Source organism: Leuresthes tenuis, unplaced genomic scaffold (assembly GCF_036924035.1).
Source record: "Leuresthes tenuis unplaced genomic scaffold, fLeuTen1.0.hap1 SCAF_14, whole genome shotgun sequence".
In the NCBI taxonomy this organism is placed as follows: Eukaryota; Metazoa; Chordata; class Actinopteri; order Atheriniformes; family Atherinopsidae; genus Leuresthes; species Leuresthes tenuis.
Window position 1 is genome coordinate 8,270,743 of NW_027325368.1, and position 72,089 is coordinate 8,342,831.

The 72,089-nt window shown below is 42.6% G+C and overlaps 3 protein-coding genes across 10 annotated transcripts; all 3 read right to left on the reverse strand.

Annotated features, from left to right (window-relative positions):
* Positions 1-2,123: 2,123 nt before the first annotated feature.
* LOC140268700 (zinc finger and BTB domain-containing protein 14-like) lies at positions 2,124-4,855 on the reverse strand. The gene is made up of 2 exons (XM_072363660.1): positions 4,743-4,855; positions 2,124-4,140 (listed from the first exon to the last, which is right to left on the reverse strand). Exon 2 carries the CDS (start codon positions 4,115-4,117, stop codon positions 2,951-2,953), a length of 1,167 nt encoding a protein of 388 aa, XP_072219761.1. The 5' UTR covers positions 4,118-4,140; positions 4,743-4,855; the 3' UTR covers positions 2,124-2,950.
* A 1,290-nt stretch (positions 4,856-6,145) lies between these two features.
* On the reverse strand, positions 6,146-48,257 carry epb41l3b (erythrocyte membrane protein band 4.1-like 3b). 8 transcript variants are annotated; one of them, XM_072364478.1, is made up of 26 exons: positions 48,114-48,255; positions 38,982-39,157; positions 35,056-35,199; positions 29,679-29,783; positions 29,326-29,368; positions 29,135-29,210; positions 28,707-28,925; positions 27,747-27,834; positions 25,533-25,685; positions 24,932-25,029; positions 24,357-24,532; positions 23,774-23,979; positions 22,765-23,349; positions 21,404-21,457; positions 20,428-20,463; positions 19,966-20,031; positions 19,112-19,300; positions 17,751-17,813; positions 16,479-17,219; positions 15,719-15,751; positions 15,469-15,546; positions 13,958-14,041; positions 12,439-12,537; positions 11,838-11,918; positions 11,401-11,516; positions 6,146-7,195 (listed from the first exon to the last, which is right to left on the reverse strand). In XM_072364478.1, exons 2-25 carry the CDS (start codon positions 39,144-39,146, stop codon positions 11,406-11,408), a joined length of 3,693 nt encoding a protein of 1,230 aa, XP_072220579.1. In that variant the 5' UTR covers positions 39,147-39,157; positions 48,114-48,255; the 3' UTR covers positions 6,146-7,195; positions 11,401-11,405. The 8 variants fall into 8 exon arrangements, with proteins under 8 accessions (XP_072220579.1, XP_072220580.1, XP_072220582.1 ...); XM_072364479.1 differs by having other exon boundaries at positions 48,047-48,132; XM_072364481.1 differs by lacking the exon at positions 11,401-11,516 and having other exon boundaries at positions 48,114-48,257.
* Positions 48,258-59,553: 11,296 nt separating this feature from the next.
* LOC140268672 (transmembrane protein 200A) lies at positions 59,554-65,946 on the reverse strand. Its single transcript, XM_072363625.1, has 2 exons — positions 65,854-65,946; positions 59,554-61,758 (listed from the first exon to the last, which is right to left on the reverse strand). The coding sequence occupies exon 2, from the start codon at positions 61,723-61,725 to the stop codon at positions 60,166-60,168; it is 1,560 nt and encodes a 519-aa protein (XP_072219726.1). The 5' UTR covers positions 61,726-61,758; positions 65,854-65,946; the 3' UTR covers positions 59,554-60,165.
* Positions 65,947-72,089: the final 6,143 nt, after the last annotated feature.

Below are 72,089 nucleotides of genomic sequence, written 5' to 3' on the forward strand. Positions count from 1 at the left end.
CATGTTGGGTGTGTGTTGGTCGGCTTCATGTCATGTGCAGAAAAAGTGTGGTTTTCCTCTCACGAGACCCCCAGTTTCATGTTTGAGTAAAAGTGCAGAGCTGAGCAACAACAATCAGAGCAAACCTGAAGGTGTGGCGCGTGGACCCGGAGGGTTGAGGATGGGGGCTGGGCGGCAGATGCGGCCGCGTGCACAAAGCCAACTTACAAACAAACAAAAGGTTTAGGAGCTGCTACGTTTCCCGAAAGAATAAGTTTAGATATGAACAAAGATACGTTACTATAGTGATTATTTTTATTGGGAAGTAGCTGCTTGTTTTGTCCACCCGAGATGACAAAAAATGTTTAAACTGGCTGTAAATTTCAGTGAGTTTTTAAACGGAATTATCACGCCTTTAGATACTGTCACACAAACCTTTTTTCTTTTCCCACAGCTCACACTTAAACTTGGCAGAAAGCACGGGTGGATTAATGATGGTTCCTGCAGTCTGGGCCAACTTCCTGCTGAGGGGTCTCACCGTCAAATCATCAGGTGCACGAGGACTCCACATGCGCATGTTTGTTTTAGATGCAGACTTATGCACACCAAGTTTGCAGCTCTGCAGATTTTACCCACAGTTCATATCATTTTGACGTTAAACAGGCAAACAGGGAGGGACAGAAAAATAAATAATCAAGCATGAAAGGAGAAAATAAACGGAAGAAGAAATAAACCTGTAGATATAAACAAAAAGCTTAGCTGGTAATGTACCAAGATGATATCTGATCAGATATGACTCCTTTGTTCCAAACTGACAACAGTACTCATCAGTTTATCCTGCATTTTCAAAGTAAAGAGAGATGACCTTTTGAGCCTTTGCGCCACTCAATGCACCAACAATGTGACGTGAATCATGTCTGTGAAGGTTTATTGATTAGGCCTCAAGGTGGAGATAGTGATCAGACCTTTATGGGACTGAGCGATCAGACCTTTATGGGACTGAGCGATCATTGATTTTACCCACTGCGACAGGTCCAGGCGTCCTCGGATGAGTCGGGTAGCTCTCTGCTGTGATGATACAGACCAAACGCTTCAATTTTTCAATTAGTGGGACATTTGCATAGAAATGTAACGCCGTACGTGATCTTATGATCCCTTTTGACAGCCTGCAGGTCCAGTCTGAGCCGCTGTGGACCTCAGAGCAGGTCAAATTTAATATTCTATATAATAAGTGGAGCTAAAATACAAGTCATATTTAATCCTTAGAAGAATGTCCAACTATCATTTTTTGGATATCGCTCACCTGGGTCCACGTCCCGTGTATACTTTGGAGTTTAAAAGTGGGAAAATAATGCACGGACACTTTTTTTCACAGAGATTTTACCTGTTTAACTCGGTGCTGGGGCCTGTGCTGCCAGGAAGCGTTCAAAGCATTAGAAAATACTTCAACCAGGGCTGTCATACAAATATTTGTGATAAAATATTCATACGTGGTCATTTTAATGCCAAAATTCTATCACAGGCCTTAATCTTTCCTATTCTATGTATCTGAACATTGCAAAAATTGCACATGGCAGACGCGACGTGTCGGCAGCAAAAAGACAGACTTGCAATGAGGTGACGTCATTAAACCAGTCAGCGGGCTCTGTCAGATGTGGAAAAACCAGCCATCTGTGTCGGTTTCTCCCACCTGCTTTCAAACAGGTGAGTGTAGACGCCGACTGAACCGTTAATCACGACAAGCTTCACCTCCGACGTGTGCAAAGATCACTTTCTGGGTCACGAGTCAGAAGACAGAAGAGACGATGATGTGCCAAACAAGAGAAATTAAGACGAATCTCTGACATTTTCAGCTTTATCAACCCGGCATGGCAGAGGAGTGGTAACGGCCCATTCAGCTGAATCAGGGAAACATCTAAAAGATGCAGGAGAGGGGGTCAATGACATGAAAACACTGATTTAACCGACTTTAAAAGACAAAGTAGCCTTTTAATGCCCCTCTGGTATCCTCTTAAAAACTGTGGATGCTGCATTTAAGCCATTGTTGTGGCACAGCTACCATTACCGGGTGACTGCATGCCACGAATCCTACAGAGCGCCCTCAGCCCCTGTTCCACCAAAAAAACCAAACTCTGCAACAACAATAAAACACAGCAAATGGTGTTTATTGTCAAAGTGGAGGAGTAGGACAATGTTATATGTGCATAATTCATTATTGTGTACTCTAGTTGTGCAACAAACTAAGCTACAGTATATATACAGACACCTATCATTAACTGTTGATAGCTGGATGACAGTTATACTGTATAACAGTAAATCTAGTTGGCCGGTTGCTTGGGCAGGACAGCCTCTGGAGGCCATCCGTCGGAGGCCCAAGACTTTGGTATCATCTGCGCCAAATGCGAAATGGTGACTCTTACTCTTACAGTGTAATATCAATCAATACAACTAAACACATCCATTTAAAACATCCACATGAATATACTCAATGCAACATATGTTATGCAGAAAAATCCCTCCCCTGTACCCCCCCCATCCCCCTCCCCCGACTCTGCTTCTCTCTTTTATCTCCATAAAATCCAGTAAAGGTTAAACAAACATTTAAATGTTACATATCTCATTAAAGTAAAAGAGAATAACGTTATGAGAACCCTCGGTCTAGATAGCGACGATGCTTTGTGAAAAATATACGTATAGTAGAGTGAACTAAACATTTACATGACTTTACAGGTGGAAAGGAAACATCGCTCTGACATAACTCTTTAGAATAATAATAATAATACAGCCCCACAGTCTTATGAACATGCTATGATCTCGTTACTCACTCCGATCACTGTCCGTGTGACTCGAGGCCACGCAGCCCGTCACCGGGTCGTGGTTGTGTCAGTGTGTATATACGTGGGTTTTAGGTGTGCATGTATGGGTGTCAGTATGCCGAGGTGTGTGTGTGTGTGTGTGTGTGTGTGTGGGCTCAACAGTCCCCCGAGTTGTGCGAGTGTGGCCCAGTCTCCATTTTCCAGTCTCTCTGGTCGGTGGCGTCTCCCTGGCCGTGCTGGGAGGCGACGGGCGACATCTGTCTGCGGGGGTTGCCGCTGTGCATGGTGTTCCAGTGGCGCTTCAGATCCGACGCTTTGATGAAGGCCTTGTCGCAGGAGCCGCAGTTGAAGGGCCGCTCGCCCCGGTGCTGCCGTTCGTGGTCTTTCAGGTGGGACTTGTGCTTGAAGGCCTTTTCGCACATTTGGCAGGCGAACGGCCTCTCGTTGCTGTGGACCCTCTCGTGCCTCTTCAGGTCGGGGCCCCTGATGAAGGCCTTGCCGCACACCACACAGCGGTGCGGCTTGAAGCCCGAGTGGATCTTCAGGTGCTCCTTGAGGTGGGCGGCGGTGGTGAAGGCTTTGGGGCAGTGCTCGCAGCCGTACGGACGGTTGGCCGTGAGCAGACGCTCCTTTTTGGCGTTGTGGTCCATGGGCTTGGCTCCGGTGCTCTGGCAGGAGCCGTGGTCACGGTGGCCATACAGCAGGTACTCCAGCTTCATGTCGCTGGAGGTGGAGGAGCCCCAGCTGTGGCTATGGGGGTCTTTACCCATGTTGGTGTTGTAGTTGTGCGGCTGAGTCACATGTGAGCCACCAGGCCCCATGCCGTCCATCCCCTGGTCGTAGAAGCTGTTCTTCCTCACCTCCTCCATGGCCAGCTCCTTCAGGATGGCATCCTGCGCTCTCATCCCATGGTCACCCGGAGCCTGGTTCTCCCGGGTCTTCATGTTGGTTAGCTCGCGTTTCTGAGTGCACAGGTTATCCAGGAAGTTGATCCCCAGGATCTGACCCGATGACATCATCATATTGATGTCCTTCTTCCTCACTGCCAGCCGGGCCGTGTACATGTAATTCAGCACCTCTTCGAAGATATCAGAGCGGATGAAGTCCAGCTCCACGATGGAGTTGTCCTCGTCGCTCTGTTTCTTGAACAGCTTCTTAAAGTAGTTGCTACAGGCTGCCAGGACACAGCGGTGAGCCCTGAACTCGATGTTCTCCACCACCACCACCACATCACAGTGCTCACCTTCCATCCTCTGCTGGTTTAGCATCTTCAGAAAGGTGGCTTTATGGTCATAGTCGATATATCTCAGTAGATCAGACATGCTGCAGGTCGAATAGGAGCAACCTGCAGAGGAAAAGCAGCAGACTGTCAAATATTTTGCTTTGCAAAGATGCACGTAAGCGTCCTGCACAGCTGAGGGGTGGAGCTCTATCTACATGCCCTGTACAATATACACAAGGTAAGAGGATAAGACACCACGAATTATCAGAGGAACACGCAGTCAAAAGCTCATCTGTTTGTAAACGATCACCAGTAAGCCAAAGAGTGGAGAAAAGTGGCTGAATCAATCATGCAGAAACCCTTCGGGAAAAAAAATACGACAGGCCCGAGAGCGAAACGAGCCGCAGCGGAGCTCGGGAAGAAAAAAAAACACAAACACAAACAGCAACAAACAGACGCTCTTTTCTTTGCGCAAGAGACGCGTTTTCGGTGCAGCGCTTGCGTGACAGTCGCTCTGCATGCAAAGAGGAGAACCTCAGCGAGAATATTTCACATTTCACTGCGCCCAGCCATTTTGGTCACCAAGCCTCCATTGGCATGTTTGTGCTGCTTGAAAGTCAGTTCACAAACAGCGGCGGGAGCGGCGGCGAGCAAGCGGCCGAAACGCGCGGCGCTGTTTTCCGCGCCAACCCGAGAGCACGAAGACAAGATAAAAGTAGAAATACCCAAAGCCTGAACGCGATCCCCGTGTTGTCACGCAAGGTAGTCGACGACGATCCCGATCCAGAGCTGTCGTTTTTCCTCTTCCTCCTCTTGTTGTGACTGTGGGGCTTCACAGGAAATGCAGCATTGTTCTGCTGCCACCTACAGCACCGGAGAGAGTACTCCACCCAGATCGTCTATGCATGAGCAGATGAGCCACTCTGCGCCGGAAAGTCAGACCAATTCTCTGGTTTGGGATTGTAACAACGTTACAATCGGTTATTTTGGTCTCATTGTTGTTGTTGTTTATACGCCTCTTCAGTAGAATACCATAAATAAATTAAGAAAATGAAATCAGTCCTAAATCTAAACCTTAAATGACTAATTCTGGGTGTGTTTGGCAAAGAACAACAGATTTTCTATCTTCCACAGCAGTGTTATAAAGCTTTGTGTTTTGTGTGCGTATGATAATATCATTCAAGACATTGGTTTGAATATTTTAGACGTTTCAAACTCAAAGAGCTGCTTTATGTGTAAGTCAGACTACACATTTGAGTTTCCTTTGCCTTAAGAAGTGACTGTAAAGACAAACACAAAGTTATGAACCCCTAAAAAATACCCCCATATTATGAATATTCTTTAAATATGTGTGACTAACAAAAAACAAGGCACCCATTAGTGTCATTTAGCAAATAAAAAAACCTTATGTGGTATATTTATGTTAGATACAATATCATATATTTCTGGTAGTTTAACTGATTATTTCACCAAATTGGTGGCAGTCCTGATCAGGGACTACTTCTGTAAATTTCAGCCTCGTCGCTGCACATACAGTTATTGTAATTGATTAATAACTACATTGTACTATTACATTTTTTTTTTAAATTATCGCACAGCTCCACGCCGACTATAAGAGTTTCCTCTTTCTTTTTGAAAATCTTCGGCACGCAAACACGTTCTCAAGGGGCGGAGCTTCGCGTCTTCGGTATAATTACCATTGGCTGAGAAAAAAAAAGCCTGTTAATTAGCCTGTGGGTTCTCCTATTAACCGGGCAATTAAGCGTTCAGGGCGTTTGATGTAATGAATAATCCAAACACCGCGGGTTTTTTTACCCTTTTGCCTCTCATTATTAAGTTTTTTTTCAACTTATAAAATGAGATTCTGTTCAACCGATTAAAAATAAAGTCTTAAGGCTTTTCCATTAGCCTAAAGCCTGTTTATCATGTTGAGAGACAGACAATCCTGCATCTGAAACTGTAGGATTTAATCAATTGGATTAGAGGAAAACAAAGACATTAACAAAATTTATAGTGAATGTACTAAATTAGCTGTACTACACATCATCTGACCTCATGTATATGGAAATGAGCAAATCTTAGCAATTAAAAGCAGAAATCAACAAACGGGTCCACTGTAGACTCAAGCTTTGGTACTGTGGTCATTTTATTATTTCAGAGGAAAAGGGCAAATTAAAGAGTAAATGCATTTTGTCACTTTTATTTCACTTTTCTGTGGAGAACATGGCTGTACATGAACACTATTCAGATGCATTTGAACAGAAAAGCGGACATGTTCAGGATGCTTGGGGCAGGGACAGATCTCTCTTGGCCTTGCATTTATTTTGGGCTGAGCTCAGCCATCTGAACTCCTCATTCATCACACAAAACTGGAAGTTGTGCAGCAGCCGGACTTCTAACCTGGAAAACACTCAAAGCCTGCAGGGGCACATAAAAACCTTTTTTTCTTTGATTCCTTGGCTTTTACCAGAACAGTCCAGGTGCGATGGTGTAAAGCAATTGATGAGAAACGGTAATAATGATAAAAAAAAAAAGAAGCTGAAATTACAAAAGAAAAGGAAAATGCAATTCAAGTAGACATGACATAAATCAACCGTGAAAGCCAATTTGCTCTTTTCCTTGGAAAGCTTTGATATGTACAGTGCTGAGCTGTAGTGGCATAAAAAAATTAAAATAAATCACTGTTGTCTTAAGGGAGTGAAGTAATGTTTTTGCTTTTGCAAATGAGGTTGGCACTTCTACAGCGAGGTTAAATAGTGTACGCTCTCTAACATGTACAGCCTACAGCGATTTGAAGTTTCTGGAGTGATGGCTTTAGTTCATAAATAAACATTGCTACAATAATTATCCTCAATAATCATAAAAATGCATCAAAGTCATAAGGCAGTGAAAGCAGACGGTTTGCTTGCTGCACACAGGGATTCGGCGTGCAGACAGATTTGGAAACCATTTGGAGAATCAGTTTTCAGTATGATCTTGCCATTAGTTTGAAAATGCAACATTGCGTCCTTCTCATGCAGAATGCATTTATATGCTTTGCAGGTGATGTTTGCGACGGGCAGCGAGCTGCAGTATTTGGAGGAGCTTTTGGAGTCGTCTGAGAGTCCAGATGTAGTAAGTGGAGTTGTAGATGTTGGGATCAGGGAGTTTGAACAGAAAGTGGCCCTCAGAGTTATTCCTGGAAGAGCAGAGGAGTCAAAAGTGAATACATCCTGCATGTTTAATCACCTCAGAGGCTTTACTGCCTCCGTGCAGCCTGCCAAACACTGAGAATGAGCCTGATGAAAGGTTGCAGCAGTTTTAACCACATAAACGGAGGCACAGACAGACCACTAAATGATAAAAAACACATACACACAACATAGACACACATGGGCTCGTTGGGCATCACACAGTTCCAAATTAATTCTTATACAGCACATTTAGGATCCTGCTGTCCATGTAGACTCCTTTTTCTAATCAATCTTGATGAAAAGTTATCCAAAGGCTGTCTAGTACCATCATGCTTTATTCAGTCACGTCTTTCTCAGAGAGAGCGGAAAAATTTGGAAAAGGGGCATTTAATGACAGGAATTTCTAAAGAGGGTTAAACTTGATGCAACTATTGTTAGAATGTAAAACATTAGATAAAGTGGAAATTAAGTTAACATATGGAAGTGTTAAGGTCATTTAAATTTAAATGTAACACTAATAAAAACTATTTAAAGATACAGGAGAGTTGGTGGATGCAAGCTGCTCCTTTTAAAACTGCTGCATTTATAAAGAGGTGGAGTGAGTGAGTGACCTCAGGTTACAGTGTTCAGCTGGACGTGACCTTCCAGAGAACCTGTCAACAGAGACACTAAAAGGCTGGGGCTAATAGTCTTTTTTGCCCAAGAAGCTTCCCTACTGAGTGAAATAAGCAGGAAGTATCTCAGTCATGATAACCACTGGTTGAATGTTCTAAAAGCTACTCGCTGCTGGATGACTTGGACCTGGCTTTTCTTCTCCCTGGTGCATAACCAACGGCATGGGAACATTTTGTACAGAGCTTATTAACAGGTTTTAGCAGGTTGTTGTGCACTTGTTCTGAGTATGCTTCAAATGCCAGTTGGTCAACCATAAAAAAAGATGGCAGTTCAGTTATTTCAAAGAGCTCAAATGGAATTAAAAAGATTTTTTGGAAGGTTTTTTTGTTTTGTTTTCCGAGGTGTTCCCAGACCAGAAAGGACATATGATCCCTCAAGCATGTTCTGGGTCTGCTTTCGGGCCTCCTCCCAGCCGGATGTGCCCAAAATAAACTTCAGGAGGCATCCTAATGAGATGCCTTAACCACCACCTTAGCCGACTCCTTTCAATGCGTATAAGCAGCTGCTCTACTCTAAGCTTCACACATTATCTCTAAGGCTAAGCCCGGCCATCCACCTCAGGAAACTTATTCCAGCCACTTGTATCCTCCATCTCATTATTTTGGTCAGTACCCAAATATAGTGACCATACTGTAGGGTGGGGTTGAGGGACGGACCTGTACATTGATGGCTTTCCCTTTCGGCTCAGCTCCCTTATCGCTATAATGAACCAAAGCAACACCTCCATTACTGCTGAAGAACCCTAATCCATCGGTCTATCTCTTGCTCCATCCAATCATTATTCGTGAACAAGATCATGAGCTACTTAAACTCCTCTCCATGAACACCACAAACAGGATGACAAGGGGCAGCCATGGCGGAGTCCAATACATAAACAACCTTGTGGCAAGGCTGCAGACACCAGATGTCATTTTGGTTTTATAGGGACCTAAAAGCCAGCAACAGCGACTCCGGTACCCGTACAACAGGGTTGTTCTTCAAGTCCACAAAACACACGAAGACAGGGGGGTCAAAATCCCATGACCCGTCAGCAGCTCTGCGAGGGTAAACATCTGGTCCACTGCTCTACTACCCGGTAAACAAGCACACTGCTCCTCCTGAATCTATGGTTGGACAACAGGTCCAGTGTTCACGAGGGTTTACGGTGCCAACAACACGGTTGTTTCAATGTGAGAGCAGATGACTGAGCTTTCCAAACTCCAAGTAATACCCAAAGTGAGGCCCCAAATCCAGACAAATAATGGATGCAGGACGGCAGCAAAAGTTTAAACCATTTCTTCAACTGATCATCATGGAGAATGTGAGCTCACTAGCAAATAAAACGAACAGGCCTGGAATGTTGAAGAGGACAGAGCAGGAGTCTCAGGAATGCAGTATAATAGATTTCACTGAGACGTGGCTGCGGGAACATATTTCACACTCCAACACTTCTCTACTCGCCTTTCAGACAAACCACAGACAGAAACTGCAGACATAGCAGCAAGAGTAAAGGAGGAGGGATTGCAGTGGTTTCCAACAACGAAGCGTCTCTTTGTCTCTGATATATTGAACTTTTGACAGCTTGTTTCCACCCATGTTGTGTACGGAGAAAGCTCCCCGCAGATGCTTCAACATCTTGTTGGGTGGTATTTATAGGTGTGGTTGCTCATTTTGGTCTTAGATGTTGGTGCTCCAGTTGTTCATCTTTAAGGATCCCCATAAATATTGAGTGAAGGAGCGGATTTATCTTCACAGAATCTAGAAATAATCTAAAAAGTTGATCGCAGGATATGCTCTTCATATTTCAAACAGTGATATTTCTAAGAAAAGAATGATAAGGCAGTAATAGGATTTGAAGAGTTTTGTTGGTCACATGACTGCTTTACTGCAAATAAAGAAACAGGAAACCATCTCAGGGACCCCTCTGTGATGATTTTTTAAAAAACTTTTGGTGAATAAAGCATGACTTGAGAAACATGTTCTACTTTTTAGAAACTTGCACTTTGCTGAGTGCATTGTTAAAATGAGTAACTGTTGCACTTTTGCTGCTACATTTTTCATATTCTGGCCCATAATGTGCATCTGAAATGGAAAACTGACGAGCAGAAAAGAAACACACACGGAGAAAACATGTAGTAAAGGGTTAGTGCTTTTCAGACAGACAGTCAGACGTAGACATTAAACTGCACGCACACACACAAATGACTGAGGGCAAGGCTGCAGAGACAAAGCCAAGCATTCCCATGTGGTGAGTCACGCAGGCATACACATGCATGCTGGCTCATCCCAAGCCCTGCGCCTTGGAATCGTAACAGTCCGACACAAATGAAACACGTTTCAGACCCAAAAGGTAAATCAGAGGAAACAAGACAGTGATCGGCTTCCACATGTAGAAAATGCTTAGGAGACAATTAAATGACAAGTTCCTTCACGCAGGTCCTCACCGAACAAAACCCTCAAAACACCGACAGTGGACAAGTTGAAACACAAACGGCTGCATTCGTGGAGGCCCTACAACGACAGCCGCTGACCTATTTTCTTCCACACAAAAGGAAAAAACAACTAAGAGGAAGATTAAATTGTTGTAAACACAGGTGTCCTGGAAACACGGTTTAAACACCTCAGGGATGAACTCCCGTCTCAGGCTTAGATTTCTGTGAAGAGTGGACTCTTCGTGCTTACGTGCCACACAAACATATACAACTACCGACTTTAGATGACTGGCTTTTCCTGAAAGCCTTGCTGCAGATAATGGTTACAGTTTTTCAATCTGAAATTCGGATGAAAAAGCCTAACGCATGCTCAGCGGTAGCAGGAGTTTCAGGAAAAACAGCCTTAATGAAATAATTAAAATATCAGTCAGCTTCTTTGGAAGCTGGTTCATCAGCTAGCGTATGAGCTGAAAACAGTCTGTGTACACAAAAGATCAGATTTCAGTATGTATGGGTAGGTTTGCAGTTCACAGGCCGAGATATCTGAGAAGCAGAAGCCAGTTCAGCCGGTATTTAATCTCTCATCACCCTTTGTGGGCCCTCACAATGTGAACACAACAATGTATGGAAATGCATTGACAGAATACTGTGCAACATGACGGCATTGTTGCTGATGTTTCATACTCCTTTTTTTATTTTTTAGATTATTTGGAGAAAATAAAATATCAAAGATTGCAATTTAGATTTGAGAAGCCAAACTGTCTGTGGTTCATTGTGTCAACACTGTAGCTGCTTTAGTAAAGAGATTAAGTTGCTTGCCAGCAGGGGGCAATGTTGCAGCCAAATGAAAAGAGATTGCATGGGAGTGTCAGCAGCATTACAGTAAAGGTTCTAAAGCTTTGTCATTACCAGCTGAGACTATAACATCCGGTCTGTGTGTAAACAGGCACCAGCAGTAATTTTTCCCGGAGCAGAGCTGGAGAATGACAACATCATAATGCACAAGCTGCAAGTGCTACAGAAGCAGGGTTATCTGGACCAGTTAGAGGAAGTGCTGATGGGAAAGCTGCATGCGAGAGCCCAGACTAAACCGGACAGGGCAGACTGGGGTCTCGTTGTCTTACCTGGGTCAGTCCTCCCCCTCCTCAGGTGTGATCTCTGTCTCTTTATGAACCACTACTTTGGTCACTGACATGTCAGGATGCTGTTCTTTAGCCTCCTTTATGGCCTGAGCCAGAGCCTATATACAGGAGTGCAGCGCCAGGAGGGAACACCAGGGGGAGACAGAGAACGGAGAAGGGCGGGGAGGGAGCGGGGATGTTGGGATTGTAAGTCAGTTTGCCAACAGGGAAGTCACCTTTCAGTCACATCTGTCATAGTTTCAGTATTGTTAGGCTGCATTAGGAGTTAATAATGTAATTAAAATGTCAATATGTGGCTGCGTGCAAAGTGTATCTTATGGCTCTGCTGGTCACTGTTCAGTACTTTAAAAAAAAAAAAATTGTTTATTATGTCAAAAGAATATTAAGGATAGCAGAGAATAAAGGAACGACGTGAAAACCTCATCATGGTCAATGTCTGCGTCTCCTGTGATGACGATCCTCTTCTCGATTCTCGTCTCTGATATCCCTCCTTTCACCATCTGACCAACAGGAAACGCAGACAGTTTTCTGTTTCATGTTAAACTATCCTCTACCTTCAGTTCAAAGACAAATGTTCAGGGGGCATCCCTGTAAGTTTGGGGTTTCCACTCTGTGATTTGCCAATATTTTGGAATAAATTTGAAATACAAAACAGCCAGAAAGAAAAGCAGCTTTTTCTTCCTTTGAGGCCATTTTGAATGAGATTTTCAGACTAAAAGTCTTCAGTATTCCACACGATAACATCACCTTCCAGCTTTTAGTGCTCAAGCTGGCTATAAAGACACAAACATGGTGGTCAGAGAGTGGATAAACATTTGCATAAAAAGCCTCATTAGGTTTGTTACTGCTCTCCTCAGGCTACAAGTGAGAAAAATATACACGTCTTGGCCCCACTTTTATTCCATGTAATCATGTTTTAATTGTCCAGTAAGCAGAGAGTCGCTCAGGAAAGTAGCAGCTGTGGAACTGTTTGAGTCTTCCTATGTTAAAGAGCTACAGAGACAACAAATGCTCCCTGACCTTTGTGATGTGTGTGGTTGTCGTGGTGCTGGTGGTTTCCGAGGTGATGGTCTGAGCACTCAGTAACACCCCGGGGTCTGCGTCACCATTAGTGTCAACCTATCAAGCAAAAACACCCCAGATTTGTACTTCGGATAAAGTCACTATAGCACATTTTTAAAGTTAATTTTTACTTGTATTCAGCTGTAGCCCTTAAGCTCAGTTTACTTCTCATCAGCAAAGCAGTGAAAGCCCCATTGTGTTTGGCCCCATTCAAAGTGCAACAAACCGTAAGAACCAGAAACATGAAACCTTAAATAAAAATACCCGGAGCCTGAAGTCAACATGTCTCACTGTAATAAACACGCATCTAAAGACTTAAATGACCTTCAGTTCCCAGGGAAATTTCTTTATCTGCATCAGTTTTAACAAGCAAATCAAAACAATCAATAAAAGACAGATGAATAAGGAGCTAAATACATAGATCTCTAGATTCTCATGTTCTCATATTCTCACGTTTGCAGCACATCATCGTTCATTTATGACTCCCTGCTGGCTGCAAAGAGAGTTTAACGCACAGGACTGTACAGCAGGCTCATCATCACGATGAGAGAATGCTTTCAGACTCTAATCGAGTCATTTTCTTGGCACCGTGAAAGACATTGTTGCTATTGCCAAATGTAACAGAGCAGTTAGGCATTTTTGTGACGAGTGCATTTCAAGTGTCTTGAGCCGTCTGTGCTGTGGTATTACTGTGTTATGTCATGTGTATTACTTTTAGCATGTTAATGTCACACCACTACTGATGCTTGAGTCCTCTCCCTGGGAATCATGGGAAAAACAAACTACTAAATCTGTAATTCTATACAAGATAGTTCCTACTCAAAAAATATATTAACAATAGAAACATTTATTTATGGTTTATATTGTCGAGGAACTGGTAAAAACAACATTTAAATATCTTCGAACATTAGCAAATCTGTGACAGAATCCCAACGACACCTGATGATGTGTGTATCTGATGGGTTCACAGAGTCCATCGATTCTACTTTTTACACTTTGCTGTCGGATACTTTGAGTTTACTGTAAAATGTATATAAAATCTCACTATACAGTGCAGCATCATGTTTTTTTATGTTATGCAACTATTTGACATTTTGCACACGATTGATTCCAATGTCAGTTTAAGAAGTATTAAAGCCTTAAAGTGTCAATAACAACCAACTCTGCCGTTTCATTCCAGTTTCACTGATCTCGCCTTTCAGGCCCGACACCACCTTTACAGTTTAGATTTTTTTGTGACAACAGCTGCTCCTTTTGGCTTTCCAGATAACGTTTCTCCACTGTATGCCGCCTCAGCACCAAACGGCAGGCATTTGGCAACTAGCCGAGCATTTAGCTTCTAAAAACTGGATATTTTCCTCAAGAAGAAACGGAGAGCAACAAAATTCCTAAAAGGAGAGTGAACACTGGTCTTGCAGTCATCTGGTGGACATAAACAAGGGTAATCATTGTAAAGTCAGACTGTGTTATTGTGCACCTCTGCAGCCTCGTAGGTGATAGTTTTTGTCTCCGTGTGGATCACAGGCGGGTCTTTGGCAGCCGCGTCCACGCTGTCAGGAGTCTAGTGGTCAAAAAGACAGAACAGGTACAGATGAGTGTCTGCAGAAGAAGACCAGTGTTTCCAAAACCCTCTGCACTCTATCACAGCAAGATGTCCTGCCTAAAATCAACTGTGACAGTGTTCACTTTCAACTGTGCCCTTTTGTTCTTGAAATAACACCCACTGATGTACATGAAATCAAATTGACACAAATAAGCTCCACATGCTAATAAAATATGCCAAATACAGTACAATACTGCAGGGTTTAAAAGTCTAAACAAGCATGCAGTCATGCATTAAAGTCTCTAATCTAGTCAAGGAGAGGGTGCTGAGGAATGTAAATCACAAGGTTTTGATCAAGTGTGTGCACCGTGTCTCATTAAAGCTTCTGTGTGCGGCATCAAAATGTGACATTAGGAGGTTGAGACATGTCCATGCTTTTGGTCGAGTTTGGGAACTGGTTACTGGTGGCAGATGGAGTCGCCAGGAGGGGAGGCGGTGGTAAGGTTACTGGGACTGAGCAGGGGCCACAGGAGCTGGTGCAGGGTTACCTCCAACTGAGACGTGTCTGTAGATGATGTAAGGGGCTCAGGCTGAGTTGCTTTGTGTGAGATAAGTTTCTGCTCTTCTTTCAAGACCTCAGTTTCTATTTCTTCTTCCATCGCATCCGACTCCTTTCCATTAAAACACTTGCCATTCTCTTGCAAATTAACTTCTTCCTTAATATAATCTTGTTCCGTCTCTGAATCAGTTGGTTCACCCTCTGGCATCTCCATTTCATCCTCAGAGTTCTCCACCTGAACATGGTAGTATTTCTCTTTCCTAAAGGGCAAACGGCCTGAAATCTTTGGAAAGGTATTTGGCTCTTCATCCTCTGAAAGCTGGAGGGCCCCTGGAGAACATTCCTCCACTTCTAACACTGTGGGGAGCACATCTACTTTAAAAAACTTCACTTCATCGAAGAACTGGACTCTCTTAACCTGCACATCCATCTGCTTTATCTCCCCAATAAGTTTCGAACCCTTCAATTCCTCCTCTATACACGCCAGATTACTTTCCTCTTCCCCGTCGTCCCCTTTGTCTTCCTTTTCACAAACTCTTACACGAACAGGATCAACAGTGAATCTAAAGCTGTCCGTTTCATCTCTCAGCAACAATACCTTGCCCTCCATAATTCCATCACCACCCGTTACTTCCTCCGATTCCTTCCGTGCTGCTGAGCTCAGCGCTGCAGACTCTTGCAGAACACTCTCTTCTAACCCAGAACTTGTTGCTACAGGCTGCACATATGCACACTTCTCTACCCGCTCCACAGAAGCAGGGGGATCTCCTGAACTATAACCACTCATTTCTGACTGTGACCCTGCCACACAGTCTAGCTCCCTGCTTTCAGGATCTGCCGCCACTGTGAGCTCGGCCTCTGCAGCCTTTGCCGTCTGGATATTCACCGTTGGCTCTGTTGACTTGACCGGTGCTGCTTCCGTCTCCGTGGCAACCACCGCCTTCTCCTCCTGATCAGCTGATGCCTGTGAATGATAATTGCAGCTTTAGATAATGTCGCTGCATCATCTTCATAAAACAAATCCAAACACTACAAAGAAAGAAAGCGGTTATGTTGGACAGGTTTTCACTGCTTAAATCCTGACAGAACGACATAGTGGACGACAAAATTTACAAGGAACAGAGAGGTGTGGTCACCTTTTGAAAGGAGGAGACCAATCCCAGGGTAGACTGAATGGATGGACACCAGAACAGAGAGAAAGGTACAGAAAAGAGTCAAAAGTCATACTGAACAGTAAAAGAAAAAAGAAAAAAAAGGTGGAAAGGTTTGAAAAGTTAGGATTGTATGGAATACCGAAATGTAGCTTATTAAATGCTCCGGACAATGAATATCCAGCTTTAGAATCTAAAGAGTCAATTTCAACTAAGCTGTTTCAGAACAGAGAAAATATCTCTTGAGGTAGATCCATACAATCTTTTTTTCCCCCTGACTCGTCTCTGAGGGTGAGGGGATTTTAGGGGATGAGGCGGCAAAAGCTGCGGCGGTGGCACCCGGCCAAAGGCTATGAAGTCACCGCTTTCAGGGAACTGAAAGGAAGAAATGGTGTAGCTGAGCAAAACGGCTCCCATTTCTTTCCTTATCGGCTGCGGGAGTCAGCTGCTCGGGTATGGAAAGCTGTTTTAGCTGGAAACCAAAAAATAAATAAAATAAACCCAAAACAGTTTGTGTCGAGTAAGAAGCAGCAGGCTGAATTGCAACAGAAACTGGAGGCTTTGGAAGTGTGAGAGTAAACTCTGGGTGTTAGGGGGCCGTTAGCCATGCACAGGGCTTGATAACACTGTTGTTAGACTGGTTTGGCTGCTGCTGTTGCTGGAAGGGAGGCAATGGGAGCAGGTGGTGGAGATATGAAGGGAGGCAGCCAAAACTGAACTGTTGCTTTTAGCTTTCATACAGTACCCCTGCTAAGGATGCAGCTGAAGATTCAGAAAGTGTAATCTGAGTCAGACTGGGTTTCGGTGGCTCAGACTGGACTTCAAAGGTGGAGAGTTCTGTCTTCTGCTGCAGCCCATCAGAAGTCTCCACCACTTTTACTTCCTTAACAGACACACTGATGACCTCAGAAGCCTCCGTCTTCACGTCCTCTGAAATCCACGATGCCATTGCCTTCTTAGGAGAGTCAATACCTTTAATATGAGTCATGTCATCAGTTTTTATCTCCACAATTGGACTCCACCTCTTGGCTACTGCAGTGAGGCCTTGTCCAAGAACAGAAATGTCTTCCTTTAGAGTTTCTGTCTCTTCAGATGCAGACAGTATTTCATTCTTGTCAGTTTCCAACTCTCCCAGGACAACAAGCTCCTCTTTTTCTACCAAAGCACTTGTCTCTTTGCCCTCAGTGTCTGCTTTTTCCTCCGCCTCCTTCAAGATAATGAGCGTGCCCTTCTTGTCACTGATGGCCTGGGATACTTCCTGTCTCACAGCTCCGGGGCTGATCTTTACCACCGACCTCTCGGACACCTCTTCCTGGGAGTCCGGGGTTTTCTCTTCCACCTCCTCCCTCAGGGTCCCGTCCAGGAAGACGTCGTCATCCATAGTGGTTGACATACTAATCCCGTGAGGCCCTGAGGAGGTGGCCCCATCTGTTATGATACTGTCTGCCACGTATTTCACCAGATATCCTGCAACCTGGGGAGCAGCCTGAGGAGACACTTGACTTATTGGAGAAGGATCGTTCAAGTTAATGGACAGAGGGCATCACACAACCAATACATGCTGGAAATAGGCTCTACAGAGTTGCTCCTCGTATTGAATTAACACAAACACACACGCAGACTGAGCTCGACAAGTACGTGCATCAAGTTTCAGCTGGGATGTAGCTTAGCTTTTAATCCTGTTTTTTTCTGTGCAAAAAGAGAATTTTATCTCTAAACAAACAATGAATCAAAACAGTAATAACTGAAATATTATCAGTAACTAGTGACTACAGCTGATGCTGATCTAAAGACGCTAGGGCAAAGATTACATTTAAAATGGCTTTCACTTTGTCAGAAATGAGTAAATCAATCAACAAAAATGTCAGAAACTCTTGTGTTATACAGCACCAGCAAAGTAAGAGCCAAACAATGTCCACATCCTTGTGAAGCTGGAAAGACAAAAGAGGCCAAAAGAAACAAAACAACAACAATACACCTACAAATTTCCTGGTATGACTAAGAGGAAGCAGCTTACCTCAGTGTCTTTATGTCCCGCCTCCTCTTTTGTCTGACCTCCGGCTGGCTGCTCATCGTTAGTCTGCAAGGAAATAAAAAGGTTGCATATATTCAGACAAGAAGTGACATGTCTGAAATAACCAAATGCTAAAATCAGAGCGTTCCGAACCCTGAAGCTCCACCAAAAGAAAAACATTCTTCATCCTCCACCGAGGATGTTGTTCGTGTTGCTCATTAGTCCATCAGATTCTCAAACACATCACAAGTAAAGGGGACACAGATGAAACTTACTACAATCACATAGCTGATATTTCCCATCCATTACAATGACAAATTCACATCATAATCAGTGAAAAATACGCAATCAACAGGAATAAACGTGCATTGAACTTCATTTGAGCACCGATTCGGAATAAGCTGCCTCTAACAAGGAACCCATTTTCTCTTTTAATGTGCACTGAAGCCATTTGAGATGTCAACACGAAGATTTCCGACCGGTCCGGGGCTCTCATATTTAGTCAGGATAGTGATTTAGTTTGGCGGGTGTTTCAAAAGGTCAGATTTTTCTCCCCTTCAGAAATCTATGTGTTTTGTAAATTTGTTACAGTGAGTGCAAATAGCCCCAAAGTCTCCACTGTTTTTAAAACCGGAAGAAACTGGGAACCACCAACACAATTCCAACAAGTCAAGGGTCACCGTAGATTCGTTCAAGACATCTTCTGTCCAGAAGGGAGAGAAATACAATGATTGGTGTGCCACTCCACCTGTGGAGTGGTCAGACTGAAGCAAGTCATGAAAAAAAAAAGGCACATTTAATACTATTGGGAATCTGCCAAATGGCACTAAAATGGCTCTCAGACCATAGGAGAGGCAAAAACCACCGCGTCTCATGAGATGACGATTGATGTACTTAGTCAAAATTCCCAACAGTGTCTGTTAAAGAAACAAGGCACTGAGCTTTACCATATAAATACAGTCAAGAAACCTGAAGATGGCAGTGAAATGACACTCCCCATCCAACCTGGTTGAGCTTGTAGGTCTCTGATGAGAAAAACGGAGAGAAACGTCCAAAGCAAATGGTGCTCAAGCTTCTAGGATAGTTTTCTACTTTCCAATGTCAAATTTGCATTCATGGGACATTTGAGTGTTTTCTTATTGGCAAACTGACAAGAAATAACTTCAGCGAGTCTGAAACAACTGTAAAATGTGCTGAACGAGACAGATTTGGATGTAATGTATACTGCTCAAGACGCCATGAAAATAATCTAAATGACTTATGAATCCTGAGACCGCTGCCTTTATTTTTGTAAACACTTCCTTGTTGGTGTCATGCTTCACACACACATGCCGTCACTCAGTCTGCTGTGGACTGCAGCTTACGTCCTGCGGTTCCAGCGGCACTATCATTGGTGCTTCATCCGCTCTGGGTGAACGTAGAGGGGACGAGGAAAGTCTCTTCTCCCACTCTGTTTGACCTGGCATGCTGCTGCCGCCAGTTTCCAGGAAGGAGCGCTTCAGTTCGCTGATGTTTGTCTGGTGTTTAACCACCTCCGGCGGCGGCTCCATGTCCTATAGGGGCCGGATGAACCGTGACACAGGGAGATGAGGGCAGGAGCAGCGCGGAGGGAACGACGGCCATGCTTTTATGTTTGCAACGGTAGCTTGCATATCCAATGAGTTAAAAAAAAAAAAAAGCAAAAAACATGTTGAGTAGCATGAATGCATCTCTTAGAAGGTCTGGAAACAAAACGTACGCTTTCGCAGACCTAAATCAGTTGCATTATCTGCTTCTTTGTTCTTTACATTCAACATTCAGAGGCTGTGCAGGCTACCTGTGCAGCAACTGGCAAAAAAACAGCAAAATAACAGCAAAGGGTCCAACCATATGACAGCCGATGACCACGCTTGTACTTAAATGCGATAAGGACATTTAAGACCAGCTTAAGTCAATGAAAATAAATGGTGTCATGCACGGATTTGCAGATTTAGTTTAACTAGTTTAGTTAAGCACAACACTCCCACATCCCATTAGAAGTTGACAGACTTACTTCCAACTCAGTTTTATTTGTTGTAACATGTATTCAAAACCCCACAGCAAGAACGAAATCCAAAAAAAAAAAAAAAAAAAAAGGATCTTGCACCATCACCTGTCAGTCTCATTAACCGTTAAGATTCTTCATAACAAAAATGCACCTGCATGCATTTTTTCAGTCATGCACCGTTTGCTTACCAACCTCTAGCATCAGATTACTATGTCTGATAAAAACGTTTTCCCCTTTTACTCGTCTTATGAAACTATACTGCAGAGACAAAAAGGGGAGAGGAATTTTAAAAAGGGTAATTAGGGGCTATAATGTGCAATCATCAATTCCAACTCTTGGGAGAAAATGGGAGTTTTGTCTTCAACAGTATGGCTGTAAATGACATGAAATGATGGGAGGAAAACATCTCACCCAAAGTAAAAAGACAAAACATCACTATCTTTATAAAGAAAAAAACCCAACACTTGATAGGTGAAGTGAATTCAGTGAATGATCAGCCTGATGTGTGCCGTGACCGTAAGTGTGTCAACAGCGGTGGCGGCAGGCAAGCAAAGGCGAAGGAAAAGAGCAAAGGGGCTGATGGCTGATTTGGTAGCAGTGCATCTGAGGGTGGTGCGATGCACTGAGCACGCCCATGAAGCGGGCCCAGTGTACCTGAGTCTGCGTCTCAGAGTCCTCATCTGCTTCCGACTGACGGCAAGTAAAGAGGAGAGCACAGAGACAGTTAGACAAGTTGTTAAAGAGAAGAGACACGTGGAAAAAAAATAAATCAGGGGAACAGAAAGTGTGCAGCAAGAAGCAGAGATGAGAAGGGAAAAGCACAGAACCTAACTGTCTGCTAACACCCTCCGCTGAGCAGCCTTAGCAACTGTTACTAGGAACTGAAGGCCTGTAAAGTGATGGATTTAAAAAATGTAGAGGGTGGATGCCTTTCCACTAAATATTCCAAAAGCAGAAGTAATATGGACTTTAACCTGCTCTAAAACACAGTAAAACAAATAGTATGCAAAGCTATCTGGCTTACCACCCACAGCAGTGACTGAATGCTGCTGCTGTAGAGAAGATTAACAAACCTACATTACTGCATGCTCTTAAGAGTTTAGATAAAAAGGCTCATGGCTGGTATTGTTGTTTTTCCAGAGGTTGAGTACATTTTAGCTGCTCTCTGCTGCTCTTAATGGTCTTGTTTTTATTCTCTTCCTCCAGCCTGCAGCCATTGCTCCTAAAACCCTTTGTTGTTGTCCAAAAGTCAACAAAATGGTTTTACTTAAGAGCATCAGAGTGTGAAATATGAGTAAAAACACTGTTTTCATTTCAGACTACATTATGCGTCAGCATTAGTGTGACAAATAAAGGGTGTGGCTCAGATCACAGCAGTTTGGAAACCAGTGAAAAAAAAATACATATTGAAAAGGATGTTATTGCAAAAATGAGGAAGTGTATTTATAGTCAAATAAAAAAGACACTCAACACATGAACCAAATGTAAAGAAAAAGGTCAATTGCATGCAAGTCATGCAGGATTTCAAGTGCACAGATTCTTCATAACATTTCAGTGAGCATTACTGAGACTTTTCCTTCTGCACTTCTTTGAGCCTGAAATAGAATACATCTTTCCCCAACGTACAAACCTCTGTGGCAGTCATCTCTCCATCAAAGGCAAAGTCAGTTTGTTCGCTGTCAGTCTACATTTGCAGACCAAACCAAACCGTTCCGAGATGCAAGCAAGAAAAACAAGAAGGACCCAACTTGTGAATATTCAAAAATGCATTTATCGTCAACAGAGATTCTTCTCTACCACAAATGGAAACGAAATGGAAAATGCTCTGATTGCTGGAACTGTAGGCTACACATTATCAGACAACACGACAGATAACATCTTGAAGGGAACAAAAAGATAAAAAGCAAATGAAAAATAAGCAAGCAAAACAGACTCAGAGGAAGTTGAAACCATCAGTCGGTCACTTTTAAAAACGCCATCATCAAATTTGTGCTGGATTTGGAAAAGCTGCCGCTGTTATATGCATACAGAGTGAACTTCATTCGAGGTACTTGCATTATTTGCAGTACAAACCTCATACTTAAAAGTAGATGCGAGGATTTTGTGGCCGAACAGTAACCTGACTTTCAGGCACCTCCCCCTCCTCTCCATGCATGTCAACACTGGGAATGATCTGGATTCATTCAGCTGTCACAGTCTCTCTGCATCGCAGTGTGTTACACTACATGCTTTGTTCCAAAGGCTAAAGCTGGAAGCAAAAATATCGCATCTTGGCACTATGTGCAGGTCTTCTAACATTAAAATCCCTGCTCGGTGGATGTTAATTTGTTCAGCATTTCTCGAGTCAGACGACAACGCAGAGACACTGAGTGCATGGATGCGTGTGAATACATGTGTCTGCAAGCGGCTGATGCTGATTGCTTTCTTGGCAGAAAAGCCCTGAGAGTACAGCACCAGACAGAAGTGTGGACATGATTGACTGGTACCGTGGATGATAACACTGAGATGGGTTAGGCACAAAGCCATGTTTTTGGTGAAGGATTTGTGACTAAATGAAGATAGTTTTTTTTTTTTAAATCCTCAAAATCTCTAATAAATATTCTAGTCAGTCGTACTTGATGGTAAATTATCAGTAATGCTGCAAAGAAATCAAATTGGTCGCCCATATGACTAAAAAGATCCCACTGGTGCTGACTATTTGTGTCTAACCCTCTCGTTAGGATGAAGTCGCCAATCCAATATGAAATGAGACTTGCAGGTTCATCTCTGTGTACGGGTGGTGCTGATGAGGATGCGTTCTACAGGATGAGAGCGTGACCGGGCAGAGATGAGGTTCTGAAAGTAGGAGACTGACAGACACTGGGACACACAGTCTCCAGGTCGGCTCTGAACTGGTGAAACAGTTACAGGACAGGATAAGGTGTTAACTGGTATAATGGACCGCCGTTCTACGCCAGAGGCGGGTTAACATACAGGCGTACGCACACACACCTCCTCTTCCTCTGAACTGTCATGGTCATGGTAGCCCTGGGCTATGGAGGCGGTCAGGGAGGCTGCCTTGGGCTCCAGGTAGCAGAGGCACAGCGCCAGTGGAAAGGAGAGCGTGAGAGCATAGGGGACGGAGAAGGAGGTGGAGAGCAGGAAAAAGAAGATGAAGAGAAAGCAGGGGATGAGTGACGGTGACTTAATGGGGAGGAAATTCTGTGCGCATTCGGGGAGGAAGCGCATCTCTGAAAGATCGGGGAAGGTGATGTAGCCATCCTCATCCAGGATGGCGGACAGGTCGGGCAGATGCAGGGAGAAGGAGAAGAGCGTGCCGCCGCGGCGTTTGCCCTGCTCCAGCCTCTGCTTGCGGGCTGAGAGCAGCAGCGCCTGCTCCACCAGCAGGGCAGCTTTACGGTCTGCGTGGGCCTGCCGGCGGCGGCACCCGGTGCTGCTCTTGGCCGGACTGACTGACGATGCCCGCTTGCGAGCGCTCCCCCTGCGCCTCCGCCTCACTTTGGTTGATGAAACGGGAGATGAGGGGAGTGAGAGCTCAGAGTGGAGGGGGTCGGTTGTGTATGAATGAGGGGAGCGCTGATGGGGGGGAAATATCAACGAAGAGATGACGTGTGTAAATGGAGAGAAACGAAGGGGAAGGGCGTGAATACGCATGAGCACACACGGGTTCGGTGTGGGGTCAAAGGAAGGACAAGAAAAAAAAAGCTAATTAGTAAAGCGCACACAAGATGAGAAGCACTCCGGCCTCATCTACAGCAGTGAGTTAAGCTGAAAGCAACTGGGAATTTCACATCAGCCATTTAAAAAGTATACAAGAAAGAAAGAAAAATAATTATATAAAAATAAATAAATAAATAAAAAGGCTCAAAAAGGAAATCGTAGCACCTTCATCCGACTCTGCGCTGACAACTCTCTGGACCAAAACCAAAAACATATCAAGCCTCCGTGAGGTTATTCTAAAAGCAGCTCTGGCTGCAGCGAACCCGTCACAGCAGTTTACCTTCGTGTCTGGTCTGAGCGGCGTCGTGGCAGTTGGTTCTGGCGTCTCACTGGCGCCTTTCTGAACATCCTCCTGCTCCGCGTTCTCTTCCTCTGCCTTCTTCTCTGTTGTTACCGTGGTGATGATGTCTCCCTTGGCAATGACTTTGGCCGCCCCATCAGCGGTGCTGTCCTTTATCGGAGTCTCATGGTTCTCCATAACAGGAGCTGAAACGCCGGAGGACAAAGACAGACGCGACAGTTTATGCATGCTGAACATCTGGTCTAGATTTCGGGGAAAAATGTGAGCAGCTGCATAAAAGCTTTGATTTATTTCTGCTTGTGCTTGTTATGATACCCACTGAGGTACTGACGCTGGCCTGCTTTAAGCTTTGCCAGCTTTTAGGAGCAAACACAGATTTCCTGAACATGAATGTAGGATGAACAAAAGACTAATTTGTTCTGACAAATAGCTGTGCACATATTTAGACATTTAGCATAATATGAAAAGTTTGCACAAGGGATCCAAAATGGCTTGAAAACAACCCCATGTTCCCAACAGCCTGGAAAAAAAAGGTGGCACTAGACCAGCGCCTGCTCCTCACCTCCATCCAAGCTGCGGGACATGTTGTAGCGTTTGCTGGAGGAGCGTTCGAAGAGCGGAGCCGGCCTGATGATCTGGGAGCTGGCCCTGCGGGTCTGTGCCTGCGTTCGGCCGCTGTAGCGAAACTTAGAGCCGAGGCTCAGGAACTTCTTTGGGGGTGCCTCAGGAGACACGAGCCTGTAAGAAGTTGCAAACACGCACATTAATCAAACCAGGAATGAAAAAACAAACACTGAGCGGGGCGCTGAAAGGCGTTAAAACTCCTGCTCATTTGAATCTTCTCCAGGGAGCCCTCAGACTGGGCTCACTACTCCAAACGGCCCACGAGATCAATTTTTTTGCTTAAAGCAGCAAATCTGCACAACGTTCAAACCATTAACAGCCTCAACAGTGCCTCTGTTACAGCTCATGTACCGTGGTTATGAGCAACACAGCCGTGCGTCTTATATCTTAATGCTATCTGGGGCACGAAAGCCATTTTGACTGATATTTTTCTAGGATCAAAACTTACATACTACGGTGTGATGAGCTATTTCCAGTCAAAATGAGAAGTAAAGATCATCTTATACTGCTTACCTGAAGAAGGTGTGGTGCTCCACGCAGACCTTCCAGAGCCGTTTGGCAGCACGATGGTTTGGAAGTTTGAAACCAATTGTGCTTTCAAACTGCTCAAACTGCGAGATGGACAAAATGCTGCGATCAGAGTCACTCAATTTATTCTTAAGTTTTATATAAAACAGACGCGTCACTAGAAGCAATCCTCATAGGCATCGTTTTAGCCTCAGAGCTCAACACGAATCATTTAATTTTCTCTAAATTCAAATTCAACATTGATACAGAATGCCCAGATTATGCAAGATGACAGCCAAACAATGCTACATTGTGAACTACAGCAGCTTTACAGTAATCTCTTTGACAACATTAGCAGAAGGCTCGTCTTTGCTTTGCAGATCTTCCCTTCATCTTCTCGTGTTTTAGTGCCATCACTTTTTTCCTCTATTATAAAAGCCCTTTATTTCAGTTCAAGGAAAAAACAGCCGTGAATCAAGAATGATAAAAGACCTTAAACATTCAAAGATAGAACAAAGAATATGGAAAACAAATGAACACAACCTTCACCTCTCGTGATCGTTTCAGTCATAAAAACTTCTCTCAGTCTGCAGAGTAACGCGCTTACCTCGCCGGGTCGGATTTTGATGTAAAAGTTGTTCCTCTTGTAAGAGATCTTCAGGATTTTTGGCCAGGCAAATCTGTTGATCCTCAACCGGTCTCTGTAGATAAGAAGGCCACTTGCACAAACTCCCAGCATTATCTCCACACCCTCAGAGTCCTGAGAACAACACACAGCAGGAGAATACAGGAACGTAAAGCTGGTTTATGTGTGGTGTTCGTGACAAGTTCCGACAGTCTGACAATTTACTGACCACAACACAGTTCCTCTTTTTTTTTTTTTTGGTGGTCTGGAAGTATTCAGGCGTTGGTGCACAGCAGGACAAAGTAGAAATGTAAGAAAAGGTTTGTGATAATAACAGGGTTGTGCAGGCAGGCAGAAAGTAGAATCAGGCATGTGGTGATCTAATATTTTCTATGCATGTTGTGGTGACGCCGAATTAAGGCTGGAAAGGATACCGGCTGACAAAGAAAAACCAAAAACAATAGCGCAAGTTTTGGTAAAATGGTGGATGAAGCACAAAATGATGCTCTTCACTGCACAAAGCGTGAGATGAGCAGGTGAAACCAACGCGCTTTGAGAGGGAAGCGCTGATCCAAAGCAGAAAAAGAAACAGTCAAGTGATAAATGGGACGTTGAAAATGACAACGTGGTATGTAACCATGCACAAGTAGAAAATAAACACACACACACACACACACGCTCACTCAGGTACTGGAAGCACATGGAAAGCAGCCTCTTACCTCTCCCTCAGCTGGAGCCAAGCATTCATAGAGACTCCCTACCAACTTTGCATTTAATGAGAGAGGAGAGAAGACAAAAGAAGGATGCTCTTCTCATATGTACATATTTCTCTTGCTTATCAAATCTATGACTCACAGAAGCAACACGGAGCATTGATCAAAGCCGCTTCCTCATCTCTGTCATCTCGTCCATCCTGATCTACATCTGTGAGGGCAATATCCTCCCCACCACTCACATCTAGACCCATTTTGACTTTCAAAGCACTTTTGATAACCGATTCATATCAGGAAGACCGATGACTGTAATTTTCTTTTATGACGACAGCTCTCCGGCTTTCTCTTCCTGTCTGTGATCTAATGAAGCGTTTGATGGCGGTGGAACAGAAATGGCAACAAAAGTCAAGCTGGGCTCCAGAGCCGGGCTCTACCCCCTTTCACCCCCCACCCCCCACCCCCAAACCCACGGAGACAGCAGTGAGACAATGTCAATCAGTGCAGGAGCGGTGGCATGTTACACTGAGGCATCACTGTGGCAGCCATGATGTTTGTGAAGCAGCGGCGTTGAGGTGGGAAGCATCACTAGTGAAATACATATATAGAGTTTTATTGGCAAAACAGCACATTTATAGATGGAAGGTTTTTTTTTTTGGCTCTTCAAAGTGTTTTTCTTATTCTTTATTGGCTCATTCGTATTTAAATGTCTGTTCTGTAAATGTAATGAAATTTGTGTAATTCTTATTGATTTTGAGAGACCAATAAGTGACCTTTTCTAATGAAAATCAAGTTCAACTAAAAATGCACTCTTGTCACCTTCACTGTGTCACTCTCTAAAAATATAGTTCCACATTTTGGGAGCATGCTTATTTACTCTGGTGCTAAAACTGAAGCCATCAGCTGGTAAACAGTGATTATGGCTCTGTCCACATGCAACACAGTCCGTCTGCCTTCACCGCGAAAGGAGTTGCATTTAAAGGTTCATTAAACAGCTGTCGCAGTTCCAGGTGTGTTTTATTACTAATGAAGACAACATTCACACATTTCATATGCGTATACAGGGCTGTTAGGTGACATTATTTTCCTTATGGGGAGAGACACAGTGGCTGATTTCAGGCTGTAGTTTCAGATAATATTTTGCAAGAAAGTAAATAATCACTTCCCAAACTGTCCAGCTATCAGTAAAAACACAACTCGGTTTGGCATTTTCTTTGCATGTTCAGTCATGTGTTGAAAAAAAAAAAAAAAACGCCACTATCAAACACTCAAGGGTTGATTTGGTTTGAACCTACAAAGATGACTTAAAACGTGACCCATGCATCCGTGTAAAAAGAACAACTGATGTGGAGAATTTCCTCACTTAGCCTCGATGCCGGATAAATATAAGTAATAGCTTCCAGCTTAAACTGCACTTCTACCTGAAAAACAGTAAAAAAAAAATAAAAAAGTAATGTGGAGTTAAGAGTTTATTGTGACTTGCTACCTTGGCATGATGGAGGTCCACACCAAACATGGACAGCTTTTTGGCATTTTCCAGGAAGTGAATCTCCGCTTCAGCTGGTGTCATCCCCCTGATCAGACAAAACAGACACACAAGAGTGTCACAAAGAGATGCACTATCCTTTTCCACTACTTTTTATCTGCAGCACCTGACACAGTGTTCCCAGTTTCGTCTAAACATGGATAATTCATGGCTGTGTTCCACGAATCGTTTTTGAAAAAGGTTGCTCTTATCGATGCTTTAGCCTGAAGCTCCACAGTCCCACAAGTGTGTCCATTTTTAGAGTAAATGATCGTTAAGAGACCCTTATCCTGGTACTGTCCACCCACAGGACGAGAAAAGACCGCATCCAGTTACACACAGATGATTGTGATACAGGAAGAATGGAGGGCTCGGACAAAAGACCGCCAGCTGGATCCATTTATATGAAAACAGAAATGACTGCAGACATGCCGCCTTTTAGAAGAGATTTTTTTAGGTTTTAAACAATCCTTCCAAGTAGACTTGATGACTTGAAGCTGTTTAATTGACGGCTAAAAAGCAAAACCAAAAGAGCAAGCACAGTGCATGTGTCAGGGAGTGTTCTATGATCTAGTTCAATCAGAGGAACCCGTTTACCAGCAGCTTCTGCTTGAATTAATCAAAGACAAGCTGTGGTTGCAAACACCAACAACATTCCTTTCAATTCTGTATCAAAGTGAGCATTTTTAAGCCTAAACTACAATAACTCCACTAATAATACTCTGTACAAAGTAAGGTAGAAAAGCTGTCTGGAGATGATACATCAAAAGTAAAGCATGCTGACAGAATATGGTATTATTACGCATGTGGTGTCATCCTTTCCATAGGAGAAATACTTTTCTCTAAACTGTCCTTATTCTTTTCATAGAAATATCTGCACGTACAACTGAATCATAAAGAGCCGCAGGCGCAGAAACTAACTTGTAGGTCTTGTGGAGCTCCATAACCTTCTCCTCCAGCTCTTTGGTCTGGTTGGGCGCCAGGCGCAGTTCGCTGATGTAATCGCTGCCCAGCTCCTCGGCGTCGTAGTCTCCAAGCTCCGACTGCACGGTGTACGAGCCCAGCACCGTGTGGGTGGCAAAGGAGCAGGGCAGGCGACCCGAAACCACATCATCCCGCAGCTGCAAGCACAGGTAGTACCTGTGAGTGAGAGGAAACACAAAAACAGCTGAGATGTTTGGTTATCAGTCCACTGTCTGGATCTTCTTTGAAAACTTTGTATGGAGTTTAAATACAAATTCATCCTAAATAATCCTATGTTGCTCCTGATGAAAGTTCAGTTTTAGGGGTATAAGGCAGATGTTCTGCTTTTGAAGAAGAAATAAAGTCTTCTTGGGATGGAACCTCACCTTGTGATGTCTTCGGTCAGCTGCGAGGGGTCCGGAGGGTAAAACTTCACGTTGAATGCAAAGTTCCAGGGACCAGCTGACATGAATACAAAAAATCTAATTATTGAAATGAGGATTTTGACACTCCATACACCTCACATGACTATTCAGAACAAAATCGTTAAGTATCTTTGTAAGATTACTGCACTTACTCCTGATCTGCTTCTTCATCTCCTTGGTTGGGTCCAACCAATTCTGCACAGACAACCACAGAGGAAAATAATTCACTCGGAACTATTTGTGAGCAAATTGCAAAGCAGCACAGTTCTCTAAGTGGGAAATCTTCACTGTCGAATGAAAATAAATGCCAGGAAATCAAACAAACATTGGCTTAAATGGAGGCTACACGTTTAGCACAGTCACCTTGTAAATCTCCTCTTGGGATTACAGACTTTTAGTACTTCTGTCTACATTCTCCTTATTTCCCCTGTAATTTTACCAAAAAAACAACACAAACTGACATGATTTTTAGCTGGTAAGATTACAAATTTTTCTTTTAGTTTACCTTCTGATTCTCTACGTCTCTGTACGTGATGCCAAAGTAGTCCTTCTCCAGTAGGTTGAGGTGTTCACACACTTTATCAAAGAGCACGTGGCCCTTGGCTCGTTTCTGTGAGACGGAAAAAGAAGCACATGTTGAACATATAATCCAGAAAGTGCAACCTGAAAAGAACTGCTCCAGTAACATTTAGATTGATGGCTGATACAACAGAGTATATTTTAGTATGTCCATGTTCACCGTTTTGCTCTAGTCCCCATTAACACGCCCTGAGCAGGCTGGGGTTAAGTCAGCAGCATCATCTGGTCCAACTAGCTCCCGATAAATCTGCACCGTGTCTCTACTTTGATCTTGAAAGGTTTCAGCATCGATGCAATGCCTTCCGTATCTTCCACACAGAGTTGCTGAGGGTTTTTCAACAACCTGTCCTCTCTAATGTTATGATGTGTGGACGTGTGTGTGAGACGAAGAGCCTGAGTTAGTTTCCCGTTTTCAGATCAAGGAAAAACTTTCTGAATCTAAATAGAAAAAAAAAATACTAAATAAATATGTGAATCAGTTGTCAAATCATCTTGGTGGCCTGTCTGTTAGGTGAGGGAGTTTGTGATCATTTAAATCATCTGTTTAATCAGGAAAAAAAGGATCAAGAATGAGTGAAAAATAAAACAAAACAAAAGCCCGATCAGCCCTCGTTCCATCAGCCTGCTGGGCGATTCTACGGCACCGTGGGGCTGCATTCACCCTCCTTCCCTCTTTCTTTTCACATAATCATCTTCAGATAATTAAATTAAAATGAACTCGAACCTCATTTTTACAAAGCAATGGCATGAAATCAAATTTTAGCTTCTAAAACCAGCATGAGGATGCAGCATGAGGATGCTGCCTGACAGGGTTTTTCCTGCAGGGACAACTATTTGTGCCACAATCGACCTACTGGGTCATTCTTGATTGATTCCCTCTATATAAAGCCTTTTAGAGTAAATACACCTTGAAATTCCTGAGCTCAAGGTCAACATCAGCTATGCGAGTGCTTTACACCCACTGATTTGCACATCTGAGTGCTGGATGCCATGAGCTGGAGCTCTTCAGTCTTCCTCCTACACGATGAGGCTGGACTTAGCAGGCTCATTTGGCTCAGCTCACCGGGGATATTTTAAGGCCTGAATAGTCACAGATGCCTCCTGCCTGAACAGAGCCAGAGCCAGCTCCTCATGTCTGAATAGGCTAAAACCACTGCCACAGACTATTCTATCAGCAGGAGTCACAACACGCCTATGCATCTGTCACACTGGCGTAGGCAGAGTGGCGCACAGACGCTGTGAAATGCCGACCTGTAACGATGCAACTGGCAGCCGGAGGTAGCAATTTGACACATACTTCACAGTGGCACGAGCATCAACAAACGGAACAAAAAACCCTTTAGAAGAGAAAACTGCTCAATGTAACGTGCAGGATTTTAACGCAGCCGCAGAGATGGTGGCAGAGAGTTAATCCTCCCGGAACATCTCTGAGGGAATTAGCACAGTCATGTCAGACCGCTGCTGCCTGGCTGCGACCGACGCCTCTCAATCCAGCGCCTAAAGCTGGCTTTACTGACACAAACGACAACAAAAAAAGCTGCGATTTGCAAAACCTCAGGCGAATAAGTGGAAGACAGATATTGATATGACCACAACGGTAAATAAGCAACCTGCTGGTCATTAAAAGCATGCGCTCTGCTTCCAAAGGTTGTTTTGGAAAAGGAAGACAACAGGAAACCAGAAAGTAAACCGATCTCAGATCAGAGGAGGAACATCAATCTTGATCATTGTCTATATTTAGAGAGTAAACATAAGCAGTTGCAACACTGAGTTTCAAAGTTTACCATGTTTTCTTTGTGGGATATCAAACAAGTATTACAAACAACTCATATTTATCATCATTACTTGATTCTTTTTTCATCTTTGCTGTCTGAAAGCATCTTGTTTCGATCTTATAATGATGTAAAACAGAGCAAGAATAAAGGCTAAAAGAAAAAGCAACTCATCACTTCTGAACATTTAACACACAATCTGTTGGAGATGTGAGATGAGGATGTACATCCAAACTTTAACCACGCTTAGGAAATAGTGAGACAGCAAGATGTGGGATTGGTTCCTCCTTCCACGGAGACCTAACACCCGTGAAGTGAAGCTGGGGAGGTTCAGCAGCTCCGTGTCACAGAAAACGATCGGAAACGATTAGCGCAGACATTTTTCCCATGGGAGGAAATTGAGTTGAAGTGGAAAACTACAAGGTCAGGGGGATAAAAATGTCAAGCCTTGACGTCCTGGATTTGGACCGGGAGGAGGACGAGATCTCCTTGGTAATTATCTGACAGTCTTCTGACCTCCACTGAGGTGACGGTGCAATCTCATGCCTGCAGCGTTTCTGGTTCAGCTGCAAGGATGATTTTATACAAAGGAGCGGCTGTATGACTGCTCATGACTGTGCCTTACTGGTTGCTATGACAACTCCTGTGTGCAGTAGGTGACTAATTACCTGTTGTGTCCTGCTTTTTATTGCTTTGACATATGTATATCTATTTTTTAAACAAAACCTTTTACTTTAGAAAGTCTAAGTCGATGCTTTAAAAACGACACGCATGAAGACACTTATGAAGTCTGTGAGTTGAGAGCATGAGACTCAAACTAAATGCAGCATCACTGTATCATTTAACATCATCTGATTCGGGACCGCTGCTCTTTAAAAAGAGGTGTCCAAATCCGTCCCAACCACAAGACTCAGACATAACTGGTGCAAAGGTTTCACAGGTCCCAGCAGAGCTTTTTCTGTTCATCGACACTTCTGCTCTTCTTCTGTTTTGCTGCTTGAAAGTGCAGCGTGACGGAGGAAGTGACATCTAGCTGTAGAGCTGAAGACTGCAACCAACTGAATGCCCTCCACCTTACCACACCCTCTCAAGTGTGGAGGAGAAAACTGCAGCGGCCTCAAACAGTAGCAGAGGTGTAAACTGACAAACCACAACGAGTCACAGGTCAATTGAAGATTAATTATATCGGCACAATAATTTCTGATAATCGTGTTTGCATAGCTGTCATAATGGTCTTTATTCATCTGTCATAAAATTATATTGTTTTGGCATTGAATGAATTTCTACATCACCCATGAGAAACCCTAAAAAAAACAATTAAGAAAGACGAATATTAAATCCAAAATATGAGTATGTAATATATATGTAATATCAGGTAATCATCAACAAAAACTAATGGTTTCAGCTAAAGGTTTTAAGACTCTTTCAGAGTCAACTCAAACTTTATAAATTAATAAATATTTTGCTACTACATTGCATTTTTGCCATCAGAACAAATGTTTCACACTGGAGTCTTAAGGATTTAATATCGAAGTGAGTTCATCATCTTTACTGCAGATTAAAACCCTTCAGCTTCATCAATAAGTTCTGTGAACAGGACCGATTAACAAATCATCAGGAAGGTTGTTACAAACACAATAAAAGCTCAACTGTAGCACATATAACACACTGCAGCGTCATCTGTTCTACAGCCCATATTTACAGGATAATTAATCATCACTCAAAAGTCATCATCCATTATTGATTTTCTGTTCACACCGTATATTCACTTGGAAAATAGAATGATTAAACTCAAACGAGACAATAAATTGGCTGTCTTGTGTTTTTCAAGTCACTAAATTTGATAAAGTTGGCCCTAAAGAACACCGTTTAGTCAGATTTTGACCAGTTTTCCATTCTGTTCACCTACAGAATGGTGCAAAAGGAGAAAATGTGCATCTGTTACAGCAAAGTCCCATACAATAACAACGCAGAACCTCCTGAGCCTGTTCTGTGACTGAACACATCATTTCCAGATCACTCTCCTCCAAAATATCTTCCCAGTGCCACAGTGGGATATCTGACACTGATTCTTCCCAACAAATGCTCCGATTTCACGGTCAGAACCCATTACCTCTCCCTCCAACAGAACAGTCAACTAATCCCTGGATGCAAACCCCCGGTGGGGAAGAATCTGCTTAAAGGAGATTTGCAGAGGAGGGTCTGCTTCTCTTGTTCAGCCTGAAAACATTTTCGGAGTCTCACAGTGTTTCATTTCTTTTAGCTTTGAACATGACTCAGGGGATGAACATGTAAGAGCGATCTATCGAACAAATTCAGGAGGCTGACTTAATGCTGAATTAATAACGAGGCAGAAATCACTTTTCATATTGTGGAGCGTTTGCAGCAAAAAAGGCATTTTTCTTGTTGGCTCTACTTGAATCAGCCGAGTTATTTCTGAGTACTGGCTCCAGAATAATAAGTGTTCAACTCAAAGGCAAACAGCTTTGGGGAAAAACTAAGTTGGCAAAACTATTTAAACACGACACAAACAAAAATGTGCAGCAAAATCCACCAAATTTAAAGCTAAAACATTTCATTTATTTGATATAATGTCAAGCCTAGAATGTAATTATCCATTTAGCACCGTATCCTCCTTTCTCATCTTTGCCCATTATTAATAATAATAAACCTATACTGCATTTCTTCTCAAAACATCCCGTTTCCTTTTCCAGTTTATAAAAAAAAAAAAAAAAAAGCCGCTCTGCAGGAGTCGAGAGGTTCATTTTTAGAACACAAAGACGTGTGTCACTGACGGCTGACTCTCTTTCTCAAAAAGGGTTCGTTTCTTAACAGCAGATGAGCTCTGATACAACTAAGCATTTTTATAAAAACCTACATTAAAGGTTTTTCCTCTGAGACTACACAGAGAAGCTCTGCAATGAAACTAAATCACAAAGTGGTTTGAAAACACAAAAGTAGAAATGCTAATCCATGAAATCTGTGCTTAAAATAGAACACTTACAATGTCTTATTGATGTTTTCTGCAGGATTATGCAAAAACTCTCAAGCCTAATGCCATGAAACGAGGCAGAGCAGAATCTCTTTAAATCCCAGCACACATCCAGATTGGTTTCTTTAAAATTTATGCAAAAGCTCAACATCCGGAGACATTTTGGGTGTTGCAGAAAGCTAGTGGCACAGTCCGTGAAGCTCCTCAAGATCAAGCTTTGATCAGGTTGCGTTTTAATGAACATATTATACAATTAATCCAGTTACTACCTTAAAATATACTCAAATAATTCAAAATAGTAATGTTGATTTGAACATTTCAAATGTCCTTGAATCCATTGACCAAATCCAGTTCCCCTGGATAAATATACACCAGATAGTGGCCTGAATTTAAAGGCCTAACCATTACCTACCCCTTGTTGCTTTATGTACTTCCAATTTGTTGCAAACCACCTTCTTGTTCCGTGAGATTAAAAAAAAATAAATCAGTATAATTTGGTTACACTTCATCTCAAGTAGTGGCAAAGGTGGGCGGCTCACCTCCACATTGAGTGTGTAGTCGGAGCCGTCCATCAGGGTGACTTTACACTGCATGATCTTCACCTTCTTGACTCCTCTCAAAGGAGACCTGGACAGACGACTGGTGGACGACCTGTGGGACACCTGATCCTCTTCCTGCTGCTCCTGCAGAGAGAGTGCAAGCGTCAGCTTTACAGTAATAACAATAATGGCTGAAGATGCTTAATAATTAGTTTGAATAATTAGACTTAAATATCAGAAAGTTGTGAGATGCTGTTAACGCTGTTTGAGAAATTAAAGATATGCGTTCAAAGATAAGTTAAGACGCCCCCGCCTACCCTTAACGTCACGTAAAGTAGCAGCCTTTGAAAAAAAAAAAAAAAAGACAGTTCTGTCACATTCCAAATACTAAAAGTAGCGACTTGGACGCGGGCTAAATGTAATAGGGTCCCACAGAGAAGAGCTCGAGGTGCACGGCCATTTTGTCTCAAAAAAATGAAAATCCAATTTTCCACTTGGCTGAAAACAAAGCCCTTACTGACTGATTTCTCCTAACAAAAAAGAAAAAAAGAAGCCTCCAGCTTTGAGTCAGTCTTATCCACAAAGTGGATTTAACATTATGTTCTCTCATTTCTTATCTTGCTCCTCAGGTTATAGCCATCACATTGCTCCCACAGTTCTCTCTGTGCTCATTCAGAGGCTGCAACCAACCATAAAAGAAAATTAGAGTTACTTTCAGATAATTCAAATGTGAAGAGGTTCAAGTTTCCAAGTAACAACAATGAATGCATTTCATGCATTTATCAATGAGTCATGATGATGAGAACAAGCTCCACAGATGTAAGAAATCACAGCAGAGAAACAGTGTGCGTGCGCATATGTGAACTCTGCTGGAGTGTGTCTCACACTCGACAGTGTTTGTGTCACCGTGCTGGGATTTCTCACTTTTCTTTCTGCCAATTCATGCAGCACTGACAACAGCTCATCCATAAAGGTCTGTTTACTGCAGCTATGAGGAAGGCTGCCACAGCGGATCTAAGCAAGGACCAAACTGCTTTGCATTCATGAGGCCAAAAAGGAGAAACTGGCAGCACGGTTACATGCACAGCTGAGTCGAGCTATGGCACAGCTTGACCTCGCCATTTCACAGTCCTCCCCGTCGCAGTATACACGAGGGGGAGCGGAATCGAGCGATTGGCTGTGTGTGTCCAATGCTGTGGAGCATAGCCCACATGTAAGCATAGCATAGCCTAATTCTAAGAGCAGAGCGACAGTCTGGAAATGCTCTAAGTTCACACACAGTCAAATTCCATCACAATTTCAGACGCATTTAGCTGTTTGACAAAAGAAACGGAAAAATAAGTGAATACAAGACCCCTGACTGCATTATCTGGGTGTGGTAGTCTGTTTTTTTATGGCTTTAGTAGGATCAACATGTCTATACATGTATGCTTTGAAAAGTCTGGTTTTTATCTAACTTGCACAATAAATCATTTCTTTCTAGTGTCATGTAAACATGCTCTGTGGTAAATTACAACACCCAAGGTCAACTCTAATGCTTTCACTGAGTCAAATTATATTTGTGCAAATTGTTGACTTGTGACAGAAAACCTGCAAAACAAGCAGCGTTTTATGGCTATTTCTAAGTACCGCTGAGGATGAGGAAAATATGATGCCAGTTAGCAAAGTGACCAGTGCCAACATGCTTGATTAGATCAGGTAAATATTAGTGTGTCTATAACCTAAAGTACATCAGCACGCAGGAAACAATGGCTTGGCTGGTGCATCTGCTAAATGGACAAGCTGGAAGCACAAGTCTGTGAGCTGGCGTGTCTCTGTAGTGCAATCAATGCAGTGAAGATCAGTGTTTCGGGAGGAGGGAAAACACACAGAGCTCATGATTGCTGCAACAGTTGGAAAAGATGACAAGCTTCACAAAAAACAAAACAAAAAAACTGGAAAAACGACCACCAGTTAACATCAGTTTGCACTTCTGGAACATGCAACTACCAATCAAAAATAACCACCAGTTAAAGCTGAAACGTGAGCTCTTAAGCCGTCCTTTTACTGTCAAGCACGACAGCAGGATCGCATTTAAAGTATATGAACTATTCTATATTACAAGGCCACTTTAAGTCTGGTAGCTCACTTTCCTTCAAAAAGTTTGGCTTCACCAGTGAAAGCAAGATCTTACAATCATGGTACTCATGACATTTAAAATATCTAACATGAAATAATCTAATTTATTCAGTCATTTCATTTGGCCTTTTATCAAACTGTTTGGGACACAATGAATCGATCCAACACCTTCCTGCTCTCTTTTCATCAAACACCCCATTTCTGCACCCAATTTATCAACATAATGACGAAACCTGCTGGGTCATGAGTGGGCTGCGAGTTTGCTCAAACCAGTTAATCTAACGTGAGGTGAATCCTGAGAGGGCGAAACATCTCCAAACTGGCTCTGCTTCTGTCAGCAGCTCTGCATCAAGCTGAGGACACTTGAGAGATATATTCTCTGATGAATGACAGAAAATGTAAAATCCCAAACACGATCTAGTGTTGTACCATCAGCTACACGCCCGTAAAGTCATGTAAAAGCAGATATAATAACAGCTCGGAGCTAATCCCTGCTCTAATGCGGTCTTACAGCCGTCAGTTGCCAGAAAACAGTCAAACGTCTGACAGCTGGCTCTCATTGGGGTTTTGAAATTAAATTTAGCTTTCTAGCCATTGACAGACCAATTCTAGCCTGGCAAAACAAAACTAATATAACATTAAGTATGGCTCTAAACCTGGTTCTTTAGGGCAACAGCAGAAAAATGATATGCACACGTGGAACGTTACTGATTTGTTTGGGAAAAAACTGTATCTTTAAAGAGCAGCTACAGATTTTGTCACTCAAAAAGCTCCTCACAGACCACATCTGTGAACCCCAGCTGGTGAAAGTGTTTTCCTCCTCAACAGTAAATTAGAGAATAAGCAGAAATCTGCCCGACACTGTCCCTCCGTTGTTTGGAGGCACTGGAAATTCAATCAGCACAACAATGAGATAGTGAGGCCTGAAGGCTGCTTGGTCCAGAATCTACAGACAAGCACTTAGTGTTCAGATAACATCAGACGCTACCTGGACCAGCTGCAGGCTACGCTTCACTTCAAAACAAAGATTGTTGCATTAACTTTGGTCTACTATTGTTCCAGATGTTTTGCCAGCTGTTCGTGTACTACAGTTGTGGCAAACTACAGCACAACTTCCCTTTTTTTTAATCTCACTTAACAGAAAGTCTTCAGAGTCAGCTTTCCCAGGATTTACAAGAACAATCAAACTTTAATGACATCTGAAATCTACTACAGCAACTCAGTTTAATCATCATCCTGACAGCTGTGTGAGGCTGCACTGGTCAGTCTGATCCGCACTGGGAATTAAAGCACGCCCACTTTGAGGAAGACAAGTTTACTCGCAGACAAAAGGATCTGATGGAGGGCTGCAACAATGGGGGACACTGAGAACATGTCGTCACCATTCTTCACCCACTGTGTTCATTTCCATTTCACACACAAAGACGATTCATCAGGGGAGAGAAGAATGGAATGTTTTCTCACACTTGAACAAATCAACAGTCAGTACGGTTACATGCACAGCTGAGTCGGGCTGCAGCTACAGCTCGACTTGGCCATTAAAGTTGCACGAGTCGGGCTTTAGCCAGACCAACAGGTTTAAATGCATTTAAAACATCCGGCTTTTGTTGGACTAACATAAGAATTTGGCTTTTCTGGTGATGTGTAAAAATACTTACAGAACTGAAAAACTTTCTGGAATGACATCTTTTAAAGAGTAGTTAATAAGGGAAAGTGTGCAAGGAGACAAATTTTGTTCTGTGATATTTCATGGATCCCACATTCTCAGACGAGTGATGGTGGAAGAAAGTGCTTACGGAGAGGCTGACCTGCTCTTTCTTGGCCGGGGTGCTGTGTCCGGCGGCGGCTGGAAGCTGTTCCGGCTTGTTCTGAGGCGAGGTGGGTTCGGCCGCTGCTGTAGCTTTCCCCTTATTCGCCTCCTTGTTTTCTTGCGGCTGTTTGGCCTCCGAGTCTGCGCCTGATTCAGTTGTCATGGTTAATCACACTGTGATGGAGGAAGAAAGGAGGGTAAAGAAAAAAATAACTCGATATGAATTGATGTAGTGCTGCTTTCAGGCCTGTGCAGTGACAAGCTCCTCTGTGATGCAAATGCAGGGATGCAGATTTTGTTTGGCAGCACAATAACAACTACCGCAGGTGGCTTTGATGCTCGTAAGTCCATTTGTTGAATAATCGCTGTGATGATGGAAAGCGCTTATGCTTCTGGTGCTATTACACCCACAAATTCTACCAGATATACATTTAAAGATATTCTGAGACTGCATTATACAAAACTGTTGCAACAAATGACTATTTCCATTTATTTTCTTCTCAGATTAGTCTCTGGTTTCTAAAATGTCCAAAAATAGTATAAAATTCTAAAATGTGTTCAATGCACAGCATCATAAAAACAGAGAAAAATAAATCACTTATTATTTTTCTATCAACACACTAATTATTTAAATCTTGTCGCTCCTGCATTCCCCCCCCGTTACGCGTCTGAAGGAATTGAGGTCAGCCAAATTAAAAAGAGAAGCAATTAGCTAATTAATCCACTCATCAGTTCAGACTAACTGGCTGATTAAGAGAAAATTAAATGCTAAAAATGTAATAACAGATTGCTCACTTTATCAAATAAAAGTGCCGAATATCTCCACCTCTAATGCGAAACTGCAGATTTCTCCACAACAAAACTGAACCGTGTAACGTCTACTCCTGGTCAGACACAGAAAGCCCAACGCTGAAAAAGGCCAAAATCATCAAGATTACCTTTAGACAACGCCGAGGTGGCGAGTATGTAACACTTTAATCAAAGAAACATCAGGCAGCGATTTAACTTCATCTTTCAATGTTTGTTTGAACAGTAGATCTGGTGGCAGAAAGGTGTCCGATAATCATGTTCATCATTTCGGCTCGAGCCGATTTAAAACCATAGCGGCAGAGGGGATTTCAGGATTCGTAACACAAGACTAAACAACAGCATCAATGCAAAATGCAACATGGCGCACAGACCTGGCTCAGTGAACAATAAAATTATGATTGTAATCATGTGAGGTAATGGTGATAGCAGCTGCCTAATTGCTATAATCGTCTTTAATCACCCGTTTAAAAACAGCGAGGTAAAACTGCCCAAAAGCTGGTTTTCCACATTGTTTTCCACCATTTCGCAGAGCGGATGATCCGACGTCACCTCGTTGCACACCTGTTCTCTGCTGCAGACACGGCATGTTTGCCAAGAGCAATTTTTGTTAGGAAAGGACAAAGATCACTTCCCTGCAATCATTTTTTAAATTGCTGTTATTCTGTATGGTTGGGTGAATTATCCAATTATTACAGGCTTATAATAAAATGGTGGCCTAAAAAAAAAAAACCCAGACAATTAATTCACTAAATCACAGTTATTTGTATGAGAACTGCTGGTTTACAAAGATAATGGGAACAGCACACGGCACATATCCTCAAAACTGAAAAGAAACTATGATTAATCATCCAACAATGCTCTGAGATCTTACTCAATGTAAATGTTCCTTTATATGTGACCTAAATAACTTATTTAGGTCACATATAATCTATATCTTTTGCGTAAAGAATCATCACATATCTGACACGGTTGAACAGCTTTAAACCTTAACGAGTTTGAAGAGACAAAAACTGGAACGCAGCAATCATTACATAAACAGTGTGGATATTTTAAGGAGCTGCAACAAGCAAATGTGAATGCTGCACAGCTGCCAGTGGTTGCAATTCAGCGGAAGAAGCAGTTGTCCTCACCAGAAACAAATATCGATGGGGAAAGCAATAACAACCACAGCAGTGGACATCCACTAAAGAAGAAAATGGAGAGAATCACTTCAATCTCTGGGATACTGCATCATATCTGGGAAGATGCCGGTCACAGAGCAGAAACATTTCATTTTAATCTCTCGACTGTTTCCAGTCCTTCTAATGTACGTCGTCTTCCTCATAACAGGAAAAACCCATCTCAAGCGAGCATATAAACATCTCAGCGCATTAGTGCACAGTTTCCATTTCTCCTTTCTCCAAAAGCAAATCAAAAATGGGTGAAGACCACTACAAGGGATTATACAGCATTATTCTAAATAATTACCAAATGATTAAATGATGTCTGAAATGATCCGTTACATAAAAAGACAGAAAGATTATTCACGTATGTTAATAACATGGATATGAGCCCCTCCTCTTCATTCCTCCGCAGAGTATTTACACACAAGAATCCAAAGTATCCGAGCAGCACCACTACAAGTGTTTCACAGCATGACCTTCTCCTTCTGCGAATAGCAACACACCCGTGACAGATGATGCCCAAAGGGCCGAAAACTGTGTAATAGAAGAAAACATCCACTGGCTGGTGTCCACAGAGATGACAGACAGGACAAACCTCACCAGGGGCCCCTGTCGAAGGAGGACCCACAAATTTAGATCCTGGGATGTGCCATTTGGAGAGTGTGTGTGTGTGTAGGACTGCATACTGGATCTCTGCTGGGGTTTGTAGTACGGATGCCTGCCATTCTGCTGCAGGCCTGTTTCTCCCTCAGCTCTATTAATAGTGACGTGTTTACCGCGAGGTGGGCGGATCTCCTGCTTCCAGCCGAGGCCTGCGAGAGCAGCCTCTGGATCAAAAAACACTGGAGTGAGGTGACCCCCCCACCCCCAAAAAACAACAACAACAAAAAAGCCAAAAAACAAAACACCTCGTGGGTTTTTCTGTCTAAGTTGAAATGAGAAAAATCACTGTAGAAAACTTCTTAAACGCTACATCTGGCCTACATTTTTAACTCCATATGTCTGGTGGTGTTGGACCAGAAAGCACATAGAAGGATTATTAACAGCTGGAATCCAAGACTTTATAATGCTCCCTTCGCTGTTTTGTTCATCTTTCACCACGAAACCCTTCAAAAATTTCTGACCGGAAAATAACTTCTTGATTCTGTGCCATTAGGCATTACCGGCTATTTTAATGCAGAATGATACAGTTCTTGAGTATCCACAGGAGAAATAGTCTTTGCTAAGGACCAGCTGGTTTGAATACAGATGGAATTACAATAGGACTACAACATAATGCCAAATCAAGCTTTGCCGAGAAACAAAATCACTTCAGCACAATAAGTTGTTAGTTGCTGACAAAGCAGCAATAAATCTGAACTCCGTGAGAAGTCAGGAGCCTACGTTTAAAGGTCCAAGGGTCAGTGAATGCAACTTGCTGATCAAACTCTTCTCAACCTCAGATGCTATAAAAAAATAAAAAAAAATGCTATAAAGATTACAAGGTTGAGTAGCATCAATGTGAATGAATCAATGAAGTTACAAGATCCAAACTCCACCTGTGGCTTTCTGAAAAAACATGTTTTCCAAGCGAAAGATAAGCATTTGTGAAAACGCCACTGAGCTGAAGTCGAGCAGAAATCCTGTCCAAACCTCTGTGCTGCTCTTTGTTGTGTCATGTGTGGCGGAGCTGAGCAGCGGCCCAGAAATCAGCTGACTGAAGATGGCCGCACAGCCAACCTTTGCATGTCTTGACCCCTAAGAAACAGGAACTATGGATGGAGGTGGGGGGGGGGGGGGGAGACATCTTAGCACCATAGAAATTGAGGAAGAATACGTTCAGTCACTGGTGACAGGCACTCTTCACAGGGCCACACAACAGCCCAAACAGTAGCCTTGTGTGTGGCCCTCACCATGGACTGGTACATACATTATGCATTCAGAAAGCTGTATTCACATCTCTTTTATTGCCTTGGATTACGGCGAATTTACTCGATTGTGCCAGTACAGCCTTGTTTTATGGTATAAGATTCAGCAAAATACAATGTACATTCAGTCTAATTATCTGTGATAAGACTCAATCTCTCAGGTCACGAAACCTTTCGCAGTCTGTAAGAGCTGGTGTTTGGCATGTTTTTTTCCAGAAAGATTCATTAGCACACAAGAATAGATGGAGTTCAACGGTATTTTATCAAATTCTAATCCAGACTTGAATCTACTTATCAAGTCCAAATCCTTCTGAATCCCTTACCAAATCTCCCAAAGGCTACCTGTGATCAAATAACTTCAGGATAAAAGAGCTAAAATTCAAACCTCTAATCCCATTTTCCTGGCTGAGAAGACAGAAGGTGCTCACTACACGTACCTCCAAACCAAATGAGATGCTGTCGTTTAGATATTTTTCATAGCTTTTCACTGCATTAAATGAGTGGGGAGTTAACCTCTTGGATCTTATTTTACACATCATAGCTTAGCAAATTTGTGTTTCTGGCTGTGGCTCAGGATAACGGAAAAATTGGCATTTTGGTCCCCAACACTTCAATAACTGGGTTATTGACCAATAATAAATTGGTCAATAACTCAAAGTGCCACTGAGCAACATACTGAACCTGAACAAATACATTCATAATCCAACAGTCTGTTTTCAAACGGAAGATTAGAAAATTGTGGATGTTTTCCCCACAGTCTATCCACTCATTTCTGCCCAGACTGCAGTAAGTGTTGCCTGATTGGTGGGCCTACCTGATCTGACAAGACAGGTAAAATAAATGATACACAGTGGCTATGATGACTTCAGAAAAAGCCAGTCATTTATTCCTCCAATGCTCTTCTCTATCGATTCAACTGAAGGACATAAAGCAGCTCTGCCAGGGCTGAATTCCAACTCTTCTGTAACAGACAGCGTTGTGCATAATTGTTGCATCAATAACAGAGGAAAACAGCACTTGTAATTACTGACAACAACAACGACTGAAAAGACAAGTAAAGGAATGCTTTAGGCATGAAACTCTGATGTCACTGACAGAAAAACAACAACCTCAACGACAGAAGATGTCGCTGAACGCATCTTCTCCTTAAGAGGTATTCACATAAACGTCACCTGATGGAAAACAAGATTTATTCTGCTCAGCTAATGGCCCACCTGGACATAAAAGCTAATCAGTGATGTGCCATCCACAATCTCTGCTGAGAACAAAATCTGCATTAGCACCACTTTAAATCCACAATGACCCAAACCTGCTGTCCTCCACTGAACAAACCAAACCAATCGCAGTCAGATACAACGGTTAGATATGACACTGTGGTGGATATTCATGTTCACACTGAAAGTACAGCTGAGGCTTATCAGCATGAAGCTACATTACACAATTGGTCACTGACAGTAAATGCTGTGCCCAGTGCATGTAAACCTCCATTTTAAGGTCCATTTGTGATTGTAATGCACACTGTTAGAAAGCAGCCAGAGCACGTTCACACACACACTCACACACACTTACACATCCACAGAAGAGGATGAGGGGACTGCCATCTGTGCCGAGTACCATTAGCCAGAGTACATCACAGCTGGGCCCATCTCAGCCACTGCTGCCCCCACAGCCACAGCCAACCCCTCCGGGGAGGGGGGGCTTATGGAGGTTGCATAGAAGGGGACAGTTGCTGTTTTTTTTTGACACGTCAAGACCCATCCCAAGCAGGCCTCCCGTCTATGTTGAGACCCCTCTGCATGGCTGCAGGGCTGACAGCTGTCAGACAAAGTCCAGCTTCTGTAACCGGACACCTTGTGGCCCGTCTGGCCACTCAAATGAGACACCTCTGCTGAGGGGTTACAGATCCCTCAAGTCTGTCCAGACCCCCACAAAACAAAATATATGGCACACTATCTGCTTCTCCAGTGTTTACTATCGTTTAACATTTACATAGACATAAAGAATATTGAAGTTTTTCTTATTTTAACAAAGTAAAATAAGAATTCATTAAATCCCTTTCATGAAAAATACTGGGTTCTCTAAGTGGGGAATTTGCCAAAGACAAGACAAATGCCAACTTAAGCAAACCAGTGAATCACAAACAGATGTCGGCTGCAGTCCGAGAATAGTCTGAACGTATTAAGACAAGAAACACCGAAACATCGAGCACGTGTTTTCACCTGAACGATAGTTTCAGGAACGTTTCTTTACCGACTGCAGATTCAAGTTTATCAGTAGATGACAAGTGATCAACTTAGCCACATCCACAGGGGCTCAGGGGAGAATTTTTTTGACACAGGGGATATGCAACAAAGCTAACATTCATTAGTCACAGCTTTACATTCCCTTTAAATTCGATACATTAACACAAGCCAGGCCTGTGTTCTACCACAGTGGGTTGAGCTTCAACATTCTCCTGCTACAGTGCTCATAACAGAGTGTGAACACAGCTCAGGCCACTTGTGTTCCAGTGTAGAGCCAGCAAAGACAATCTATAAAACAACCCTCTGCAAAGCTCCTCATCAGACTCAAATGGATGAGATGAGTCAGCAAAACAACAGAAATATGACGCTTTTCGATTTTGTGAGAGAAAAAAATATGACAACATTTTGCACAGCAGTACATAAAGCATTGAAAGCATCCACTGCTGAGACTAAAAAACATTTGATTGTTTAATTGTGCAGCTTTTCCAGAAGCTTCACGTACAGTCCTCGTGTTCATATTTGAAGGAGGCCTCACAAGACCGATTGGACACTGGACAGCAGTTTTTGGGGAGGGCAGTTAACGTGAAGGTGACTCCGAGCAGAAAGCATTTTTGATGAGCAGGCCATAAAAACCTCTCAGCTTGCCTTGCTGCGTTTACATTCTTAGCATTACTGTCTTTTGCAGGCCAGGCTCAAGGATGCAACAGTCAGCCAAGCCAGCGGCACTGTGCGTCACGATGGACATGTGGCTGCTTGAGGCCAGGGTTAGTTTCCATGAAAAGCGTACCAGACGCCACACCAATGTGTCTGACAGGATGAGCGGAATAGTGCGGTCAGTCAGTTGCACTCGGTCAAGTTGTACTGCCCCAACAAAGGAAAAAAAATAAATAAATCACAGCTGATGGAAAAGATTAGAGCTAAATCTTTGTATATTGATGAGGAGCTAATAACTTCTTACACAGTGGCTGAGACGGGCCAGAAGGCATTAAGCATTTCATGAGATTAGCTACAAGTAATCTGTAAATCAGCCGTGGCCTCAGTGAAGGGTTAAAAGGGACCATTTGGTTCGTTTACTTCAGCCTGCCCACAAATGCCCCACAAGAGACTCCAAGTTAGTCTCAAAACTTTAGAAAAATAGTATGTTCACGGCCAAAAGATGAGCAACACCTTCCAACCACTTGAAAAGCAATGTGTTTATTAAAAGCTACAGCTGGGGTCCTTTGGGTCTACTCAAAGAGTTGTTCGAGCTGGAGTAAAGAGGACAAGCATCCTAATCATGATGCATTTCACATCATTATAGGAGGCTAAAACTTGTGATATGCTATATAGATCAGCTTCTGCTACAGCGAACATAAGAAATACGAGTGCGTTTGTTATGATGGGATCACAGTCTGTCAACATTTCAGAAAGTGTTTTCAGAAATTGGTTAAATCTGCACAGGCAGCTGCGAGGGTGTTCTAGATCAAATTATTGGAAACAACAAAGCTGGAGCTTCTCTTCAGGACAAACAGACTGAATAAGAAAAAAAAGTGTTCGTGTTCAACTGGTGCGATGACAGTCTTCAAACTAATGAGACCGAGACAACGGCACCACTTTAAGTGACATTAAGCACTAAAGACGCACATACTTTTGTCCAATCATGTTTTAGCTGCCACTCTCCAGCTCTTAAGAGTACTTATGTATAGTTTAAAAAAAAAGGAGGACACGGCTTAGAATTTTCACACTTCTGCGCATGTAAAAGCTCTTGTGGAAATGGATGTGAAACTTTGGTATGTAATTCAGTCATCCTAGTTGGCCTTTAAGAGCGGAAAACAATTAAAAGCCTTGTCCTCGCAGCCTCAGTGTCTGGGTGAGTATGAAGTGACACAATCTGAATCTGTTCATGTACTGATTATTATATTTCTTATTTGGCCGTTAACAAGTCAAACTGGCATGTCACAAAATCCTCAACACAAAGAGAAATTTTCATCTATATTAGCATAGTTTGCAACTGTGGTGTCTGATCTCTTAACGGGTTGTTTTCTCATCTGAATGAAGGATCTGTGGATGAGGGATCTGAGCACACGGCAAAGAGGTACGATTTGAATGCATTTCCTCAGATTGTGTGTGCTTTTCCAAACAGATTCCAGACAACCATTACTCTCTATTCACAGAGCAAACTGTGACCAGAAGTGCACCCTCAGTGGATGAACTACGAAATCTAGCAGCCGAGGCCCACAGCGTTTCTGCCCCTCGATGCTACTGGAACAGCAGCTTACGGTGCATCTTAATTAAATTGTCAAGTCAGACCCCAGCCCCTGCCTGCTGTTGCCTTCGGGGATGTTAAGGATGCTCGAAGCGGATTCAGACCGTGTCATCCTGTCCCTAACCACGCCTACCGCACTGCAGATCAAAAACACACAAGTATGTCGTGTTAACCTGCGATAATGTCACACTTTTATTCCTCCAACTGTCTGCAAATGTAACCGTGACTCAGCGCCGTCCTGCACCGACGTCTGAAGCAGTGGGCACGAGGTTTAATAACCATCCGTACCGTCTTGTTTCACCATTTTCCCCCACTTACAGCCTCCTTACTTGAGCACGTTAGCCTGCCTCACCTTAAACGCTTAGTTCCTTTGAAATGTTGCCCCCGACCGTGACTTTCAGCTACAAAATAACAACCGCTGGAAGCAGCAGACTCAATAAGAAACACAATTTCACTTCCTCAAAGAGCACCGAAAGCCTATGCTACGAAACCACAGCGAGCTAAACATCCCATGACCCATGTTTTTGACACGACTAGCCACGTCCACTCGACTTTTTTTTTTTTCTTACCGCCAGAGTGAATACAGTGAAAGAGTATTTTCTTTTTATGTTAATCATGTGTCATCGGCCGCGGCCGCTCTGGTCACACGACCAGAACACGGCAGAAAAAGACACGGTACAAAGGCGTGTACGAACCGGGAGGTGAGCATGACTCCTGAGGAGAGTCCCTGTGTAAAAGCAGCAAAATGAAGATGTTCATTACCAGGCGAGCCGTCCTCGTTAAGCTGGCTGTGCGAGTTGCACTCGTAGTGGGCTTCTGTTTCCTGACAGCGGTGCTACCCTGCTGCAGTTCCCCGCTCCACCAGCCTATCACACTACACCGAGCAGCTGAGAGCAGAATTGTGGGATATCAGGACAGCAGGGGTATTCTTTTAGCAGCACCCCCTCCCCATTCACATCACACACACACACACACACACACATGCACGCACAGAGAAGGGCAATTAATGGCACGAGGTCTGGGCTTTGGTGGGGAAAGACAGCTCGAGTCTACTTAAGAAAATGTGATTGCATGAAACTGAATCAGTGGTGGAATGTGACACAGTTCATTTGTCAAGTCATTAGAAACAATATTAAAGCATCTGTGCTAAATATGTCGCCACATATGGCTGTCGGCTCCTTTTACACTCATTAAATGCATATTTTTGTAATATGTTGCATGACAAAAACATGTTCTGATCCCAACACCTTTAGATTACTCCAAATTCAAACGTAGACCACACTCTCCAATTAAAAATAGATTTTGTGCTCCACAAATATTACAATTTCTTCTTGTGGTTCTCATAACACTTTCAGAGCCCATCCAATGCATTTAGCACCTTCAGCACTGGTATCGTCTGTGTTCTGCAGTTTTTAAAATCGGCAGCCCCACGGCGGCCTCCTTTAAAATGTTCATCCCTCACGTTCAATGTGCAGGGGAGCAAACGATTGTCAACTCTGAGGATCTGACACATTTTCAGGATGGAATGAAATAATCCTCAACAGTCCAACTATCACCAAAACACACATTTTGTGTCTAACGTGATCTGTTACCATCCAACCAAAGCGAAGTCCAGTCGGCTTTCCCGTTTCTCCCAACATATTTCAAATACAAGTTTTCTTCCTGAATGTTTAAACTGTTTGGAGAAAAAGAGTTCAACAGTAAAACTTCAATGTATCTGAGGCACCTGACTTACGACTCCTGGACACTGCACAATTACACTCACTCAATGTCTCACACTTTAAAGGGTTCTGATGAGCTTATAAACTAAAAAAAAAAAGAACTAGCACAATGAAATCCTTTCTGAAGTTTAAGAGTGCTTCGAACTTCTCAACAATGGAGGACATTTACTTTGTGGTTAAGTTATTTTAACTTTATCTGAACAGATTTTCTCATAAGGTAAAAACACGATCCACGACATATTAAAAGAAGCCACTGGTGAGCACATGGGCACATCTGCTGCCCTCCATGTGTGTTTGTGTCTGTGCAGAAACACAAACATAAAAGCCAGTATTTAATTAGAGTCTGGGCTGCTCCCTCTGAGGATTTGTGGCTTTTGCCTCCCGCCTCACAGTGGGAGCTCGGCCACTCATTTGACTTTTTGCATCATGCAACAGCTTTCATGCTCAATACGCTATGCAAATATAGAAAAAAAAGAACGCTGCGGCTCAGGACGTTTTCCTGCGACAGTAACCCATGAATTCCTTAAATAGCGAAAGTGACACGGGCTCTGCAGAAAGCAGAGGGTAAATCTAATAATACACCATGTTCTGAAACGCCTGGTTAACTCAAGCAGTTTGTAACACAAACTTAACAACAATAAAACAAATGTTTCATGCTCTATGGAGTGATGAATGTTAAAAGCTAAGTGATTTACCGTCAGTACATGTGATTTTAGCCGCTTTTAAAGCAAGCACCAGCACAGAGCCCGATGTTTGGAGCTGCAGCAGTTTAACTACAGACACAATAGCCTCGATTCAAGGAGGAGAAGCAAGAGCTGCAGGAGGGTGTCTAAATGATCTCATGCAATGGAATACCTCACTGAGCTTTAATGCCATACCTCCAATAACCATTAAAAGTCAGAGTATTTGTTTGCCACACATCCATAGTTCAATGTCTTGCGACAGTTTTAATCATGTCACCTACAGTACTTTTTCCATTTCTCCACAGTTGGATTCTTTCACTTCCCCCTTCATCTTTCTCCCCGTCTGTAAATCCCAGAAACTGCTGCGAAGACAAACGGCCGTGAAACAAGCTGCCCTGAAACATTGCCACATTGAGGCCCACTGAGAAGACATGGCAGTAACAAGTGACAACAATGTGGTTTTTCCTCCCTCACCAGACAAATAATAGTTATCTAGATTTAGAGCTGGAGGAGTCTAGCTCGGTATTGTCATGACCCAACGGATGGTCTCAGACACTGCTCATCAGGGCCTGTCTGGCCAGCTGGGTGGTGACTGTAATGCAGGGCTGCATATTAGCTGGATTACACACTTGCACTGTTGAAAACAAAAGCTCATTCTTAGTGTATTTTTATAACTTATATGAATATAAAGTCGGGACAATTTAATGTTAAAAAGCATGTTTTAAAACAAACCTACTGTATCTGCTCTTTTGCTCATTAAAGCAACCTCAGGAATAGTCCACTGTATGAAATCCAGTACAACGGCTAATCAAATCCAGCAACCTCGACCCTATTCACCCACCTCCTTCTCCCCTCTTTCATCTTTGAGGGTAAGAGGTAACTCCCAAGATATTTTTGGGCAGCTCTGTGATAAAGCTGACATTATGGTTTCCTATAACTTGATGAAAACAACCTTGGTGGCTTTCCCTTTCAAACCTCCTTTTCAGCACCGAAACGGGTAAAAAAATGTTCTAAAAATAAAAACTCTCTGGGAAATGGAACCTTTTCACGGCTGAAGAAAAGACTCTTATGAACAGAAGTGTTTTCCAAACAGAACCGCTTTAGTTTGGTGTCATGACTTTATCTTTGTCAGTCTGGAATGAAACAGAAAATTAAATAATAGAGGTTGAAAGGTTAAAAAATTGAAAGAGAGCAACCTCACAAAAGGAGCAGTTTTTTCGACTGGCAGAAACAATGCTGCAAAGACTTTCATGATTTCAGAGTCATCTGTTACCACAAATCCCACCACCTCCACAAGAAAACAGACCCTGTCCATGACTCTCAGGGGTTAATTCAACATGGGGAACAACGTGGCTTGGAGCCATATCACCTTGGGAAGCTGAGCGGGGGCAGTTTAGTAATTGGGTGGGAGGCCCCCTGCATGCTGGGTGCTGTAAACTCAGAGGGAACAGGAGAAGTGTTGAAGTATCTCTGGGAAATATACGAAGCACCACCATTGTGCTTGAAACACTCAATAAGAAGTGCTTTATGAGTGCGTGTGTGACTGAGAAAAACCAAATGTAAAGCACTTTGTAGAGCCTGAATAAGGTTAAAAGGTGCTCTATAAGTTTACCACCTAGATTCGAATTCATTTTAGCCATGTGTTGCCCTCCTTTCCGTCCATGTGAGCAGTCGTTATGGCAACCGCTGCCTACATGTGAAGGAGGGACTATTCTCCTAACTGCAACATGTGTCCAACTGTCATTAATAACAAATCCCACGGTCACACATTTCAGGTGCATGACAAGAGAGAAACAGTGGAAGCCTGTTTTTACATAGAAACCCTGTTTAGGAATGATATCCATACGGATATAAAGCAGCGGGAAAAGGCAACTAGGGTTGCTGTTTTCAGCACACTGAAAAAAGGTTAAAACCCACTCAATGTCCATTTTTATCTCTTTAGATCAAACTATAATTCAGCACCTCAGATACAAGATGGAGCACGTTACTGCTCTGAAAGATGTTCATAAAGACAAAGTGTCTCACTTTCTATGACACATCTATATTGGCTCGCAGATAAGTGAGAGTAGACTTCTATGACTCATCTTATCCTCCAGGACAGCGCTGGGTCAGCAGAATGATTAATATCACACAAGACAGACAACATGTGATCTCTGGACTCTACTCAGCTTATGGGACTGCTTAAGTCTTCACTTTTTCTGCTGTGTATAGACACCAAGTTCCTGTGCTGCTCATCTGCTGCCTGCAACCCTAACCTTGAACTGTTGAAATCTCGTCTTTCCTCAGAATCTTAATAAGCGTTATCAGCACCCTGTACACGGTCAAACAGCATTTCTGCCATCTTTATTTTGCATGATTAACATATCGATACGGGAGGGAAGCTGCACCCAGTCTCCTGCTAATGCAGCAGTTTGGCTCAAATTAAAGATTAACCGAGCACATAAATTACATGAATTTGTATCAGATTTGTTCAAAGACAATTCCACAATTCTGTGGAAAAGAAAAAAACAACCTCTGCCTCAGATATTACCCAACAAACCTCAGTGTGTGTGAGCATGTGAAAATGCTCCAAAATCTGTAACCTCATGAACCTCATTAGAGCAATCCAATTTCCAGTGCTGTGGCCAGAACAAGGCAGCTGGCACCTCACTAATGCATAATTACATTGAGGCATGTCCCTTACAATACCTGGCAAATCACCCATGTGATTCAATTGGGGGAAAAAAAATGGAACTTTGCCCAAACACAGCATCATATCTCATTTTTGTCTTATGGGTTTTGACTCACGCAGAGAGCCAGCATAATACAAGACTACAGTGTAGGTTATCTACACTGCATTTATGCTGTCAGTCATATAAGGGCAGAAGTTTCAGGCTAAAAAGGTCCCATCGCTCCACCCGTGAATGCATCCCTGACAGCTGGGACTTCATCATTATTGTGTAAATTACAGCTGGAAATCACACTTTGAACTGAATGAACCCAAAGTGATTTGGCTCCAACCCTGCTTTGAACTTCACCTCTAACACAGCAAAAGCTATTATCTCCCGCTGTCCAGCTCCACTCAGCTGTAAACACCTTCACTCCCAAAGGCCTGCAGGTCAGCAAGCATACACGCCAATTTAGAGCCTGATTTAGGCACCCCAAACTGTGCTACAGCTCCCAAATCAACCCCCAACCTTGGGCACACAGTCATTACACGCGCCTCCTGTTGGGAAAGTCATTTTGGAGTTGGTACCCTTTCTTGTAAAGCCAAGGACACATAGAGTGCCACAGATTGATGTGAAAAGGGATTAAGATGACGAGAGGCACTCCCGTCTTGTTGTGCGCATGAAAAAAAGCACATCTTATCATGAGGAATCATAAAAGTATTGCAACCTTTGGAAAACTGCATCTTAATGACTCTGATTGCGGAAGACGCATTTGAAGCAAATGGGAAGAACAGCGCATAAATGTAACATGCAGTCACAAGGAAAAAAGACAACGCTGCAGCAGTATGTAGGAGGTCACGTCCTTTGAACTTTCAGAATTTCAGCAGAGCAGGATCCCAACAGCAAGCAAAAAAATAACATCGTCCGAATTCCAACATTCATTATGTGCTCATCAATTATCAATTCATTCTCACTTCTGATATCTTTATTGTGTTAGGCTTTCTATCCAAGCCAAAGAAAATGGTTACATGTCAACACAAATGTCAAACATCGATATAGAGTGTAAATTAATATACGTCACCTCCATTTTCGTTAAAAGAATACTTCAACACTTTGGGAGACACTACTTCCCTTCATCCTGAGAGTTAGAGGAGGGGATTCATCCCTTATTATGAGGCTGTTGCTAGCAGCTGGTTAGCTCGAAAGCTTAAAAGTCTTTAACTGGGTAGAAGTAAAAAATTAAGAAAACAGCGTCAAGAGGTGTCAGCGACTGCTGATGTGAGGGGTCACAACAGATATGATCAAATGACCGTGACACACACTTTTTGAAAGAGGTAAATCATTTCCCCAGAACTTTTTTTAGAGCAGAAATGTGGATTAGGTTAGCTTTAGATTGGGCTGGGCTAGCTTTTCCCAACATTATATGCATGTGATGTCCACCTACATATATGCTCCCTGCAAGAGTGAAAAAAGCCTTTTTACTATGATGTTGAACTATTCCTATAATTTTACCAATGCAAAACGTTTCCTCCGTTTCATTAATGAATAAAGGGGATAAATGGTGGTAAAAACACGTGTGAGGTACTGCCGCTTCATGCTCGTTTATGGCAATACTCTGAGGAAAACTTCGAGTTTTCTTTTTGGAAACAAATATTCCTGCCTAACATCCCACCTGAAGAGGAGTGGAAACACTAACCCCATCTCTCTACTATAAATACCCTCAGTCTGTCAGGATGCCATTTCAGGCAGAGAATACAGCTTTATAAGGCTGAGCCAGCCCCATACCGCTTTCAAGTGGTCCAACGCTGGCTGGGAGATAACAATCCTCCCAACAAGCTTATCGCTCCACTCAACAGGATTGAGTCATACGTTTTATCTCTTCCAGTCACCGAAGACAACAGCACGACACACGTGTCGGGGTCAGCTCACTTCAAGTGACAGTGAACTACACCGAAAGGCAAGAAATCCGTGGCGAATGGCTTCAATTTGCAGTTTACATTTCATTCTGACAAAAATAGAAAGAAAAAAAAAGATAAGGTAAGCCATTTAAAGTTATAGCATCCAAAGGAAAGAAGCCCCTTCTCTCATTTGAGATGCTGGAAGAAGCAAATTTCGACATTTGTGTTTGGAATATTGTTAAAATAACGACTAAAATAATAATAATACACAAGTAAAATATTCATTTGTCAATTGCATTGCCAGCGAATGGAGAACTATAAATTGGTTCCACCCATTCAAATGCACACATTCATTTGTGGGTGTGGTCTCTCGCTCAGATAGAACAGCACGTTTATGTGTAGAAAGCTGTAATGTGTAAAGTAGTAACTCACTTGGACCGTTCTAAAGAAAGACATAGCTTTACTCCAACCTTTGCGTTTCTTATCACTACATCATGATAGCATCAGAGATTAGCAGACTGTTCCTTTTAACCTTTAACCGCTTGCCTCTGAGTCACACACACGCTCCCATAGCCTTCTTTTTTGTCACACAGCACTGTGAGTCACAGCACCAAAGAGCAGCAGGGAAAATAACGTCCTCTCCGGCAGCACAATGCCAGCGTTATTGATCATGAACTAAACTGACAGTCGAGCATTGATGTAAATTCCTAAGATAAATAGACAGACAAGACAGCTTTATCACCAGCAACATTACACCAAAACAACGGCAGCAAATCTGTCCTGCTAAGCCTCAAAAGTCTGACGAGAACGACGCCTTCTTTGAGCCACAGAAAAGAGATTTTATCTTGGCATTTCATCTTGCATGAAGTGCAGATGTGCCAAACAGAAAGTAAAACAAAACTAAGAAACACCTGAAGGCAGGAATTCTTTTCCTCATTCTGAGGAAAGGACAATGTGTTCAAAAGATGATCTCTGATGGACCACAGACACACCAACTTAGATCTGTAACGTCGAGCAACTCATATAGATATACGTTTCATTACACTTCAAGCCAGACTGGGAATTTCCAGCTGTTTGCCCATAATTACAGCTTTCCTGTGTTGCAGTGGACCAACTTGGAAAAAAAAAAAAACAGGCAAGAAACACGGGAACCCACAAGGTTTGAATGCTCTTTTTCATGATACAGCTGGTATCATATGGTTTACAGCATATATGAAAATGTTTACTGGTTCTCTGTAAAGGCAACTTTCCATTTTGGATTTACAACCTTGCTTCTCTGGGGTATGAAGCCTATCTTAAAGGGCACAAAACTTTGCTTTTCAATTCCTTTCTCCTTTTTGTATAAATGAAACCAATTTTTCTGCGCACAGATTGGCTGTAAAATGCGGGGGATGTCTGGGCTTCTGAGGGTATTAGAGTATGTGGGACTCTGGAGAAGGCTGATGTCTCCCAGCTGTGGTCACCAATGAGATCGTCTGGTCACCATCAAACCAATATGGTCCAAGAAACCAGCAAAAACTGGTAAAGAAGCCATTTAGCATAGATTTGGAGGCCTAAACATCTAATGTGACAATGTTAAAGGGATGCTTAAAGTAAAGAATCTACACCTAAAACACCCCAGAGCTTCATGAAACACAGTCGGCTGACTGTCGAAATGTCTGGACCGCAGCTTGTTTTGGTTCACGCTCATGAGTTTCTCAACAAAAAGAGCTCTAAAAATACCACTGTACAGTATCTACTCAACAGCAAATGCTAAGTAGACACATTTAGAGGCAATCTGGTGAACAAGGAAAGATATTTCCTCATGAAGTTGATTGGCCCAGAGAACTATTGGCAACAACTGGATATGTAAAAAAAAGCTTCTGCGTCCCAAGTTGAATATAATATATACGTGTTTGTGACAACTTGTTTCTATTCTAAGGACACAGTGGACAAAAAAAAGAAAAAAAAAAACGAAGTTTAAATATTTCAAGATTTCAGGAGGCTACGTCAGCGGGAAATAATGAGAATAATAAGAAGAAATAACTGATTTCCTGTACGTATCCATGCTTTTGTGCGTGGATTTGCAGGAGGGTTACGCCAACACTGAAGGAATAAAACATTCTTCTCTTTGGGGAGCTGGGACCAAAGGCAGTGGATTTCCAAACAGACAGTTTTCAATCTTTGCTCTTTTTGCAAATGATCTCCAGAAAATGCCTGCAGAATCGGGTCCGGAGGTTGCCTGGTCACACACGTACAAGACCAGAAATACTACGACATCACACAAAAAGTCAGATGACAAGGATACCAACTTATCCATACTGAGGACTGTTTTTCAACTGATATCAATACAACATGTACTTGGACGTGTCTGCAGGACTGAGGTAAGCAGGAATGAGTATGACACAGTGTCTTTTGGCAGCACGTGAACTCATTCTCTGTAGAATTACCTGCTCTAGTCATAAATGGGCCCACTGACACAATTTTTTGGACTTTATCATTAGAGCCCGACCGGGTAAAGTCTTTAAACAGTCCAGGGCGTCTGATTCGGACTCGATGTGTGTAGCAATGTGCAGGAGTGAACACGCCGTCCCCACCAGTCATAGAACATGACAAGTTCCGTGGACTTTGCCCAGCTTTATCTCCCCGATCCTGCACATTCACCTGCACACTCACCTTCATCTTTCATCCACATGAACCCACTAAAGCCACTTAACTGTGGAGAAAGGGTCCTGGGCGGAACATACGTCTAAAACACCGAATATCAAACACAAACATATGGAGCGTGAAGTCGTTAAGAAGCTGAATGTAAAGTTAAGAGTCTATGAAGGAGAATATTAAGAGACAGAGCTCTTCCTCATTCAAGTTTATATTTAGATAAAGGAGAATGCCAAAGGAAACGCACGCTGTGATGACTTCCTATTTCCGAACTGCCTGTTTGTGCCCAGAATTTAAATTATTTTATTTTTTTTTTTTTTTTTTAAATCAGGTGTGTTTGCAGGAGTGTGTGCGTGCGCCAGTGTGTGTGTGTGTGTGTCAAGGGAAGCAACTTGTGCTTCCTCAGCAGTTATGAGAAGAAGTGAGTTAAGTAACCTCCAAAGGAAAAAAAAAAAGCTGATAAAGGCTTCTGGACATGGCAGAGCACAATCAGCACATTTAAAGAGACTTCAGAGTCATGCAGCGGTTTAAGCAGACCAGGTATTAGCAGATTTTCACCTTTACGCTGCACCTAAACCAGCTTTTCCACCAATCCCAATTATTAGATTTACAAAACGAGGCAAATCAACACTGTGAGGAGTGACTCGAAGTTGTGTCTGTCACTTCAAATGCATCCAGTGCTGACCTAAAACATGTCCTAAACCTGTGTGTGTGGGGGGGCCGTGGGTTTTGTGTCGCTTTTGTGAATGAACATTTGAGTTTACTCACCGTTGGACAATCCATGTCGCCAGGAGAGCAGCAGGTCACAAAGGCCGGTGATTGCAACCGAAAGACAAACAAACAGGGACACACATTACTGAGCGGACATGTCGTGTAAGAGTCTGTTATTACGATGGCAAGATGCAAGCAAACATGTGAGAGCTGCCAAACAGTGCGCTGAACGACTTAATGCACTCCTTCCCGCCTACATTTGAGCCGTGTTTTTCAGCTTGATCGCAGCTGAGACAACAGAAAAACAGAACTGTAAACTTTACCTGAATCTTTAGAGGAAAGACAGACTCCTCCTAAAAAAACAAACAACTGTCACCAAGTTGTGTTACCGGACAGTTCTGGAATCCCGACTTGGGGCTCGTCCCGGAGCAAAGGACCAGACACCTGTAGCGCTGGCTCTGGTAACCCCCCGCCCCCAGAGACGGAACGACATAACCCCGCCCCGTGTGCCTGAAATACAGCCCTGCTCTCTGCACCACCGATGAAAGTCAGCCAACACAAATCCAGTGCCACCTGCTGGTAGCCTGCACCAGGAGGAGCACGTTTGATCACGCTCTGTGCCTCATGACCACTAGGTGGCCACGTTAGACTGAGTCCGCCGGAGGGAAGTTTGCAAAACACAGGATGCTGAAGAGATGAGCGTTTCAATTAGTATCAGCATTTCCGTTATTTTACAGTTAAAATGCTATAATGACAGAGATGAAAGGCCTCTCTCAGTGCACAATGTTCAGCTGTTTAAAAAGCATTTAAATCTTTATTTAAACTCAAGATGGGAACTGATGAGATCATTAGTTTTACTCATGAATGTCTTTCTACTTTTTTCTTGGCACACAGCAGAATTTTACCTGCTCAACAATTCTCCTCTTTGGATGACTGGTGTCACGATGCACCCAGCTTTCAGGTAATGGCAAGTCTTAGACCGCAGGCAGGCCAGTTTAGCACCCGCAGTCTTCATCGCTGCTCCATGCTGTTAAAATACCTACAGAGTCTGGTTTGGCAATGCCTTGTTAAAGTAAGCATGACCGTCCCTGATCAAAACATCTGGATTGCAGCATGTGTTGCCCCTAAAGCGGTATGCATGTTATTCAGTGTTAATAGTGCAAGTCAGCCGTGCCATATGTACAAATGCACCCCTGTATCATTGGTGAGCTTGTGTTTTTAACTGTCTTTTGCATTACAAAGTGGAATTCACTAAAACATTTAACATTTATATTCATCAAACAAGAGAGCAGTTTTCACTTCGCCTTAAATCACCCTGCTCAGAGAAGGCGGCGTCCCTACCAAACCTTTATTATTTAGGATTTTTCTTTGCATTATAGAGTTTTAGTTTGCATTTGTGGATGCAGTGACAAACTGAAGACACCAACGATGGTTTTCCTGAGCCCGTGCAGCCATGATTTTGGCTCTGGCCCCTGCACAAGTGAATTGAGAAACACAAAGAAAATGCACTTGCTTACACACTGAGTGTAACACAGTGTTTTACAAAGGCATTTTCTTCCCTTTAATTTGCCACCCAGCTGCATCAGCAGATACACCTCTGCTCTCTTTTTTAATGCTGAAGACAACAAGAAAACGGTTGTGTTGCTTCAGTTCAGTAAGCTAAGATAATGCAACATCAATACTCGTGGAGTTTCCCAGTAATGAGAACTACTGCCACAGCTCAGAACTGCAAAGTCAATATAAAGTCGCCACATCAACACTCACAGTCCACTCATTTCAGTTTTTCACCTTTTTATTTTTTTTTTTCTGAATGCATTTTAAACAAGTTGGTCTGAAGCAAACATCTGTTCTGGATTCTCTGCATTGCGTCTAATATAACACAGGGACACTTGTTCGACCCGACAGAGGTGTTACAGTCAGATTTATTCAACCATGTATATTTCATATGAACAAGTGTGCACATAGGGAAGACCTTGTCCTCAAGGTCTCGTTTCTAAACCAAACGTCTACCTGAGATTCAGTTCAGTTCACCTATTCACGTGGTTTTCACAGAACAAAGTAGAGAAACAGATCTAGACTATTTAGTTTTCTGTGGCATATGTTAATGCTACAGTGCAACGTGTTCTCAGTAACAGTTTAGGTAATTCTACAAGCTACCATGTTTGGCCTACTGTTGTACAAAAGAAAAGTTCAAACTCATCAGATTAGATTTTCTTTCTTTTTTTTGGTATATAAATCTTTACTAAAACTTATTTCAAGTCTTTAGTATTGCTCTTGCTACTTTGAAAAAAATAGAAAAATTACATCTTAATATTGAGTGGTGGATGTGGTTTATTTCTACAGAGCATTGCTCTACAGAGTTCATGGCTATGTTTCAATAGTCCTTCACTGTTTACTCTTTGTGTTTTTCTGTCCTCTAATGACCAGTTAATGATTACTAATCTTAGAGGAAGATTTGGAGCAAAGAACAAGACATCAAAGAACATTAATAGGCTCATCAGCTATCAAAGAAAAGCCTAGGATTCTCCAGAGGTGCTGGGTGCCACCAGATTGTCCTCTCCCTGAGCTCCTTCCTCTGCTGCTGCTGCACCCACTGCTATTTCCTGTTCTGTAGCCACTGAAGAAGAGTGTGTGTCGGGGGCTTCGAAGGACTCGCCCCCCAGGTCAGTTAGTTTGATGTAGCCCTTGCTGTTGGAGCGCTCCAGACGAGGACAGCTAAAACGCCTGGCTCTGTCACCTTGACGACCCCCGGATACAGACAAGCTGCAGCGACGTGCAAGCTTCGGCTGATCTGTGAGGGAGTTAAGTGACATATTTGAACCTATCGCCGTGGCAACAGGCGCTGGAGGAAACAGCTGGGTCCAGTGTGGTTGAGAGTGTGCTTCTGACACCCCCTGTTGATTAACAGTCTCTGTGGTTGTGTCCTCATGGCTCTGATGGGGAGGCGGGGAGTCCATGAGCGGCGCTTCCCCCTGCTTACCGACCATCTCTTCAGTGTGGCTGCTGCTGGCCTGTCCTTCTTCACTTGTGTTTTCAGCAGCAGCCACAATAACCACCTCCTCCTCTGAGCGCCGCTCTGCCTCCGCTCTCTCTGACTCCTCCACCTCACAGTTGTTGAGTTTGATCACAGGGAGGGTGAAAGCGTTCACAGAGGAGGTAACGATAGAGGTGGTCTCCCACTGCCGGGGCTGGGGGGCCTGCTCACTGCTATTGCTATAGTCTTTGTAGATGCTGTATACAGTGTCTGTGAAAGTCTGGACATCTCTGGACCAGCTGCGTGGCCTGCTGGCCAGTGATGAACGTCTGAATACCTCATCGGTATCTAACTCCCCCTTCGTATTGAGTCCTGTGGAAGGCCAGGAGCTGCGGGTGTGCATCCCACCTGCTGGGAATGAAGCCGACGGGCCCTCGACACTCCTCGACTGGGTGTAGTTCACCAGGCCGTTAAGGGGCGAGTATTCCTTTGACCGAATGCTGTGTAGATCTATTACTGTTGAGTAGATATCTCTCAGGTTAATGATTTTAGTTTTCTTGTCTCGGTTTTCATGGAGTACTGCATTGGCACAGATGAAGAGAAAAATGCCGATTCCCATCACCAGCGGTCCAAAGACTTTCAGATTGTCTGAGTAGAGATAATTATCCAGGAAGTCACAGAGGAAGCCACAGTTTGGGGAGGGGTCGGCGACACTGCTGTTAGAATGGCTCTGATTGAATACATTTGCTTGGCTGGAGGGCGGCTTATCACGGGTCAAGTTAGAAGAAACAGGTGGACTTCTGGAGTAGCTCATCCTGCTGCTGTGGAACGCTCCCGTTCTGCGGCGTTCTTGGTACTCCTGCTGGTTCTGACTCGGCCAGTATCCCAGTACAGCCATGGAAATTCCAACCATGAGAACTACGACACCAACAGCAGCCACAAAACCAGCCGGGGAGCAGAGATTAAGCTTCCCCTTCACCACTACCACATCGTTCTTTTTCTTTTTCTTGGATTTCCGCTTCCGCTTGTTTTCAGCTCGATTTTTGGATCGGAACGAATCCTGGCGCCTGTTCATGCGCAGCAGGCCACCTGTGGCTATCATGGCGGTGACCGGACAGCAGGCTCGTCACTCAGTCTGTGAGAACACAAAACGGAGAAGAATATGTTCAAGACAAGGGACTCACAGGGGACTACAGATGTCCATGGAAAAACTCAACAAATTTGCTGGGTGATATGGCACACACTCATGTGTGTTACCTAAATGTTTGCATAACTCTCAGATTTGACATATATGTGCTTTACAGGAGACCTGACAGGGCTAATCGGATTGCATGATTGGTAACAGGTCCCTGACATCCTACAACACAATATCAACCAAAATGGCGAATGGTGGGTGTGAAGAGATCAATATTTTTTGGTACACATGCATCCGCTTTTATGCTATTTTTCCCCACTGTCATGTGTGGACATATGATGTGGGTCAGTGATTTCCAGAAGCCTCCACTAGTCTATGGCAGTCTGGCTACAGGTTTATGCAACAATCTTGGGCTGAGGATAAGGCGCTCAGTGTTGGGATGACCCCTTCAGTGTTCACATCTCTTGCTGTGGACATTACCGTGTGTCAGTTCAGCAGACAGCACTAAACTTCAGTGCAGCCCTGAGTATTTGCTTGCAAAATGTGCTGATTTACTTTTTCTGAAACAGAGAAAAAACATGCTGCATACTTTACACCCAGTCAGCAAAAGCTACGCTGAGTCTTCTTAAGTAGTCAATGATTAGTTCATGCTAATCAGGTAAATAAGAAACAAGGGAGGATCCCATCTTGCACAACTTGATAATTGATGAAGGATTAAAAATTTCTTGCCTACTAATTGAAATCAAAGATGTCTATTTAATTGATAATGACAAAAACTATAATATAAACAGAGATAATAGAATAAAATATCAACTTATGATCAGTTCACTGATCACTTTCTTCATGAGAGGTTCCTAATGACCTCCAGTGTGTCAAAAACACAAAACTATCAATGACTCAGTCATTAAATACTTTAACATTTGTTTTGTGCACACCAAATAGTGTTTTGTGTTTACGAGAAGTTACGAATTACTTGCTCACTGATTGACCAATTCCTGGCCCTTTCAGTCTCTCTTTAAGTGAAGTGATTCATCGTTATTAGTCGTTTAAGTTGCAGGTTATTTTAAAGTATTTCTTAAGTTTCTTCCTCTGCTAGTGTTGGTCATTTTTAATTATAGAGTTCTTCTATATCACAAACAATAAGCACGCAGATTGATTAGGGCGATGAACTAATAACTAGTGAACAGGAAGTAATGAGTCAGAACTCAGATTCAATAGTTTACTTGAAGGGACACAAACGTGTATATAATCACATGATATATTTAAGGAGTGTTTACTTTGCTGTCTTTTCAGTGTTAGTGTAGCTTACTGTTTGGAGTGCTCAATCTTTCAGTAAAGCTTTATAAATAAGTCCTTACTAGCGTTGTGCTGTTCACCAGCTGGTTCAGAGCTTATCAGGAGCCACCCCTGAAGAACGCAGCTTGCGTGATCAATTCACAGATATTCACAAACTAATCATGACCTTACTAGTTATGATACTGGATCTCCCAGTCTGATCTCTTTTTATTTGTTTTAAAGGCACATGGTCCTCCAATAGGAATTATGACGGAAATTTGTATTAACAATTCATGAATTATCAATTGGTTTCCCAATTTTGTCTTGTTTAACCCATCGTTAACTAATCACTAGCTGTGGACTTACACGTTAATTAAACAGTTGCCTAGCAATTAGATCCTAATGCTCTAGTTACTACTCTTGACTTTATGCCCCTTATTGTAAATATTACATATTTTTGTCATGTTTTCAGGTATTAGCATCTAAGATTTGCTCTATTCTCTTCCTGTCAATTAATGTTTATAAAGACCAAAGGTAATTAGACAAAAGTGGACCTGGCAGCAAGTCAAGATTAGAAATTAGAACACTTTTCACACCGGTAAGTGCAATAATTGTTCATTACAATGTACCTCAAATGAGGTATGTGAATTACTCCAAAGGTGCCCGCTCGGGCTTTTTGTTGTATATCAATTTGTGCAGGTGAAAAATATAGCAACATGTATCTAATCTCTAACAATTACAGAACGGTAACAGTGACTTTCACGAAAATAATTATTCAAGCAATAAAGCTAACAGTGGACAATGGCTCATTTTTACCCAAACTTCTGATAGTGAATCTATGACAGAGATCCTCCAACAGGTAGAATTTAAACTGCTTTCACTTACTAACCCTGATAAAGACAGACGCGGCATTACTCATCAGATGAAGAGAAACCACAAATATGAAGATGGAAAAAGCAACATATACCTAAGTTGACAGGGGGGGATAAGAAGTGCCTTTTACTTGTGTGCTGGTACGATATCAGCCTATGAAAATGTAATGTGCTCAGACAGGAAGCCAGCAGGCATGTCCTCTCCACCTCACTCTGGCTTTCTTTCGCTTTCTTGACTCTCGTCTCCCATCAATCTCCTCAACCAGCCCCTCTTTCTTCCACCCAAATCCATCAACCAGCACAGCTGTGCTTCAAGATGACAGTGTCTTTCACATCCAGCACACCACAAAGACAAACAGGACCTATCAGACATTTGTTTAAACACCAATGCAGAAAATGATTTATGATTATTCATTGCCAACTAGTCACTGCTGTACAAGTCCAAAGGGCAGCAAAGCCAGCATCAGGTAACACTATAAAAACATGTGCTGATGAAACTCCACCACATGTGGGGTGCTCATCATGTTCATGACTGCTCAAACAGATTCTGGCATTTCCTCCTTGTTCGTGCTGCTGGCGATTTAATATGACAAATCACGCCTAATTGTGTTTGGCTTATGGCTTGGCTTCATGAATAACTTATTCCACAAATTTCTCTCAAAGCAGCAACTGTTCAAACGTTTTAAGGTTGCCCTGGGTGCCGCTCTCCAAGCAACACTCAAAAATAATGATGATGAAGGCCCTGAAATCTCTTTATGATTGAAGTTATTACAGGCAGTTGCAATAGAAAGTAGAACACGGAGTTCTGCACCTGAGCTTCGGCAAACAACTCACCGGCACGACACCGGCACTCGGCTGCTGTTTATAGCGACTTTCTCTTTAGATCACATCCAATAACCACTCAAATGCCTCCTGGGCTAGAGCAAGTCAATCTGCACTAGATCAGATCCGGCGTGGGCGGACCTGCGTCTACGTTTGGAGAGAGGAAGACAAGGGGGACGTGGACCAAAGGTGGGTGTGGATAAACTGGACCGTGTCTCTGTCTGCGGTGCTGAACAGGAAGCTGCTCGCGCCTCGGTTTGTGTGCCACAACCCGCTCGTCGGGCAAAATAGAGAGGAGGGCTGAAACCGCTCGGTCCGTCCAAGCTGCGGGGGCGCATATTTTATTTTGCGCAATGTTGCATGAGTAATCGTCTGTTGACATTACCGTGCATCTGTTTCCCTTCTGTTGGAAAATCCCGCGAAGAAAATATGAGCTGCTGTGGAACTGGAGGTGCCCCTGAAAATGTCCAGAGCCACGGCGACAGCACAAAGCCAAACACACTGGGTTTTTTTTGGGGGGGGCTCGCAAGGTGAAGACTGATGACAGACATCCATACCTCTGTCACGGCCTGACGAAGCCCATGCTTTCATAACTACTACAACTCAGAGCTGTGCGGGGAGATTTATGGCTCTCGCTGTATAAACCATTATCATCCCCGTTGCTTTGTATTCCCAACTTGTAAGAAATTGGTATCTAATGGCAACACCAGGGCTATAAAAAAGTTGAGGATTATAAGATCTGCATCTGAAACGTTGCTATTTTCATATTTCTTCTCGATACATCTTCCATATGACAGATTAAGCACAACATATACACGACAAACCGAAATACATTGATTGCAGTGCAGCACATATCAGAATATACACGGACTCAGGTGAGCATTGATCCAAGTCCAACGCCCTATAAAAAACAAAAGTCTTGTTCGTCGATTAATTCAAAAGCCAAAATGATCAGAAACTAAATTAGTCTGTGGCGGAATCAAAATACTTCGTTGGACCTCGACAAAACACATCCAAATCCCGCTATTAAACAGACGCACGGTTAATCGGCTGGATGCAAAGGCTCCGCAGAAACTGTTGGTGGTTGAAAAAAGGAAATAAAATGGTGCAAGAGTGCGTCTCTTACCAGAAATTGTGGCTTGACTATGAAACATCTTCAAAGGCGCGCTCCTGGTTCAGCTGTGCAGGTCGTGGTGCGCCACTCTGGTGCCAAAGCTGGAAGAGTGGATTCCAGCTGAACGCGGATTCACAATAGACCCGGCAGGGGCGGGCCAACCGCATTTCTATTGCTGCTGATTATTGGGCAACGTGAAAAACGAGGGTTGTTATCATACTGTATGATTTGTGCTCCAGAAAAATGTTTTTTTTTTCTTCTGCCCATGGTTTCTATCCAGGAACAAAAAAAAAAAAGAAAAGAAAAGAAAAGAAAAAAAAACCTAATGGGTACCATGATTTTTTCCTTTTTGATTTTTACATAACATCTTGGGAATGAATATGACAAACTGCAAGATCAGGATATTATTTCCATTTATCAAAGATATATCCATATCTTTGATAAATATGTGAAAAATACAATGCAATGATACAATAAATCACAATGCACCGCACTCCAAATTGCACCTCGTGTTGAGGTCAGATAAAGGCAAATTTTCATCATCTCTTACGTAATGTTCTTACCTCTCCCTTTCCTCCCCCTTTGGGTAACGTTTCTGTAATTCCTATGCCACCGTGTTTAACCACATTAAGTAACACTCAATCCAGATGTGTTTCAGTGATATGCAACTGGAGACAGAATCAGCAGCTATACACCGGGCCGAGGAAGCACGCATAACAAAGCTGAGTGCTGACGCTCATGAGAGTTCACTGCGAATTTTATGACCCAGAAATGTGTTTTGTTTATGGCATAAATTAGAGGAATGTGCAGAGGAAACTCAAGCCTGCATGCCGCAATCGGAGTCCAAGTATACACGGACCGGGAAATAATCCAGAGGGGTTTAAAGAGCTGTCTTTAATCCCTTATGTTAACCAACACGGTGAGGGTCTGGAGGTCTGGAGCAGTTTTCAGTAAGCTTGTGCAGTTGAGGAAGATACAGTGAGACATTAAAGCTTTGTGTGAGCTTCTGTCAGAGAATTACAATGTCTTACTGTATTTAAACAAACGTGCCAAATATGGTGTTCCAAGATATCCAAGTAAGTAATGCGGCAGCTGTTATTACAACATGAAGTGTGTCAGCAGAAATTAGATTAAATCCAATATACAGTCATATGTAAAAGGAAGCACACCATCTTTCAATACATAGATTTTACATAAGACGATGATATAAAAAAGAGAAAAAAAGATCCTCTGGTCTTAAAATAAGATAAATGCAACCAAGATAGAGAAAAACACATTACACAGTGTCATCATTTATTCAGTGAATATTGAGCCACAATGCAGATGCAGTGTGTGGAAAACCACAAGACATTTGCTGCTTCCACAAGAATTAAAAGGGTAAGCAGCAGCCAGGTGCTGCTAATCAAATGCATTTGATGAATTAAACCTCATAAAGTGTGAACACCTCAAAGCAGAAGTTTTGGCAGTTTGCTGGTCTGGAGCATTACAGTGGCTGTTACCACAATGCCAGGGAGGACATACATCAGCAGTGATCGTAGAGAGGCAATTCCTGCTGCCCATCAATCTGGGAAGGGTTATAAGGCCATTTCCAAACAATTTGGAGACCATCATTCTACAGAGAGAAAGATGATTCCAAGAGGAAAATATTCAAGATAGCTGCCAATGTTCCCAGAAGTGGATGTCCTAGCAAGAGAGCTTCATCTCAGACTCTAAAGGCCTCAATTAGCATAGTAAATGTTAAAGTTCATGACAGTACAATTAGAAAAAGACTGAACAAGTCGGTCTTGTTTGGAAAGATTACAGGAGAAAGCCTCTTCTTTCTAAAAAGAACATGACAGCACAGCTTAGGGTTAGAGGGGGGAACCAACATAACATATCAGCACAAACACCTCATACCAACTATCAAGCACAGTGGTGGAGGGCTGATTATGGAGGATCCCAATGATCCCAAACACAGCAGAAAATCTACAACAGAATGTCTGAAAAAGAAAAGAATCAAAGTGTTGTTTGGTCCAGTCAAAGTCCAGACCTCAACCTGACTGAAATGCTATGGTGGGACCTTAAGAGAGCAGGGTGTACTGTCTTTACACAGGACTATGTAAAGCACCTGACGGAGTATCCCGGCTGATGGATCATTTGGATGCGCTGTTAACAGCATGCTCTTATCTCAAAAAGGAGCTGGAAAAACCTACTTGGTGCCAAAATTAAATATTTATTGTATTCTTTGAACCTTAGACTTTCTAAAAAATAAATTCCCATGCAAACTCAGCCATAAACCTGAAACACATTAATGTCTGCACATAAATCTTTCAGTAATATCTAATCTTGAAGAGATTTCCCGTTAACAGCTCTCGATTCCCACAAACACTGCATTTCACAGTATTATATATGTTCTTTTTCATTAGATGGTGCAATGGTGATAGATAAGAAAACATGGAGCGAGAAAGCAATAGAATAACTATGCTTTACTGCATTTGAACTAAAGTTTGGTTTAATATCCCCAGAGCAAGGTCTGGGACTCAACATCAGCTCACTAAAACGGGTCATAGTTGACAGTAGTTAAAGTGTGGCACTTGGTCTGCTTGATCAATTCAACCTAGTAGGTGCATTCTGCTATCTTCACACAGTGTAAAGGTAGGGAGAGATATTCAGGGTAGTCCTATTGAACAGTTGTGGGAAGCATATCATTTCAGTGACCTACATAATCATACACTCTTTGAGCAAAAAAGAAAGAAAAAAATTTCTTCAGACTTTCTAACTTGCCTTAATGACTTTACTCTGAAGTACTTAATCATTTATTATCAACACACCCCCAAGTAATTAAGCTCACCTAGAATGCAGAGATGAATTGTGAGGAGGGATTTTACTGTCATGAAAAAGAAAAAAATAGACTATGAAAATGAGAAAGGAGGGGAAGGAAAGACCGAAAACAGCAGACACTTAACTTTTTTTATGCTGCAGCCTTCTATTACTGTTCATCTTTGTTCTGTTGGGAGGGACAATCCCATTCACGCTGCAGCTGTAATTCAATTATTCAATTTATTCCTCAGTGATCATATCATGTCTGTCACAGTTATTTAAGACACCACTCTCCCGTCCAGTCCACTGTGAATGATTTCTCACCCACGCACAGTTCTATTCAGGCCTCATCGCATCTGCTGCAATACTATTTTCTGATGCTTATCAAAAAAACAACAAATCACTCCTCACACATCCAGGCATCTCCGCAGACTGTGCCGGAGTGAGGCTCACATGTAACATAGTGTAAAAAATAGATCCAGTGATTCTCCAGTCGAAATCTGACCAGCTTTGTTACACAGCCGACATACAGAGGAAGACATTGACTTTGTCCTCGAGCTCCCTTTCCACGCCTGACACTCTTTCTGTGTGTAAAATGTTGGTTAGATGCTGTAAGGTCCATCTGAAGCAGCTTCAGCAGCTGCAGGGGCTTCATAGCCTGGACTTTATGGGCTAATTGGGATCTTGGAACAGGGGCTCAGTGAGAGATCAACACCCTCCAGGAGACGTTGTCATCATTACTGCCTAAGCTGTTGCAGGAGTCAGAGGGCTTCACAGATGGAAAGTTAAAAACGCTGCTCGCTTTAAGCTGAAAGTGGAGTGAGGATCTGTCTTATGTCTTGTTAGATGCACAATCAGAATTTAATGGAGAAGGCTGGCGTCATTCACTTATTCTAAGAATATTTCACTGACGAGTAAGTCAAGAAGATAAAAATAAACAGTGCATTAGTCTCTCTTCCCTGAAGCCCAGCCTCTGATACCAACTGAAATGGTAAAACTTTTAAAAGAAGTCTTAAAGATTTATTGTCCAGCCTACATTCCTATTAACCGTCCTATTATTAGTAACTTCCTATTAGGAGTCATAAAGGGTTCAAATTCTTATCAGCCCTCTTGGAGCTCTACAGTAGTGGTAATTCTGGAAGAGGAAGGCTATCCTGTTAAAGCATCAGTTAGTCTCTTAATTTCGACTCTGAGACACTAAAGGATGAAGGAGGGAACATGCCAATCAATGTCTGTAACACAGGCCAGACAGACTAACCTGGTGTGGCATCATGTTTTTTGAGCTTTGCTTGGCCTCACAAATTTCAATAATACATTTAAAAAAAAAGAAAAAAAAGAGAAGAGATTAATAAATGATTTGTTTCTTTTGTTTCTTGTAATCTTTGTCTTCTCTCTGACCAGCCAACAGGAAACATCCAACACACGTTTACATGTTTATTTGACTGATATTCAGTTTTTAGATGTTTTTACAAAATAACACATATCTTTAGCACATAAAATGACCACCCGTCCACAAACTAATAATACAAAAATGATTGTGATTAATGTAAGAAATCAGCATTATTGATGTTCCCTCAATGGTATAAAGTCTTTACCTGTAAAATTACAATACTCTGTTTTGATCCACTCTCATTTATTTATATTTTGCCTTAAAATAGGTTTTTCAAAAGGATTGTTTGGACATTGTCTGCTTTTTTTTGGTTGTTAAGACACTTAACATTGACCTATAAGCAGGGATGGACTGGGACCAAAAAACAGCCCTGGACTTTTTGAGGGGGGTTAGGGTGCTGTAGTGCTATATTGTCTGTCTTACGAAAACTCACACAGATTAACTATTTATGATTGTTTATTCAAGAACTCAAAAACACTAATATTCAAATATTCCAAACTTTTGGTTATTCAACAGGCCGACGGCCGTAGACTGGATGGCCGTTCTGGACTTTTCCAGAATGCACAGATTACCAGTCCACCCCTGTCTATAAGTCATTCAAGTATAAAAAAGCACCAAACTCAAGGAAGTAACCAGTGTTGTAGACAACTTAGCAAAACAATTTAAAAGGAATCTTTTGACATTTGTTACTTGCAGAAAATTATAATGATTAAATTAAATTAAGTTTTATTCAAATAGCGCAAGACACTTCAAAGATATGATCCAATTCAAGCCAATTGAGCAAATCAAGTTCATTGTAATACATTCATAATCCAATCAAATCAATTGCCAAAATTAATGATTTTTTTGCCTAATCACAGACACAAGAAGGAAAAACTCCCTTTTAAGAGACAGAAACCTCTGGCAGAACCAAACTCAGGAAGGGTGGGCATCTGCCTGACCAGATGGGGGTTGAGAGGACAGGAAAGAGGGGACAACAAACACCATAACAGCAAGACAGGGATACCTGCTGAGAAAGAGAAACACAAGTTAAAGACAACAATGATGTCATCTGTACATAAAGTGTTAAAGAGAGCAATGTGAGGAGAGCTGCATCATGGGAGGTCCCCCAGCAGTCTAGGCCTATAGCAGCATAACTATGGGATGTTTTAAGGTCACCTGAGCCATCCCTAATTAAAAGCATTATCAAAAAGGAAAAGTTTTAAGCCTAGTCTTAAAGAGGGTGTCTGCTTCCTGAACCCAAACTGTCAGTCAGTTCTACAGAGAGGGCCCGATAACTGAAGGCTCTGCCTCCCATTCTTGTTTTTGAAACTCTAGGAACCACAAGTAAACCTGCAGTATATCTGTGTGAGAACATATAACCAACAAACTAATTTCCATTGACCTATAGATACAGAGAGGTTTGTCCAAACAGCATTCAAACACTGAAGTATGCAGCATTGTATTCTTAAGAACTTAGTGTAAAAAGATTATTTCTGGCTGTTAATGATATTTTATAAAGTGAAAATCGACTATTCCAAAGTTTCTGACTTTTGTCCTGGAACTATTTTCACATCACCATATTTTCTGATAGATAAAGCCCCATTTGCATATATTTATGGTCATTTTAAAACAAAAAGAAAAAGAATATGGGATAAAAAAAAACAGATGTGTCCTTTAACATGATCATTGATTATAAATCAGTCCCCAAGTTCTCATGTGTCAATCCCAGCAGATGCTGTCAGACAGGGTCAAAAAGAAATAAATGGCTTTAAAAGCCAATGTTCTTCCTCACCAAACCACAACACAGTAAATGTTAAGATCCTGAAACATCCATCTGTTGAGCCTTTGCTTGGGTTGGAGCTAAAATGTTTCCTTATCTTATACAATTTTACCTCTACAAGTGCACTCCTCATAAATCACACCAGTCTGTCTTCATGTGCACCACTGTCTGCTCAGGTCCTGTTGAGAGAAGACCTTCTTTTGATGAACGAGCATTAGGGTCCATCTGCAACCTCTGGTTCTGGCTAATGAGATGCGTGACAGAGCTGCGACTGATACAGGTCATGGAGACATATGG

Bases quoted from the DNA above. Each gene is read 5' to 3' on its own strand.
- epb41l3b (XM_072364478.1), bottom strand. From the start codon at position 39,146: ATGACAACTGAATCAGGCGCAGACTCGGAGGCCAAACAGCCGCAAGAA. The intron at 17,814-19,111 runs GTAAGCTGCAGT...ATTTCCTTGCAG, and splicing joins TGCCGCTGGAACCGCAGGAC to ACTAACGATGAGCAGCCAGC. The intron at 14,042-15,468 runs GTGAATATCCAG...TTTGACCACTAG, and splicing joins TCAAGTCAACAGAGCCAACG to ACTCCTGACAGCGTGGACGC.
- LOC140268700 (XM_072363660.1), bottom strand. From the start codon at position 4,117: ATGTCTGATCTACTGAGATATATCGACTATGACCATAAAGCCACCTTT.
- LOC140268672 (XM_072363625.1), bottom strand. From the start codon at position 61,725: ATGATAGCCACAGGTGGCCTGCTGCGCATGAACAGGCGCCAGGATTCG.